We start from the raw sequence: 62,568 nt of genomic DNA, 5'->3' as shown, positions 1-62,568 counted from the left end.
CGTCACTAAACTGTGCGTTACAATTCCGGTGGAGGTGCCGGGTATGATTTCAAGCCCTTCTCAAGCCAGAGAAAGGAGCCCGGACTCACGGCGACTCGGACCCATTGACTTGACTCCTGTCCAGCAACGCAGCAGTCGTCGCCTCCCTGGTAAGCCCCCCCCCCCCCCCCGAGTTTTTCCCTCTGCCAGATTCGATCGGAGCGTCAGCAGCTGCCAACGGAAAGGCTACCAAGATGACAACTCAAATCACGCCAACTCACATCGTAGTGAACTCTCCAATGAAGCCACAGCCTTTCCACAGCGACACATTTGAAGACGCAGAGAACTGACTGGAACGCTTTGAGCGCGTCGCGGAGTTCAATGGATGGAACAGAGAGCGGAAGCAAAAACTTTACTTCGCGTTAGAGTACAGCGCACGAACGTGGTTTGAAAACCACGAAGCGACACTTGTGTCGTGGAATGCTTTCCGGCTGGGAGCTGCTTGAACTTACCCGAGTACCGACCGCCGGGAGAGGGCCGAAGCTGCTCTGCAAGCAAGAAAAAGCGGAACAATGATAGCGTGGCCATGTGTGTAGAAAACATGTCCTGCCTATTGCGCCGAGCTGATGCGAACATGAGTGAGGACAACAAACTACGCCGTCTAATGCGGGGCGTAAAAAAGGAACTGTTCGCAAAGTTATTGGTTCTTAGCCCGCCGCTCACCGTCGCGGAGTTTCGTTCTGAGGCGACAACAATGGAAAGCACGTTGTAGCAGCGATCAAGGATGTGCGACCGAGGAATGAACATCACCTCTGTAGACGCAATTCCAGCCGTCTTCGGAAACAGCCTGGAGGCCATACAGGAGCTCGTGCGATCTTTAGTGCTATAAGAGCTTGAGAGGGTACGGCTTGACCAGAACGCTCCAACGCTCTGTTCGCTGGTAGACGTGGTTCGCGAAGAGGTCAGACAGGCGGTCCGGGGACCACAGCTCAGTGCGCAGCCCCAAGCGCCACTAGTGCGCCAGCCGAGCGTCTCATATGTCGGTGTGCGGCGGCAAACTCATGGGCGTGCTGATGTCGCAGCCACTTCTTCTATGAACAGTGCGATGCCTCGAAATACGCTGCCGCCACTCCAGAGAAGATTTAGGAAGGCTGATGTATGGCGCACTCCTCACCGAATACCTCTCTGCAGGTCACCTGTACAGAATGCGCTACTATCGCCAGGCAGGACTTAGTGGTTTTCCAGTGAACGCACATTGCCCACGAAATGATGAGTGTTCATTTGAATTCGAAGAGTACCTGTCTACTCGTAAAAGCTCCCCATACGCCTACCAGCAACACCAACCTCGATCAACAGCGCCGTTGAGGCATCGGTCACCGAGCCCCCGCACGTCTTCAAGCTCCCCAAGACGCTGTTCACCGAGTCCGCGTCGGGAAATCTAGAGTCAGCGACCTCGGGAGGTAAGGCCGCTGCCGATGCGAAAAGAGAAGAACGTCCATAGATGACTCCGAACTACAGTGAGAGTCTCAGAAACCAGTACTGTAAGAGCGACGTTGCTTCCGATTTACGTCTGTTTGTGGATGGTTGCGAAGTGAACGCGTTAGTGGATACAGGTGCAGATTACTCGGTAATAAGCAGTGAGCTTGCAAGGAAAATGAAGAAAGTGCTGACTCCTTGGAAAGGGCCACAAGTTCGCACCGTAGGAGGACACCTCATTGACTCGACGGGGAACTGCACGGCTAGAATTGGAAAACGAGGCTTCACGTACGTCGCTAGTTTATCGTGCTTTGCGAGTGCTCAAGAGACTTGATTATTGGCATGGGCGTCTTACAGGATAATGGGGCTGTAATCAACTTGCAGGAATGATGTGTTTCCTTTTCAACAAAGCATTCTGTCGCAGCATTCAACGCTGAAGAAAAATTCGACGCCCTTTGCATTGCCGATGACGACGTGATGCTTCCTCCGAGATGCAGCGCAGCCGTTGCAGTGAGGAGCGAGGCCTTCAGTGACTACGAAGGAATTTCAGACAGGAACACCAGTCTCCCACTTGAAAAAGGGATCTGCATGGCAAGAGGCTTTGTGCAGCTGCGTGGCGGATGTGCCAAAGTTTTCATCACTAATTTTGGAAATGAGGTGCAACATGTCGCAGAGGGAAGCAGTCTTGCCAGCCTTAAGAACTTCGTCCAAGTTACAGCCCTCAGCATTCCAGAGATTTCACCATCGAATTTCCAAGATGTGAATTCTGTCGTTGCAGCCATCGACATCGAACCAGGTCTATCGCCCAGACAAAAAGAGCAAATAGAGAACCTCATGCCAGAATTCGACGAATGTTTTTCAATGTCATACAAAGTCCGACGGACATCTATTGCCAAACATCGGATAATTGTCGACGAATCAGTGAGGCTTATTTGCCGGCATCCCCACCGAGTGTCCCCAAAAGAGAGAGAAGCCATCGGAAGTCAAGTTAAGGAAATGCTTGAAGACGACGTAATTCAGCCATCGGCAAGTCCGTGGTTGTCGCCTGTGATACTTGTAAAGAAAAAGGACCAGACCTTGCGCTTCTGCATCGATTACCGAAAGCTGAACGCCGTCGCAAAGTGGGACGTGTACCCACCACCAAGAATCCATTACACACTAGATAGACTACGAGATGCCAAATTCTTTTCCTCTCTGGGCCTCAAAAGTGGGTACTGGAAGATAGAAGTCGACGAACGAGATCGTGAAAAGACGGCGTTTGTGACGCCAGACAGACAAAAACAAATACGAGTTAGGCACCTCATACAAACCCCATACGATTTCAAAGTGCTTCCGTTCGCCTTTTGTTCCGTACCTGCCACATTTCAGCGGACGATGGACATTGTGCTCACCGGTCTGACATGGCAAACCTGTCTCGTTTATCTTGACGATGTGTTTTTTTTTCTGCCACCTTCGAGCAGCATGTAGAACGACTGAGGGCTGTGATGACAGCTATTAAATCAGCAGGTCTTACGATAAAAGCACAGAAATGTCATTTCGGCTTTCACGAGCTTTTTTTCCTCGGCCATGTCGTCAGTTCAGAAGGCATTACACACCGGACCCTGAGAAGACTGCGGCACTGGAAAAATTTCCAAAACCATCCGACAAGAAGGCAGTCAGGCGATTTTTAGGACTCTGCGCCTACTACAGACGCTTCGTCAAAATTGTTCAATGATCGCCGAGCCACTAACGCGGCTAACAAAAAAGACACGCCTTTCGTCTGGTTGAATGAGCAGGAGATTGCTTTCAATGAGCTCCGAAAGCGTCTTCCGAACCAGTCAGTTCTTGCTCATTTTGACGAGGGAGCCGAAACTGATATTCATTTTGTTTGAACATGCTATCAGCCCTTTACAAGGCCAAGATAGGAATGAGTACAGCAACGTATTACATGCTATTCAACAAGAGAAAGGCAAGCAATTCAGAGAGGCTATTCAGAGAGGCAAGCAATTTAGGCCTCGGTGGCATCCTCATTCAGCGGCGAAATGGAGAGGAACGAGTCATTGCGTATGCTAGTCGAACATTTTCGAAGGCCGAGGTGAACTTCTCAGCGACAGAAAAAGAATTCCTCGCAGTGATATGGGCCATCAACAAGTTTAGACCATACTTAGATGGCCGACCATTTCGAGCTATCAGCGACCATCATTCGTTGGGCTGGCTGGCGAATCTCAAATACCCGTCTGGACGGCTGTCAAGATGGAGTCTGTAGCTGCAGGAGTATGATATAACGGTCGTATACGAGACCGGTCACAAGCACAGTGATGCTGATTGCTTTTCACGTATACAGATTGAATTCACAGAATATAAACTTGGGAAAAATAGACAGGATTGCCCGTTCCTAGGAGCTGCCACAACATCACAAATGGCGCAGCATCAGCAGTCTGACGCGAAGTTACGCCCGCTCATTGATTACCTAGAAGGACATCCTGTCGACATTCCATGAGCTTTTGTCCGCAGCTTGTCGTCGTTCGTCCTGAGAAATATTGTCCTGTGCAAAAGAAATTTTGAACATAGTGCAGAGATATTTGTGCTCGTCGTACCTTCAAAGTCACGACTCGAGATATTGGAAGCCTGCCACGACGACCCGTCAGTAGGACATTTAAGAGTGAGCAGAACATTCGCACGCATTTGCATGAAGTACTTAGTGGGCAAAGTTATTGAATTCTGTGCAACACTACGTAAGAACCTGCCGGGCATGTCAAAGACGTAAAACACCACCATTCAAGCAAGCAGGTCTCCTAAAATTCATACAGATACCGGAAACTCCATTCGCACAAGTGGGGATGGACTTGGCCCCTTTCCCACATCGTCATCAAGAAATCGTCGGATCGTAGTTGCAACTACCTAACTCGATATGAACGGCTACTGAAGTAGCAGATTTTTGTTGTCACTAACATAGTGCTATGGCATCGCGCTCCTAAAGTTCTCATCACGGACCAAGAAGCCATATTTACTGCCCATTTGACACACTCCATTATGAAACTGACGCACACCAGTCACCGAAAAACCACCCCATATAATCCGCAGAGAAATTGTAAACAGACCGCTGACTGGTATGGTGTCAATATACGTGGATATGGAGCACCGAACATGGGAAAGGATACCACCTTACGCAACGTTCGCGTACAATACCGCTGTGCAACAGACGACTAGATGACATCTTTCCAACTAGTTTTTTATGCGAAGCATATTACGAGGGCTCAACCCAGCTCCTCAGGCGCGGCGGTGACCATGAAATCACGTGACACCGTGACGTCACGACAGAGGAGAAGTGGCTTTGGCTCAACTCTTGCAAGACGGGCTGGGTGGGAATCGAACCAGGGTCTCCGGAGTGTGGGACGGAGACGCTACCACTGAGCCACGAGTACAACGCTTCAAAGCGGTACAAAAGCGCCTCTAGTGAATGCGGTGTTGCCTTAGAAACGCGCTGTTTCTAAGGCGTGCGTCTCTTGCTCAGGCGCACATTTCGTTGCCGCGCCGAACGCTGCTTTGCTCGACGCTCACCGCGTCCAATGCGGGGCGCGTAGTCGCTGCCCTGTAGCCCATTGTCTTACACCCCTTGGCGGGTCGACGGGAACGCTGTCGCGTTCCACTCTTGAAGGCGAAGAAGTAATGCATGAGTTGTTTCTTCGTCTAGCCGAACCAAATATAGCCAAGCAACAGCAGTTCACCAGGCTAAACAGTGGTTCAACAACTAAAATAAAGGCTAGTATGCTTCGCATCCTGGGCTTAACCTTACCTAAGCCACAGCCATTTTCGTTAGACCGTTCCCACAACCTTAGATGCACTGCAGATACAATGCTATCTGCAGATGAGCATGACGTCAGGGACTTCATGAAAATGACCATGACGTCAGGGACTTCACACAAAGAGCTGAAGAAGAACGGCAGCTGGCGCGACAGCGCATTCATCAGCAACCGCAAACCGAGGTGGACCGATACAACTAGGGACGAAAAGACGTCCAGCATGCACCAGGACACCAAGTGTGGGTGTGGACTGCCGTATTGATGCGCGGCCTATCCTAAAAGCTTCTTCGTCGTTATTTTGGCCCGTATACGAAAATTCGTTGAATTCATCCCTTGGACTACGAAGTTGTTCCAGAATGTCGAGTAACCTCATCACGACGGCGGCATGGAGCAGAAATAGTACATGTCATCCGAATGAAACCATACTACGACAGACAATAACTGCTTCCGCCTACAAGCGTTGCGAATGACAGCCTAGAAACCACCGCCTTCTGTATGAGCATCGGGACGGCGCACTCTTGGAAGGGTAAAATGACGCAAGATCAGTCAGTCAGTCAACAAACTTTATTAAGGTCCTAAGGAACTACTAAGTCGTAGTTGCGGGCCGCTCCCACGTTGGAGCCGGAAGACCATGGTCCTCCGCCCGTTCGCGGGCCCTTTGGACAGCCCTTAGTTGGTCCTGGGGATCGCCGCTTTTAAGGGCCTCTTCCCAGTCCTCTTGTTGATTAAAAGATGCGTTTTGTAACCCAGGGCATTGCCAGAGCATGTGTGCTAACGAGCAATACTCTTCATTGCACTCGGGGCAGTGTGGGTCGATGTCCAGAGCAAAGCGGCTAAACTTTCCTCTCGAAGGGAAAGATCCCGTTTGTAACATTCTCAATGTGGAAGATTGAGGTCTAGTTAGCTGTGGGTGTGGCAGCGGGAATTGCCTGCGCCCAAACTGATAGTGTTTAACTATTTCATTAAGAGAGAGTAGAGGATCAGAGTTATGCTCACAATCCCGACTGCTTAGCGTATCAGGACCATTGCGGAATGTTAGACCTCGCGCCTGGTCATGAACTAGCTCATTCGGGTTGGGTTTGCTGGAATGTACATTGGATCCCATGTGCGCCGGGAACCATGCTGATTTCAAATTACGTGCGCAAGCCACCTCCTGTGCTCGTCCAGTTGAAACTGCTACCTGCGAAAGATAGCGGCAGTAAAGCGGGCAACGCGGGCTCACAAGGCACGTGCGATCGGAGCAACGTGTCATCAGCGCGGGACACGGGGGAAGAAGAAGTGCCGAACTCTTGCGAAAAGACTGTGGACGTTGTAGTGAGACTTGCTTAGCTGTTTGTCTGGCACAAGTTTGCCCAACGTAAAGTAATTAAAGTACCGTCACTAAACTGTACGTTACGATACAAATGTGCTTCGCTGAGAGTTGAATGTACCACGCCGTAGCTGCGCGCCGACGTGAGGCAGCCCAAGCGCGCTATAACAGAGAGCAGCTGTTCACCGAGATCGCGCCGCGTTTCGACGCATACGAGCCTTGCCGCAGTGTCTGCGCATGCGTGGGCGCGCGGACGCGAGCTCGCGCTCGTGCGCAAGCGTACGTGTGGTCTGGGCTTTACATTTAGGTTAACGTTACAGGTTCCCAGGTGGTGCAAATTATTCCGGAAATCCTCATTACTGCGTGCCTCATTAACTGATGGTTGTTTTGGCACGTTAAAACCCATAATTTAATTTTTTTAAGAAGTGTTCACAGCCCCTTCAATCAATCCATGAAGCTTCAGCACACACAAAGCGCAAAGCACTTGCGCCTCATAGAATATGTTTCTTCCTTTAACATACTGCCGACATACACAGAAGTGTCGTGCGCACAGTGAAATATTGAAACAACAAATATTGCGTTAACAAAACGAGAGTAGATGGTAACACTCACTACAGCGCACCAGCTACACGAGTAATTTATTACATCTAAGAATGTCCCATGCAATGCCGACGTGATAAACATGGCAAGATGGGACTTGCCCGTCAGTGGCATTGTATGTGAAATGATGAACAGAAAAAAAAGAAGCTATAGAGAATTCGAAGCAAATCGGCGAGATTCAATAAATCGCATAATGGCTGTTCTTGTGTGCTTCCACGCAGTACGCAGGCGTCGAGCAGGAACATGTATAAGGGAGCACTTTTAGCGCAATAACAAGAAGTCATTTGAGCGGCCTCATAAGGAAACGGGAAAAATATTAGACGACACGATGGGGATCACGCGGCTGACGTGTCGCAGTCTAGCTACGATGCGCCTTCAACCGTCGTCCTCGAAGAAAGTGCACTTGACCTTCGGGTTCATGCGCGAGCCGACTGGGCAGTGGAACGCGTTCGCGAACGCTGCGAAGTTGGCCAGTGGTACATTGCAGGCCTTTTCAGCGTCACCTGTTCCTTCCTCGGTGGCGCATAGCACGTGACAGTAGGTGAGGAAGAAGACCTGGTCGCCAGACATCTGCCCGAGCAAGGCCAACTGCAGCCCGTCCGACGTCTTCTTCTTCTCCCTGGCGTGCTTGTACGCGCGGAAGGCCGTCTCCACAGCCGGCAGGTGCGGGAAAAGGCTGAACACCGGACGGTTGCTCGAGGGTGTCGTGCCGTCGAGGACGGCTTCTCGCGTCCAATTATTCATGCACGACATTTTCTTCAAGTACCCGCTTGAAACGTTGGGACCCCACCAGAGCCTGTAAGTGCCCGTCGAGTCGACGGTGCTGCCGACGGGGTCGAACGAGCGGGTCAACTCGCGGGCAACGTAAGACCCGAGGCCGCCGTAGTTCATGGCGTCCGTGCCACCTACGGTGTACAGCGGGCGTTCGAGTGCATCCAACGACACGCGCAAGATGTTCCTGTAGTACTCGTAGGACAACAGCGCCGCGCCGCCTTCGCCCATCCGCCGCCGGTAAACGTCCTCGTACGCGTCGGTCGCCAGGAAGTCGCGCAGCACGGCGCTGGCCTCGAGGAAGCGCACGACGAAGCTCGACTCAGGGTCCTTGGGAGCGAATGCTTCGTACAGCGAGCGCCGACCTTCCTTGTGGAAGAAGACGTCGTTGGGGAAGATGTCGCGCGTCATCGAGTCCAGCTTGCGTACGGCCTCCGCCTTGGCGTCGTCGCGTGCCCAGCGCAGACTAGCGATGTTCTCCTTGGCCGCTGTTGCGATCGCGGTGAACATGTCGTCTATCCGGCCGCGAGTCTGAAATGCACAAATGCAGCGTGTGGGAAAAAAATACAAAACTACACTACTGCACTCGCAGTGTTGCTTAAAGAAACGCTCATCGTAAGAAAATCAGGCACAGCCATCCAGAGCCGGTATGATGTAACGCACCGTACCAAATCTTTGATTTTCACTATTTGTCGATTCTAAGTCACAAGCTGTATGATCATGAGCTTGGGTCCACGTGCGGCTTGTACATGCACTGGTGAGCGACAGTGCGCAATCTAGAAGTTTACAGGTTTAGTCGATGTACGCCCTGATCGCCAATGTGCGTTGTATGTTGCAGTGCGCAGACAGAACGTAACTGAATTTGCATGAGCATGAGATTGGATGTCTTGACGTTTACAGATGCCGTGCGACAGACGACAAGTGGGATTGACGATACGCGAGCGTGTTTACAGTGTGGAACCGCTCAAGGTACGAACTGCTAAAGTGCACCATGATCTCGCCAGGCTGCCCTACCTGCATCGATTGGTACGTCCGACCCTTTTCACTGCCATAATGCTTGTGACACGCAAGATTTGCTGCCTGCGTTAGCCCAACGACAGAGTGGTAGGGAGCGGTGGATTCTAATGGCGACTTCAGGTGGCCGTTTCGGAGTGCTCCAACGGTAGTAATTTTGTGGAGTTGCTTCTTTGAGATCGTTGATATCCGACTTGGAGCATCCAGAAATTCTCCCATCGACGGAGCAATTGCAGCTTCCGTACGTGCGAGCGCTATGCAGCTTCCGGCAGGGCGCTTTTGCCGGTGTTGGCTCGGGCGTTAAGAGGGTTTTGTAATTCTGCTGTTGTGCTGTCTGTGCTTCACGTCGATGTTGGCGACGTGGCAACATATGCATTGGTAAGCTACACCTTCAGTCCTACTTGTGGGTCGAGAGGCAAGCAGTGACAGCGTCCTATTACAGTGCCGAAAACGTGCTGTGCTTACGTAGGACTGTCTTGGAAGTGGCGGCCACTGTAGCGGTCGCTTTGGTACCCTACCATTATTTTTCGGGCTCGGTGTGATGCTGTAATGTTTCGTGATGTGTCCGCGTTCAGTCACGCATCACCGGAACTCTCCCTCTGCCCGCGTTAACGGAGAGTGGCTCGCCTGCGTTTGCCTAATAAAAATGTTTATTCTCTCTCTCCCCCTTCGGGAATTGCTTGCTTTCTCTGACTCGGATCTTGAACGCCTTGCAATCACATTCGGAGAACCAGATCAACGACCCGAATTTACGAATTTAGGAATGGAATAACGTGGACAGAACGGAGTCCGGTAAGTCATACTGGTCTAGTGTAAGCGCCAGAGCCACATCTAAAACGCCGTTTTCATCCAATACTGGCACATAACAAGCATACGATGGCATCCAAAGCCAGACGGAGGTGGTACTATGCAACGATCCATTTGATTTCTGAGCATTTTCGTGCTTCGCCATTGGCTCTCATGTTGCGGTGCCACACTTGGGCATTGGGCAGGACGGATCTTATAAGGAAGGACGAATGAAATGAATCGTTCTCAAAGAATCAGCCCTGCCGTGTGCGCTTGTTTTGCGTTCAGCCTTACAGCTACCTAACAAAATTTAAGAACAAAAGTTACTTTGCCCGGCATTTCTCAATCTCTTCGTCAGTAAATGCCACGAGTAACCGAAGCGTATACTTTCAGGGAACGCTCACACTGACGCAAGGAAGCGGCTGCGCTTTCCGTGGTGCTCACGAGGAAATCTTGCCGCTGCAAAGCAAACTCAGGATCTGTAAACGGCGACAAGGATCGGCAGAAAACGCAAAGCCTTCACCTCGGGGACGACTCCAGCGCCACCTATTTAAATACATGTAAATTGCAGAAATGCTCTGATAGGATGGTGGCTGAACTGATCTGAATGAAATTTGCTGCATTGGGGGAGAAAGGTAAATTCCAGTGACTGATGGAAGCAAAAGCTTTATGTAGGGCCTGCATTTTCTACACAAAAATTCGGCAAGCCTACATAAAATAATATAGAAGAGTGTTGTTTACAAATCTGTAAAACTCCACCAACAATAGACATCACAGTTCTGTAAATTGAGTGCTTTAATTAGAGCCCCAAAAGCGCATAAGGTTGATGTATGAATTTTCAGCTTACGTGATTTTGTTACAACGTTCACAACGGCTTTCCGAAAGTCCAACTCCCAAATTATGATATATTTCGGAGGGGTGTATAGGGCTAATACATGAATTTTGTCCACCTTAGAAGTATAGTCAAACACCTTTATATCGAAGTGTTGGAGATCTCCAAAACCCTTTGTTATGCAGGTCACTTCGTTGTAAAGCTGACGCGTCATGCCGTTGACAATTGGCAGGGTAACCACGTTCAGCCACAGAAAACATTTATCTGAAACGAATTTAGGAGCGATATTGTGAAGAAAGTCACTAATATTTTTTTTTTGTTTACACACTTCTTCTGACAGCATGTGCGACTGCGGCCAGCCTTAATGCCCCGAGGTTCATAGCACGCTCCGCGGGAAAAGGCAGGAGCTGCGCCAAGTAATGATGAGAGCGTCCGATGCCGCTATCGTCTCCCTTGCCGTCAATATTACGGTTCGTTTGCTGTTGCCTTCATTTACATTCGCGTTTTTTTCTGCGCTTGATGGCTTTAAAGACGCCTTCGGTCAGCAGTTACGATTACCTCGTCACGTTGCCATCCACTGCGGCGTTGCGAGATCACCGAGCCGCGCTCTGCCCACCTCGGTGTGGCTTCTATAGCAACAAATCAGCCGTTGGAGACGCCTAAATTCCTTCGTTTTACAGGGAAATTCATTGTATTTGTCTTCATTGCAGAGACATTCACGATACCCATGAAAAATGAGCATTCGGCCGGACAAAGTCAATCCTTCGTTAATCATTGCATTTTACTGTAGAGGCGTTGGTTGCAGAAGAGTTCAACGGCATGTATTACTCTGCCCAGTTTACAGAATTCTCACATCTTTTTTTTTTCGTAGAGTTGCTCAGCCGTAAGTTGCAGTTTGGTTTCAGAAATCTTTAAATGTAAAACCTTTCTTTATAGAAATATTCATGACTTTTAAAAATTGTGCTTCTTGCAATCACTACAGTTTGTTTTTTAAAAGAATCGAAGCTCATCATAATTAGTGCAGTGGTTGTCGAGAGAAACTTTTTCTGCCGTTACATTGTAGTGCCTAAATTGAAACGCCAAGGATACAGCTTCGTCCGAAGAGGGAGCTTTGGCTGCTAAGCGCCAGTATGAACACATTAGCAACTCTTAAGGCCGTGCGTATTTTGCGGGGTACGCACTAACCGTGTACGTGTGTCGATACACGATACGTGGAGCAGCGCGGAGTAGTCCTAGGCGCGAGTCGACCAGCTTTTGGCAGGCTTGGCGCACATGAAAGAGGGTATAGATCATCATGCTGCCACTGCCGAATGCTGTACTCGGCGATGAAACCATGGCCCACAGGTAGGTCTGCACTAGGGTCCACGCAACGGCGTCTAGCAGCTTCTCGGCCCTGTCGGCGTAGTCCCTCAGCAAGGCGTCAAGTTCGGCTAGCATCTCCGTGCTGTGCGCCACCATGGTGTCATCGGGAGATAGCAGCACATGGTCCACCAGGTGCTTCTGCAGGAGCTGGAACCACAAGCCATAGGGCCGCAGTGACGGGGTCATCTAAAAGAGCCGAGACATAACGGTACTATTGATACGTGAAAGCAAGTTCCTGTGTCATTCGAATATTACTGAGGCGACTGAATATTACTGAGGCGCCCTGTGTGTGTGAGTGTTTCTTCTTTGTCCTCCGTCATTTTAGCGCCTTCACTTCAGATCATGCTTAACCAACACGCTCAACTATCCATCCTAACGTCGAATATTACGTCGCGTACCTGACAGCACTGGAATGAGCAGACTGTAACCGCTTTCCAAATAAATGCGTAACCATACAGGAAAGATGGGCCTACAATGTTTTCAGCGCACGACCACTACTGCTGCTTTTAGATCGTACGGTATAGCTCACGTGCCATTCTCGCGGCTTCAAATACGTGCACATTGATGACACGAGTATTGTTCTATTCTGCGATGCTTATGACCACTGCGGAAACATAAGCCAGGCGCGGTGACGTGCGTGTTTTTGGACATTTTAAGAAAGACGCAACTTACAAACCACTAAAGGGGTTCTGTTGGCCAGTGAGAGATCAGTAAACTGGGGACAGCGCAAGGCGATCGCTCATCAGCCGCTTTCACGGCTGCAAGATACTGCGCTCTGACGTCTGTGTTTTTCTGCACAGTGCGTGTTTCAATCACGATAAGTTGACCAAATCAGGACGAGACGCCGACCGCATCGCCTGCTTGATTCGAATGCACTATTATTTCTCTAACCACACGAAGCCTGAGAAAGCAGATGAATTTTAAGAGGCGACGCGCTTGTCGCACGCATTTGGACCACGGCACAATGCCGCAGCATGGTCACGCAGGCCATTAATCCTTCGGCGGAAGCCGGACTCTGAAATTGCGCAGCGAGCGTGGTGTTGAAGGCCCTGGATGAACAGCTATGACCTCCGGACAAACGATGACAGGCCCCATCAAGAAAGAGTGGAAAATTATTTGTTTCCGTTCATTGTTTCAATGCAGTGATTCTACTGTTGACGTGGCAAACTATACTGCAGGTACTGATGTGGCAGACTATACTGTTGATGCTGATGTGGTGAACTATACAGCGGGCGTTCAAGCATGGAAAATGTAATCCTTTGTGCTCGCGGGAGCATACGTAATTTCGCGTTATCTCGTAGCACACGGCTGGTAGATCCATGCACAACTACGCGTGCTGTTTTAAAACCGAATCGAATGGCAATCGAATAAGGTCAGAAGAGATTCAAATATCGAATATTTTCCAATAGCTTGCGAATCTTGCAAAAAATTTGTTAGTGTTACTATCCGCATTTTCAACATCCCGGCATTCGCAACAATAGAAAGTGCGTATCATTGTCTGCACTATAGAAAGCATGTTTGTTAAACGTACTAACTGACCATTATGAACAACTACGTAGTTTGTTCCCAAAGTCGGGGCTCTCAGAATACGCGGTCATGCATCATAAGTTTACGAAATTATGCACCACTTCTGAGCATACCGTCAGGAGGAGACGTGCGTGTTGTCATTAAAAACGACAAAGTGAAAAGAAAGCACTTCTTTCTAGTCGTCGCGACAGGAGAGGACACTGCTCTTGTATAACGCAGGCTGTAATGAAAGGTATTCCGATTTTATCCGATAAGAGGACACAGGTTCTGCACATAAAAGTGGTGCTAAACAATGCCCACTGAAGAATGCCGTGTCTGAACAGCGTTTTACTGCGAGTGATCATCTTTAGTCGGAAAAGTGTGGCTTACTGAGCGACGTGGTGTGCTTTAATACGTTAAATCTACTGTGGATGGGATGGTGAAAATATCGCATTTATGCTTCCATTTATTGTTCGTTCACTTAAGTTGACGAGGTAAAATAATCAAAAAGCATGCGAGAAACGTTCATACCTTTAAATAGACACAGTTCGACTCGGTGATCTAATCACATAACTGTCGTTGCAACTACCAGCGGCTGCCAGTCTGCTTGTGCAACGAAGTTGCACAATTTCTTTTAGTTCTACCATGTCGAGATTTACAAGAAATCTGCAGTAAAATTGCCTAGCCAACCCGGATGCCAATTCAGATAAACGCATAGCGAACGGTGAGTGCCTACGACAGAACTATAACCATTGCAAAAACGAAATGTCATCTACATTTATAACCATGCAGCACAAGAAAAAAGACAGGAATGTGCAACCGAGCTGGCAGGTATTATAAAAAGAAAATGCACTTTTATGAGTGCTATTCAGCAGCAAAAAGAAATAAAGTCGGAACAATTGGCCGCCCGGCAGGATGAAGTCGGGACCTAGGACTTTACAGAAAAGCCGGGACTGTCCCTGTAAGTTCAGGAACGTTGCCAACACTGTCTAGATCAGCAACATATATATGTATATATATATATATATATATATATATATATATATATATATATATATATATTTATTTATTTAAAATACCTTACAGGCCCCATGGGGGCATTGTGTAAGGGGGGTTACAGAGTAAGCAGCCTTCTAAAGTGGTATACAAAAGATACACCTCAATACAGGACTCACCAACATTACTATCAAGATTGAAACATGAAACACAAACAACTGAAGTAATGAAGGTACACTTAAGTGTACACAAAGGTACACTTAAGGAAATAACTTGAGTAAAACTTAACGTAAGGCATTAATACAAGAAAGTCAAATACACAAAAAATGAACATATCAGGGAGTACAATTCTTGAAGTGATATCAAGGGAAAAAGACGCAAAAAAAGCAATAATATATACAGAGCATACAAGTGAACACACGATACAGCATAACATAGCAATTCACAAGAGCGAGATAGCAATGCATAAAAAAAAAGTATCACAAGAAGTTCGAAGCAGATTGCCAAGTGTTAGAAACAAGATAAAGTGATTTGTAAGTGCTGTTATGAAAAATGCTCGTGTAGGAGATGACGAAATTTTTCTTGATCTGACTCGGAACAATGTGATCAGGCAGATTGTTCCACAAGCGAATGGCCGTAGGGAGTGCGGAAAAGTTAAAAGCATGTGTCGTACCGTACATGCGCGCAAAACTTAAGTGGTTATTTAATCGACGAGACGTGCTCGAGGCGGTCTGGATATGTAGTGTGGATTGTGTGGCATTATAAACATATTTGTGAAACAAGGATAACAAAGCGATATTACGGCGAAGAACTAAAGGCTGTATGGAATGATCGAGTTTCATTTGCGTTACGCTGGAGTGATGGCTATAATTACGTGAAATGAAACGGGCAGCTCGGTTCTGGACTGATTCAAGCATGTTCAAGCATATATATATATATACCAGTAGCTAGGCAGCAGCCATCCCAAACCCGGGAAAGTAGGTAAAGAGCGCTCCACTGCACTACATTTTTCTTGACATGTCAAAAGCTTTTGATCGTGTGCCACATACTTTACTCATTGACAGATTAAGGGATGCCGGGCTTCCTGAGAGATTGATTTTGTGCTTGCAGGCTTATCTGAGTATTCGCTCACAGTTTGTAGAGTGTGCTGGTGTTAGGTCTACTGATCTGCCGGTATTGTCTGATGTTCCACAAGGTTCAGTGCTTGGTCCTCTGTTGTTTTTAATTTATATAAACGGCATTGCTTCTAACATCGATCATTCTGTTACAGTAAAATTGTTCGCTGATGAGTGCATGATGTAAAGTATTGTCAATAGCTCCTCTTGCCAAACACTACTGACCAATAACCTCTGTAAACTTGCGGACTGGTGCGAACGAAACGGTATGCAAATCAATTTTGATAAAACAGTTGCCATGACAAATAACCACAAAGAAAAAGCCACTGTCTCATACGTACAACATTGCTAATAAAACTATTCAACCGGTAACGTCTGTCAGATATCTAGGACTACCTATCACAAGCAACTTAAAATGGGACAAACATTTGAAGCATGTTTGTACAACAGCGGTAAATAAATTTTGCTTTTTGCGCAGGAAACTAAAGACTCACCGCCAAGTGTTAAACTCGAGGCATACCACACTATGGTTCTACCAGTCATTGAGTACACTTCCGCAGTATGGGACCCATACTACGTTAAAGATATCGCACAAGTGTAACGAATTCAGCGCCTCGCTGCTCGATTTATTGTGTCTGACTATCGGTCTTCTTCATCTGTTACTGACATGTTGCAGCGACTGAATCTGGAAGCCCTCCGTGTTCGCCGAAAGATTGCGAGACTAAAATGCTTTATTTGATATATCAGAACATAATCGATCTCCCGCGCACAACACAGGTCTTCTAGAATTAATCACTCGAATGTTATCCATCCGTGCTTTGCGAGGACGAAAATGTTTCAGAAGTCTTTTTTTTTTTCGCTCACAATTGAAGAGTGGAGTTGTCTGCCAGCGTCTGTTGTTGATTGTGGAAATGTAGATTCCTTTGTGAAATATTTGTCATTGCACTTGATGTAACCCTCTCCTGCTAGGGCAGCATTGCTGCCTGCAGTATTTTGAAATGAATAATAAACATAAATAAATTTTCTTTAGCGGCCAGTGGTGTACATTGCATTATTTCGCTGCTCTGATAATATGTCTCTGTTTTCTTTTCGCCAGCTTAAACTAACACCCTTAAGAATGTGGGGCTTTCTTCAGAAGCGCTCTCGCTTCAGTGCACTTTGCCTCCGTAACTTTCCCTTTCATTGCAACAGAATGTAGTCCGTTAGTATAGGGTTCTTGCCATATAGCTGCGTGCAGTTGAACGGAAAGTAAACTTCTGTCAGAGGAGTTTCAGTGCTACCCTAATCATTTTGTCGCTTTTATTGCTTTACCCTTCGGACGATACTGCCAGATTTTGTTGTTGCACGAATGCCTACCATGACTGTCATAGTTAAAATCTAAGAAGAGCGTGACAGTCTTAGTAGAAACAGCACAGAACAAAGCACAGCTCTCCTAATGAGAAGTGGTGCCACTCCCGACACAGACCCAGTGGGGACTACCTAGCACCCTGGAAAGGCATTGAACTCACAGGTCGGAAGCCCTTGCCAAAGCGAATGGATCCTGACCGGCACAAAGAATGACGACAGCATTACGCTAGACAGTACTTGGAATGCTGTGATCCACTTGCTGCGACGCGTTTCTACACTGATGCAGCATTGCGCGCCCGCACTACTCACACGAGGCCCGCAATTGTAGTGCATGGCTCGACACTGGTGCGACGCTAAGTACAGAAGGATCATTGGGAGAAGCGTTTCCTGGTGTGACCACTGTTGAACTCCTGGCCAAATTAGAGGCGAGCCACCTTGGTAGAGATAAACTCGCGCTGACTTCCCGGTTGCACATTTTGACCGATAGCCAGTAATCCCTACACTAGGGCCACTGGACCGGCCAAACACCCCTAATCATCCAAACCGAGTGCCTCGCGCTGCGCAGCGAGCATTAATCGCAGTGACTGTCAAGTGGTGACACAAAGTGACACAAAGCACGTACTCGTGCAGTGCCCCATTCCATGCTTTACTGTTCTTGCTGCAAAGCGCCAACGAAACCGAGCAAACGCCATCTCCTATGGGAATGCCCTGCTTTCAACAGTGCTAGCCCCAGTTACGCAGCCACCGTGCCAACTCTGAAAGAATTGATTAATCCGCAGGTTGGGACTCGAGATCACCTCCTGGCCTTCAACGAATGTGAAAGAGATATCGGCAGTTCCAGAACGATTTGGCGGTTTTCTTTCTTCCCCACCCTTTGCCCACTTAGGCTTAGGCGCCTTCTTGTTTTTATTTAAAACGGTTTAGTCATTCATTCGTTGCGATAGCAATTGTACTGACGCTATGCACTATCGCCGTCGGCATTGTGCTCATGACCTGTTATCAACGACGCAAGCACAGCCTACAGCTTGGAGAATTGAATGGGTTGCAGAGATGACGAAGCCCATCTGGCTCCAAAAGCGACGTAGCCAACTGGACGAACCGGAACACGTCCCGCTCAATCCGTTCTGTCAGAGCCAGGGAAGCGATCTGGCTTCCACTGCTGACACGAGCAATGTGCGAACACGTACTAGCGTTCCTTCTGAGCACCTGTGTGCATACCACGCCGTGGTGAAAGCCAAACTAAGTTTATGCAATCCATTCTTAGGAGGCTGACCAACGCCGACAGTTTTTCTCCGATTTCGTCTTGTGCACGACCGAGGTGGCAATGTAATGCAATCACTGCAACACTGCTGGCTTACTCCTTATCCTGCCCGCTCATTCAGATGCCTTAAGCTCAGCACTGAACCTTGCTACATATGGCTTTCAATGCTGTGCCTTTGTGCGATACTGACTACCTTTTTTTTCTTTTTTTCATCCCACACTGACCTGTTGGAACTGCCACAGCGGAAACCACGACTGGGTTCTGAAGAGGCCAGCCCGCAGGACATGCAACAGCCGTTCCTCGGCGTCGAAAAGCTCGCGAAAGCTCCGGTCGTCTCGGATCGGGGGTGAACCGAGCAGCTCGAGATGGTCGCCCAAGTAGTCCTTGTACGAGTTCTGCCGTATGCGTATCAGGCGCAGCTGCTGCCAGACGGTGTCCATTTCTCCGGCGGATAGCGCCAGCACAGTCTGTGCGCGGCGGCCGGCGCTTGCGTGCACGTGCACCTTCGAGGAAACGCGCGCAGAGCGCTGTGTGTGTCAGTGCCTTACGTTGTAGAATGCGAAGGAAACAAAAATAAAGTCACACAAGATAAGGGCGATGCGCTCAAGACGGCTGTAATTGCCTGGCTATAAAGATATTCATGAGCACCTAGCGACAGGCTTTGATTTGTTCGTCATGAATACCACGCATGTCGAGCGACACTTTCGGCTACAACAGAGCATTGCCGGTGTCCTTACTGTCGGACTCAGGCCGGGATGGGAGTGAGGGTGGCGGATATGAGCGATCGGGTTTCAGTGTTGACACACGTACAGTAACACTGCATAAATAGTTGGCAAAGCTGGTCCCGCAACAGCCAGCACTTACGCACAAAAACTTGGTACCATGTTCATTTATTGGCCTACTTGGCAAAATATGATTGCATAAAAAGTTAACAAGGAAAGGCCCGATGTAAAACTACCGTAAAGAACGTTTGTAAGACAAGTGCCGAATACGCAGTACAAATAGTAAATGCTTGTTAAGTACAATAGCAATACTAACGTAACAATATTTGTAGACTCCTGTGCATTATTTAGTATCACATTACAGAAAGTAGTCAGCTATACAAACTAGCGCTAGCAAATACGTTTGGAATGCGCTATATATGCAGTGCGTATCACGCTTCCCCGGTGCCGTGGGTCAACTAAACGATGTACTTCGTTCCCCCCCCCCCCCCCTTGTGGAATTATCCCTAGGTGTTCTTTTGCGCGTTTCAAAGTTGCAGAACAAAAGTCGAGCTTCCCGTAATCTACAGCAGCGCTCTCGAAAGGGGTTTAAAAGAACAGATATTACTCAATGGGTTCCTTGATGGGTTGTTTAATTTACAAATCGACGGCTCTCGTGGCAGCAACACTGAGTAAACATGAATATTTCTATTTGGTTTGCTTCGCTTCAGTGTTATGCCTTATCGCCACCCTAAGCCGGTGGGCACTGTTCTAGAATTCGAGGCAAGGACGTAGCCAGGCGGTTACACCGGTGACGTGCCTCCTCCCCACCCCCACCTCCAATCTTTTTCAGACATATGCAAACCTCCCTCACGAAAAATAATTCATGTCTACGCCACCGATGCAGTGGCATTACGCGGCTGCTTAGTTATGCGTCTGATGCCTCTTGAACAACATTGCACATTGGCATACATCTTCGCCAAATCTAATTCGTTAGCAATGAACTGAAATATTCATGCCGAATATAAATCAAGATGCGGGCGGATGTCTGTAGAAGAGGTTTTGTCATATTCTTGCCGCCAGCGTTAGAGAAAGTTGATATTATTGTGGTATTTCTCAAGCATGGCTTCTAGCCAAGCTTGTCCTACGGAGAGGCCAAGTTAGAGAGGACATACGCCGTTGTGTCTTCACAGACAACGAAAAGTAACCATAAAGTATGTTATAACAACCATGAAATGACATGAAAATTCAGCATGAAGCGTCACCATGGCAACCCAGCACATGATGTTGCATATTCACCTCTGTACTTTGTGCAAGAAAAAAAAACAATTACTACATAAAACGCGAGCAGGCGGTTACTCTGTCCCCTTATTTGGAAGGGCGACTTCTGGTATCTAACAGTGGTATTTAGGAGACATGCGCCTCAGAGATTCATTTTCGTTAACAATAAAGCTGGTTAATTGGCATTCGTGCAAAGTATGGACTTCATTTTATGGTTTTGTTACGATTTAAGTATCTCTATACGTATTTCGTTATCTTTATGCGCCTCGTGCACGCGGAAAAAGCAGGGTCGATATCTCGGTGGATATAGTTGTGTATGTATGTTAAAATGGTATATGTACACTTTTAGCGTAATAACCTTCAACTTAACCTAAATTCGCAAGTAATCTATGCTATATAGGTTGCCTTGTTACTGAACGAACTTGATTTTGTGTTTTTGTGTAACAACAGCATATAGTGAAGTCACGTGGACATGAGTCAAGTCCTCTGCTATGGCGTGGGCAGTTCAAATTGAAAAAGCATCTGCGGAGCTTTCGACGGAAATTTTCTATGAAACAAAGTGATATATTGGCTCACAGAAAATGATCGTCGTCTTCAAGGCGAATACTCTATGGATCTAGCTCGACTTTATATTTTCTTTTAGTGGCCTTTTATATCGTCACCTTCGTTTTTGGAGTGTTGTCTTTTGTACCGGAGAGGAGTGCTAAATAACTTAGGCATTACCATACATTCCTTAATCTTTCATACTTATTGTCGTCAACAGTTACCGCGCAAAAGAGTTTTCACAGACTTTAGATGTTAGGATGAAAAGTTGGGCCATGTTAGTTTATGCTTAGGTTTCAAGTATGTGCTGTGGTAGTTCTTTATTTGTATGCGGTTTATTTATGCCTGTATCATTGCCATGTAATAGCTGTTGCTTGCAGTGTGGCACCAACAAGTTACGATGAGATTGTAACGTTAATATTCTGTGTTTGTGAGCTCGTCGATAATGCGCGCAGCGTGACAGCAGAAAAATGACAGAAAGGCACTATGAAGACAAGCGCGGATTGTGAGCTTCACTGCTGAGCAGGAAACAGGAGAATTTGCAACTGACATATGACAGCAGACATAATTGTGCTCGCAGTAGGGATGTCTTCGTTCCTTACAGTAGTCACAAGCTAACATTTATGTGTATTTTAAGGTATTATACAAGGACCTTCAATATTTCTATTAATTTGCAGCATTTCTAGTGCTCCTGTAGAAATTTGCGCGGCTAGGCAGTGCTTTTCCCAGAGGCGTATTTACAAGTGTTTGATGGCCTGGGTGAAAAAAAAAAGTATTAGCGGAGTAATATAGAGCAAGGCAATAAATATTGTTGCTTGTGAATGTTTTCTTGTGGTGGAGAAGTGCGAAGCGACCATATTTTGAGCAAGAATGCTTTGAATGTGCAAAAAAACAATGTAATCATAGCACTTTGACTACATGGTTTCTGTCAGCTGCTTTTCTCACTGCTGCGACTGACGTCACTCAAAGAATTGGCTATCACCGCCTCAGGCCTCCGTAATATGCCTTCGTCGATAAAGGCAATGCTGTATGCAGAAATTCCTAGTGATTGTGGTATGCGCCATCGTTATTGATGTCGTGTTTCCCACTAATTACCAATCTCACTGCAATGTGATGACTGGACATGAGGCTGTTTGCGGGAAACTTCCTTTCACGAAGGCTCCGAACAACGCAATATATGGCGTGTCGAACTTGTATGCATACATTCACCTCCGCAAAAGCAGCATAGTGCGCATTTCGTCAGTTATAATGTGTTTCGCAGATTTCACGATGAAATTGGCAAATATCTTGCAACGTATTTCATAGCTTTCTTGATATATCATGTCTTCGATAATTGTTGCTGCTAACTGCTTTGTGTATACGTCTATGGATGCATGACCTCTACTATAATATAGTAAGGTGGCGTTGGCAATTTATGCCCTGCGATTAACACTGCCTTTGATTATTGAAAAGTTAAAACTTGGAAAAAGAAACTTCATTCTTGCTGAAAAAGTTCCAAAAGCAATCGTACAGAACTAGCGTATCTATCGTTAGTACAAATATTACTGATATTCGATTAGTTGACATTTTCCTTAATGACTTGTGATCCCGTTGTAATGTCAGAGCTGAAGTCAGCCAGCACTCAAAATATTACCGGTCACTGGAAGCTTTGTTCCTGAAAATAGTCTCAAAAACAAACACTGTAAACGTGCCATGAAATGCATTGCTTTTCTAACTGACATTGTTTCGTTACAGAATTTTTCTTCAGTGCAGAATCATTACCTGAAACGGCAATGCATTTCAGTGCGGATTCTGACGTCACATTTTCGAAATTGGTGCTAGGTACACGTAATAGCAAATTGGCAAATAGAAAGCTTCAACCTGCATTCACATGGCTCCGAGATCATTAAATAGAAAGCAAATCACTAAAATGTTTACTAAATAATTGTGTTCATGGTTATCATGCAATATATGATGTCTCCCGCCACGATATAGCTTTGACGCCAATAAAATATAATTTTCTCTTGAGTCCTGAACATTGAATGGTTCCACGCGCAGGAATCTTGTACATAGCCACATCGGCCACCTTCTTGAACCTTTTAATATTGTATCCGTTTGTATAGGCATAATAGAGCCTCGCACGTCTTCACCCGCGACGTCTTTATGCGACTACCTTATATTTTTGAACATTAACGATTCAGCCGTCCGTTCAGCTTCACCGCAATGCACTAGCGTAATTCATTGGCGAGCACCTAAAAAGAAATTGCAAAATATCGGCCGACTCTCAGCAATTTTCAGTTAGCAACGTAGAGAGAGCACTGTATTCTAGCATAGCACAGCATAGAAATTTCGCTGCTGCACTATAGCTGCGCTATGGCCAGGTTTAAAATACTGCTATAACGCAGCAGGTAAGTTTCCTCTAAGTGCCGTAATGCATATGTTATTAGAAGAGAGTACCCTCTGGATGTTGATAACTGAAAGATGGTGAAATTCGGCCGATTTTTATGCGTGTCACTTCCAGAAAGTGCTGCTCCTTGAGTTATGCTAGTGCACTGCGGTGAAGTTCAACGAATGGTCGAAAGGGCAATGTCCAAAATTTACGGGCATGAGCAGAAAGGAAGACGTGCAAAACTGTACACCTATGCCAAGGCTATTATACAAAGACGCTACGCTAACCCAACGCAAACATACCTAGTAGCGAAGCTTCCATAGAGGCCCACACGTCACCCGCCGTGGTTGCTTAGTGGCTGTGGTGTTGGGCTGCTAAGCGCGAGGAAGCGGGATCGAAAACCGGCCACGGTAGCCGCATTTTGATGGCGGCGAAATGCGAAGACACTCCTGTGCACAGCTTTAGGTGCACATTAAAGAACCCCAAGTAGTCCAAATTATTCCGGAGTCTCCCACTATTGCCGTACCTCAAAATCAGATCGTGGTTTTGGCACGTGAAACCCCGTAATATTTTGTTTCAACCCACGCCTTCAAAACATTGCGGTTCATCGGAAGTTCATGGGGCGTACCCTCATCTCTGTTACGAGGGTACACTGCCAAGGGAACAAAAATAATGTGACGCCATATCCATTCGAAAGTGGAATGACGTCATTTTTATTGTCAAAGGTGCGAAATTTGTTTTCGTGGTCTGCCATTGAAGCTGTATTTTCAAACGCCCCGCAATTCGAATCGATTAGCGTTTCGAGCTTCTAGCGCTCAAAGCGATGCATCAAAACGCCAGTCGCACGGGTGTAGAAATCACACCCATGTACAGAACGTTGTTTCTTCGCAGGGCTCAGAAAGCTGTGGGTGTTGAAGGCTCGTCCCGTAGTCTGACACCAAGCCCATCGGCCAGCGGAGACGCACGGCGACAGCTAAAGTAAACAATTATCTGGTGGTCCTAGCTTTTGACCAAACACGTAGAACAACGGCGAAGCACACCTGTAAACCACTTCGCCACCAGAATCCAGACAAGCGTTGACGAGCAGAAGAGGAGATCGTATAGCAACAGGTGAACTTTACAAGCGCTCCTTTCTGCGCACATCAGTAGCGCCGTGCTTGGGCACCCTTTCATAGCAGGTGGAGGTAATTATTGTTAATGATAAAGTAAAAGGGATTTATCTTTCCTCATGCCATGCATATAACATTCATTAAGACTTTTATTTTTGTTCAATGAAATCGCGCTCTTCTGAAACGCTATCTCTTCAACAGAAGCCTGCTCCTCCCTCTTTTCAGGACGCTTTATTTCGTAATACATCAAATTCCCATACGCCACCGCTATTGGCCCACAGCTGACACCGATCAAGATGGGTGTTTGAATCAGTGCGCTTCTTTGCACTGTTAGTGTGTACATTTAATGACGCAATTTAATGAACAGGCTGAAGTAAGTGCAAATCTGCTTTCGAATTTCTGCTGCAATTACGCACTTTCGAAAGAAGCGGATTATCGTCTGCTCACGTTCGGCCGCGATCGCCCACGCAGGAATGGAACTCTCGACACCCTGCTTACCAGTGTCGTAGCCGTCTGGTCTCGCTAATTTCGACTATTTCTGAGCACTCAACTAGCCTATAACCACACGCACGCTTGGCAGCTCGCGGTCACTCCTGGCCGCTCCTGGTCAGACGCCTTGGCACACTTCGCTTATTTCGCTTCCATCAATCGGCCAAGCTGGTGCAGGACAAAATCGGTCCGCACTATGTAGGCACGGACATACTGAAGATTATGAGCGAGGGCACGCGCTCAAGCCCTGTCGTGCACAAAGCAAACGCTGCGCATACGCACTACAGTGGCCATGTAGCTGCGATCTGCTACGTAAACACCGCGGCCAACGCGGGGTGATCCGATGAGTTCCCTGGCTGAGCGTACTGCGGTTCGCCGAGGACAACCGTGTTTGGCGCGTGGTAGGCGCCAAAATCGGAAGTAGTGGTGCCTGCGTGAACTCCCAGAATCAAATTTTAACTGCGCGCCACGGTGACGTTCAGTAGGCGGAGCGTACAGTGGGCACGACCCACTCCTCCGTAGCCTTCGAATTGCAAGTCATTGAAGGAAGAGCGGAAGCGCTGCTTATAGTGTTTGAGTGCCGATAACTCCGCTTCCGCTGATGAATGCAGTGAAGTACTTTCTTGCGGCAAGATATTTCCATAAAAGTCTGTTTTAACTTCGAGCACATTTCTCGACTTCGATAAAAAGAGTGTCAGGGCCCCTTTACGAAAAGAGAAGCCGCTTTGATGTTCCTTTCGTGCGAAGGGCATCCGACACAACAGCGGCTGGAAACAGTGTAAAGAAATGAGGGGGGGGGGGGGGAGAGTGACAGATGGAGGAAGAAGAGGACGATGTCAGCACGAAGCATGGAAAGCGTCGTCAAAGTTAAATTACAAGGGATTCCCTTAGGACTCAAAAGCATTGTTCTAATCAGCAAGCACGTAGATGAGTTTCCAGGTGCTTTCAGGGATAACTGAAATGAGGTATTTTTTTTCGATCCTGGTGTGAGCGATAGCCTGATTTTAATGTTGCCGCTTTTAAGCCATTGAAAGAGTGACCAGGACAGTTGACATGTTTGATGGAGGAAGATTCAGAAAAGTTCTTACGTCTGATCTTTGGTAAAAGCAACTGTATCCTGAAAGCTGTATCTGTCTGACCAATACACCGTTCATTGCAGATAGTACATTCAAGAACTTAGACCACATGGGCACTGTGGCACGTAAAGTTTAATTCGGGAAGAGAAGTTGGGCGCGGGTGGATAGCTTTCTTTGTAGTTCTCATGTGAGGATAGAGATGGGAACGGGATTTTTTCCAAGGCGTGCAGCCAGTGCCAATGTTAGGGTTGACTTGGTCAAAGTATCCTGTCAATTTTTATTCTTCCTATTCAGGACATGGGGCGATTTCCTGAATATGTGCTTAAGGCGATCATTTTGAGCAAGCATGAAATTGTATGGTGCTTTCTATAAGAATAGCTGAAACCTTTCGCACCGACGCAGAGTTGTTAAGGATTATGTTAGTGTATCAGTCACAATCAGGCGATTTTGCTTCGAGTACGTATATATCCACCCGCTTAAGCTTGCCAGCTTGATTTACAGCATCATAAATTATCTCATTTTGGTACGTTTGCATAACAAGAACGTCTTTCATTTCCGCACAACGAGCGTTGAAATATTCTTTGCTAAGCTTAAAGCAGTGTGCTTGGCTTTGCGGAATGCCCGTTTTCCTAACATGACTACTATAGAAGTGTAAATACTGGTAGTGAGTTTTGTAGGCCATGTGCCCCCCCCCCCCCCCCCCCCCACGAAGGGATTGTAACATCCAGAAAGCTAAAACTGTTCGGCGAGCAGGGGCGAGAAAAGGAAATGGTGGGACGAGCGCAACGGAAGTCAGTGAGAAATTTTAAGGGATCCGTTTCCCCGGGGGACAAAATCATGATGATGTCATCAGCAAAACGCTTCTAGCAGAGTGACTCAGCCGCAAGAAACGAGAATTTCTTGACTCGCGTTAGCTGAGACGTGTCCCCAAACATACCTTGAACAGTACATTGATGTTCCAGCTGATGGCCAGCTCAAGGAGCACGTCGAGCGGGTGCGGCGGTTTTTCCCAGGTGGCACTGGCGGGCCACGGCAGTCGCAGAGACTCCTTCCAGGAGAGGAACTGCTTCACGCTGTGGCTCACATTGCTCGATTCGGGACTCAGGCAGGCCGAGAGAAAGGTGCTGGTTGTGGCGTCGGGCTCCTTGGCAGACATATCGTAGGTACTGATGAGAGAAGGAAGCGAGATGGTCTTTAGACCGGATTGTCGATGCACGGAAGCCTCGGCAGCTGTTGGAAATCGCGCTCGCGCAGCGCACCGAAGAAGCGAGGATAAGGTTCGCGACCGGCCGACTGACGGTGACCGGCTTGGAGCGTTGCGTTCGTCCTATTTGGACAGCCTAGTGCTCCGCGCCAATAAACCCTGCAGATGTGTTTTTAGTGCGAAAGCATCGTATGTCCCATAACGCGAAAATCCGGCGTCCTCGACGTCGCCACCGTGTGAACGTACCAAAGATGGTCGATGGCGCAAGTAGTAAAAACGCGTCAAAGATGCTCAGATTCACGTGAAATTTCTCAGGGAGGTACCTGGAAACAAAGTAAATCGATGGCTTTGAAAATAAAATTCGTAAATTTCGGTATGGGTGGGAATAGAGCCAACTCCTCCTACACAAGACTGGTGCACTTCGATCCGTGACACCATTCTACCTCGCCCGAATGCTATATAATCTAATGGGGACGTAATCTAATGGGGACCGAATGGAATTCATTCGGTCATTCCACACAGCACCACTGCGCTATTCGACTTACGACAAAGTGAGAAATTTTGTTTGGCAGTTTGCGCTGTATTTCAAGCAATTTATGCTTACGGCACGGCAAGGCACCCAGTGTCGTGACGCAGTTAGCGAAAACAGCTCGGCCGCAGTGGCGAAGTTTGGCGGACTTTGGCGGATGCTTTCTATGGGCCCCAACATTATTGGAACTTATTCCGGTAGTTTTCGGGCCCACTCGCCGCACCTGACATTGTGCGCAGTTAACGAAAATGAACTCGGCCGTTGTGAAACAGGCTAGCGTTCCGCCACGACCGTGATCTGACACGAACAACGTTCATGGTGTCCCATCGCTTGCATATGTCGTGAATCAAAGTTAATGCGTAGAACTCTTTGGCTATAGTAGGTGACAACCTGGAGTTTTGATGCAAGTGTGGCACGTACACTTATGATCTCGCGATCGGGGCCGATTCGGATTGAGCTCGATCGGGATCGAGTGGTGATACATGGTCATTTATTTGCGATCGCGACCTTGCGTGATCGGGATTCGGATGATCGCGATAAGAAAATTGCAATCAGGCCATTGATCGCGTTCGCAGCATATCGCAAGTAAAACCACTCTATCTCCGGAAAAGTACCGCCATCTCTTCAACTATGCCGCTTCTCTCTCTCTCCCCTGTATCTCCGATTGGACAATTGATATCACGTGATAGCGCGCGCGCTTTGTTCTCTATATTTTGGTTTTTCCGCTTCAGCGCCATGTTGAAAGTCCGGGCCCTATAATGTGAAGTTATTCCAAACATTCCTATTCCAATTCTGCAATCAGCCCTCCGCGATTGGTCAATACTTTTTTTAAACCACCCCTACTTCGCCTGTCTGTCACGCGACGTAACAAGAACTGTGATAGCTCTCAATCTGATATGACGCGTGCACCCTGATTATGAATGATAGGACCGAACAAAATAAATATAGTTATTTGTGATTCGACGCCTTTTCGCGATTAGCCCTCGGCTTTTGGTCTAAATTTTTCGGGCTGCACCCACTTCACCTAGCTGCCTGTCCCGCGACATCACAAAACCGCGAAAACTCACCACGTCAAAGTGACGTGTACGCCTTAAAGATGCATTAACATGCCGAACAAAACTGCATTTTTTTTTCTGAATAGCCGCAGACTGCCCCGTTCCGAAATGAATAAAAGATGGCTGCCGGGGTTCGCTCCGGCAACGGCTACGTGCACCTGCCGGAGAGCATGGGTTTATTTGCGTACAATAAAATTTTTGCATGGCCCTGCAACGTTTTCGAGCACTTTCGGCACGTTTACGACCTCACTCTGCCAACTCTTCTTTGCCGAGGATCCGTCTTAACGGCATTCTTAACCTTCTGTTGCATGCCGCTGCGATTTTCGACCAGCTACATCAAGCTAATTAAGGGAAAGCGAACCAATCGCAGACGCCGGCACCACTCTCTTCATCCGGTTATTGATTTTCTGTGCACTGGCTCGGCCTTATCGAATCCCTCTCCACTGCATCGTGCTTCCTCGCCTCTTGTCAGCCAATTAGATGAGAAAAGCCACTCAGTGTAGGCAATGTTATTTGTTTTTAAAGCAAACAAAAGTGACCTCCTATAAACGAGGAGAGCGTTTTATTGGTCTGTTGAGACAACCCTACGGGTGACCGCCCTATGCTTACGTCGGTGGTTATGCAAATTTGGCATCAGGAGATTGGAATAAAACCTAATTGGAATAGCTTTACGTTATAGGGCTCTCTCCCTCTCTGCTCGCCGCATGCCCATATGTCGAGGGTGCGAAGTTCTGGTCTGACTCCGTCTCGCTCGTGGTCTGGCTATCCCTTGTTGCTGCGCGTTCGGACGTCATAACAGTGACGGTCAAGGGGAAAAGCTTTTTGCCATACCGGGCGGAAAAGAGAACAAAGGTGGTAGGAAAGTCTGGCTCCACACAATAGGTCGAGCCAGTTTCAAGCCTACGGTACCATCGCGCCTTTGTGAGGTATTCGCGGGTTGTTATTCACCGCTGTGTCTTGGTTTGCTGTGCCGCGTAAGCTGTCCGCTTCCGACTCGATCTCGCGCAAAAATTCGCGTAGTTTGTCAGTCGCCAAGGCCAAGGCAGTCGCTCGCCGCAGCCAGTTAGTTTTGCGGGTAGGAAGTGGTAACGGCATCAGGTGATGTAGCCTCGCGACAGGTCACCCGATGACGACGCCATTGCCTGTCACTGCCGCTTGCGCACAAAGAGACGGGACTGGACGCAGTTAAAGCAGACGTGGTAACGCTCTTGTTTGGGCTAGGTGGTGTATTCTCGAACGCATAACGGGGCAGCGCGAGAAGCAAAAGCGGAAGAAGGTACGTACACGGGGCGGCTGAGTGACGATTTCCGTTCCGCTCGATCATGGCGGTGCAGCGTTCTTTCACCTTGCGTTATCGAAAAATTACAGGCACGGGCCAAAACGCTGTGCTGTGGCGCCTAACTATATTTATGAGGTGCGAAGATGTGTAATAAGTGAAGGGCGTAAACTGCAACACTCGCTGCAGTTCCACAGATCCTACCACATTTTCATTGTACTGTTTAGATGCATGACTGAAAACGGAGCGAGCGTCGGCAGCTTCTACGCTGAAACCGCGCTGTGAAAAACGGACTTAGCTCAGCTAATTACGTCGGAAGTCGCGTGTGTACCCACAACGCCTTCTTCGTGTTGTCGCAATTTGCGAACCACTTCTGGGGGGTGGCGGCGAAGGGTAAAATTTTCGGCGATCTCGGAACCTTAACGACGCTATTAGCGACAGAGGTTCAGCGGCTTTCGGAGCATCGCACCGAGTGTTGCCGGGGATTATTCCAGGTGCAGTAGATTAGTGGACTAAACTTACACAGAAGCGCAACAATACTTCATTCGCTGTCCCTGTTTCCGCATAGAGATTTGAGAAACTGCTCTGTGACGCTTCTGATGTTTCTGGGGTTTTGGTGCTGTGATATGATTTCAATCTGAATTGTCTTTTTTTGTATCCGGGATCATCTTGAAGAAAATTAATTTGAGCAAACTAATCTTAAACAAGTTGGGAACAAAATGGTTGAAGAAGAATGCGACACCATCCATATTCAGCCATAGGAAGCAACCCCGACCGCCAAAGCCACCAGATCAACCTAAGCTGACACGCTTGAAACTCTCTTAACGTTGTGCAAATGAATGTTCTTTTTTCCCTGACCATGCGCCTAATATACTTGAGCTTCATGGCTAGGGCGTAGTTGGAAAAGATTATGTTGAGCAAATAACAAATTAATGGACGAGGGAATTCTCATTACGAGAACATGTATTGCGTATTTACCAGGCTACTTGCACTGTACCAGAGCCTGTAGCAGCTTTCTTACGTAACTGCATCATTAATGTGTGTAGGTACCAGATCGCATACCCTAAACGAGCACACCTAAGCATCTGTGTCCCAGTGTAGGCAATGTCATTTACTCATTCTCCAGCGTACATTTGATCATGCTGTTCTTTTCCGCTCTCTGCCAGTTCTGCCTCCACACAGGCCGAAATGTTTTTGTTGCGCCCTTGAGCGGCACCCAACTCCTAGAAGATACTGGTAATACCTTCTGTATACGCATACTTGCAGAAACAGCCCACAACTGTATTTTGTATCACAACATTTTCTCAGATTTTCTCTCTGACGCCCGCTCTTACTCGCGCCTGCGCACAAATGGCTGGCGATCCCTCAAATGAACGTCTGGTAGGTAGAGGCATAGAGCGTCTTACTATGGGTAGAGGGGCTTTAATCGCGGGCTGATGTCTGCGCTTTCTTGCGCAGTATTCTCAAAGCGCTAAAACAAGTCAGGGCAGCTCAATCAGAGACGTTTACAAGCGTATTTATCAGGAATAGCAAGCTGTAAGATTGCAAGGTTGTGTAAGTTTAACCATAATTTGCAAATATGACATTGTAGCAAGCGCAGTATGCAGTTCTGAGAGTTGCCTATGATCAACAGACGACAATAGCTCGACCCGGACCATTGGGGCGTGTATCAGCGACCATGGTCGGCCTCTGTCCAGAAAATTTACCCGGATCAGCCCCGATCGCGATCAGAAGTATACGTGTGACACTGGTAATACAAGGTTATATATACGCTTTCCAACATAAAGACAATTTTCATAGATGCGCCAACCAATTATGTTTGCTGACTTGCCTGACGTCAAGCGGTCTCCCGCGTTTGAAGCCAATGTTTCCTTGGCACAGTATGATCTTTTTGTCCCTGGTTGCAGGGAGAAACCTGAACGTCTAGGGCAAATTTTATCAGTAATCTTGAGGTCACTGCCATACCAAACAGTTCAGCTTAAAGCAATTAGCTTTTATTTTCCTACTGCCGTAGCAGCCACATTAACCAAGAAATAAGAATAAGTTGCGATCAGCTTATTGGCATTGTTTTATTGTTAAACGACGGCTCTCTTTCAGAGGCGTAGGGTTGGTTGGGGGAGCTTGTTTGTAAGAGTGCTTGTCGTAAAAGTAGCGGGTACTCCAACATTTGGTTGCGATTGTTGCGTACTTTCCGCTCAATGCAACAGTAATATGAACAAACTAGTTGCGCTTTTTGCGTTTACGCTTACGATCCGTGCGAACGATCTGTACGTAGCGCACGTTGTCTGAACGCGGCTTCAGTCTTAGGTTGCCAGCGGCTGTAGCTGCGTGGGGTCATTTTCTACTCAGTTACGTTCGTCTTTCTGTTTCGTGGCCCAGAATATACACAGCGCCATCTAGGCTAAAGTACACAAACTTGGGCGCGCTTACCGCCACCTATTCGTGGGCGCACGAAGCTTCGACGCGATATTTAGTCAGCCAGCGTGGGAGTAATGGTTAGTGCGGACATTTGCCTAAACTTCGTCCTTCTGGCTTCAAACGCTTCGTAAGGCCATCATTTTAAACGAAGTTCTCTTTTGTAGCTAACGAAATAAACACGGTGAGAATTGTCCGATGGCAGGATTCGAACACACGACGTCTAGTACAAAAGTTCGATATTGAAAACATTGCGTCACGGACGCATGCATGTACAAGCGGCATAAAACGCCCTTATGAATTTCTCGCGGGCAAGCGAGCGCATTGAGACGCTTGGCGCGTTTCGATCTGGCCTCACTACAGCGCATTTAGAACGCAGGCGAGAGCTTGCGCGGGCAAGGTGCGCGCTTGAAACGCGAGCAGCCAGAGAATTGCGTTTGCAACATGAGAAGCTTTTGAAGATGATGCGTTGGAACTTAAGCGAGCGTGTCGGCTGCTGGCAAATTATGAGGGAGAAGGAAAAGCACAACAATATTTCTTTCATTTAACAAACACAAGATTCAAGGTAAAAACGAGTTCGCTTGGGAGATAGTCATAGTGTGCGTGGTATCCTTTAGAGTTGTACAATTATCTCTTAAAGGGGAACTAACGGCAAATGCTGAGTGGTCGTGGACGAATGCGTCTGAAGGGTCCGCATACCTTTAGCGCAATTTAAATCGTGCGCCCCCGAGGGGGGAGTGGTGACGTTGCATACGTCATCATCGCCCTTTACTGCCGTCGGTGGGTAAAGCGGCGCCCGACAGACGGCGCTACGTTTAATGAGCGAAACGCTGCCCCGTGGAGAAAGCAAGCGTTGGATTCGCCGCTGCAGCTGCTCTTGGTTACGTGGTGAGGACTGTTCATCGCATGGACGTGACACACTCTCTGCTACTCGCAATTTCTGCGAGTTTCGCGAGCCTGCAAAATCCGCGCAGCACTGCGCGATAACGGAACTACTGAAACGCGAATGCGCGGGCAGTGGAGAAAGCGAAATATTTCGACCACCCGTGTCGTTGTGGGGGTAACATCAATCATTCTTTCTTCTTCTTCTTTTCTAAAAATCAAATAGAACTTGACAACCAGCACTTTTTCTTCTTATAAGACAATACAATTAGCTTTTTTATTACGCATGGTTGAGTACTAGGGACAGAATTATGAGGAGTGCCTTCGTCATTGGACTAGTACTTGAATTTTTCGGAGGAATTTCTAATCATATCCTGCATTTACGTCTGTTTCTCAGCTAAAGAAGCTCTGTTCGCGATAATAGTAACGGCTTAGTCGTTCTAGGGCACTAGTCTATCCACTACCGCTTCACTAATTATTTCCCTCTGGTGTCGCTTTCAAGTACGGCACTCCTGGTTTCGATGGTAGAGTATAAGCTTCATACTTAACGTGTACAAGAATGCTACGCACTCTATAAAGATTTCCCAATGGGGTGTTTCTATCGTAATTTTCCTCTCTTTTCTTTTAAAATAGAATCTACCGTAGGGACGATGGGTGCAATCTTAAGCAAAATTACACCCTTTATGTCGTATCTTACCACACAACAATAATCGTCATCTGTCTTGTCCGAATTTCCTTTCTTTAACGCTGCGAGCGCGGCACATCCAAATCACGAACGACATGCGCGTTATCAGCATGACAGATCATTCTCGACAGGGAAGTAACGAGCGCATCGTTTTCACGAAAGGTAACGCAAGCAAGACCGATGACGATTATTGCTGTGTGGCAAATATAACACCCCAAAGGGTGTACATTTGTTTAATATTGTAGTACATGGACTAATCTCAGTTCCTATGGCCTCAGGCGTTCTTGCGGCGCTTATGTATTACTCTCTATATTAAAAACACGTTTTCGCGCTCAAGCTACCATATTTTTTTACGAGGCGCGCCTCAATGGGAGGCCCCGGCATAATTTTGGCCATTTGCGGTTCTTTAACGTGCGCCAACGTCTAAGCAGACGAGCGTTTTTGCATTTCTCCCGCATCGAAACGTGCCCACCGCTGCTCTGAATTCAACCCGCGGCATCGTGTTTTGCAGCTGATCGCCATAGCCACTCAACCAGCTCGGCGAGCACAGCGAGTCTCCGCGCACGCGCACAGCTATTGCGAATTGTTGCTTTTGTAATGGAATATTGCGTTGAAAATGATCAATTTGCAAAGCCACAAATCAATTTGAAGCCGAAAGGACAGCCTTCAGGCGCAAAGTTTCGTACAATAATTACTAGAAAGAACTCTGGTGCTACGATCGTTCAGCCACTATGGGAATGATGGGAAGTGCATGGATTTGTCCGATCTTCGTATTTGTGGATTCTTATGTAATTGTAGCTTTGCTTGTTACGCTTTACCTGTCTTCATTGTCCTAATCAAAGCGATCTATTCATCCGATCGACAACCGGGACCATGAACCGAGCAGCAGGAAGCATGCCTATCATCTACAGTCAGTCATTGCATCACTAACTCCGCCTTTAATATGCCACTACTCGTCTTGTCCACCTCATTGTGAACAAGGAACCTGTACGGGTTCCGAAACGTCTTTCTTTTCGTTTGACTTTGTCAGTGACTGCAAACCTTTTTTCGCTTCAATGCCTGACAAGAAGAATTTTCGTCGAAACCTTGACTACAAGACGATCTGTACTTTTCTAAGTTCAGAACACTCTGCGAACAGGTAAAATCACTACTAATTGCAGCAGAAGAAACTGTCGAATCGGCCAAACTGAAACGCGTCGAGCGTCTCAACGCGCTGTCTTGCTTGCAAGAAATTCATAAGGGAATCATATGCCGCTTGTCGATGCGTGCGCCCGTGGCGTAATGGTTTCAGTATCGAAGTTCTGTGCTAGAGGTCCTGTGCTCGAATCCTGCCGTCCGACAATTTAGTAATGTTTCCTTAATTACTTCATACACAGTGCTTCGTTGAAAATGACGAATTTACAAAGTCGCGGAGCCGCTTGAAGCCAGTAGCACGAAGTCTAGGCAAATCCATGTACTTCCCACAGTTCCCGTGCTGGATGAATCGCCCCGATTGCAGCTACCGTAGACACGGGCACAGGAGTTTCCTCTGGTAGTTATTGGATGAAACTCTGCGCCTTTAGGCATATTCACGCCCCGTTCCTCGTTCCGACGCTGGCTGAACAGCCACGCTTGCAGCTCCTGTGTACACACTATAGCGCAACGTTTTCCTCTAGCAACCTTTGTGTGAAACGCTATGGTGCGAGTTTGCCTGCGTTTTCACGGCGACGGTGGCGCGTCGGTGCATGTGCTGGTCGAACGGCAGGACCATCAGACGCCTCCACTTCCCGCACGCGTAGGCGTAGAAGTCCTCGCAGGGCTTGACCGTCGGGTCTGCGACGTAAACGAGGGAGTGCTCGTGCATGCGGCACTCGGAAGTCGTGCAAAGCGACACTGACGTCACATCGAACGCCGTGTCCTTTGCACCGAGCCAGAGGACCAGTGCGAGAAGCAGCACGGCGGCCACGGACGACAGCGCGAGTCGGCTGCGCTGGTCAGCGTTGCACTTCAGCCGTTTCTTCTTGCTCTCCTGCGTGGGGGTTTAAAGGTTGGCACGTGGAGGTTGGCTTCCAGCATGGCTTCTAAGATTGCGCGCGCCAGTAGCTATATTGGCGCGCGAATCTCGGAGCCTATACCTGTAGTTTAGAAAGTGTGGCAATAATGATCAGAGAGGACTGGGGCGTTACTGTCTTCCGACACGTGCAAGTACGGCGGCTCAAAGAGCATGGGAATTATAGTTAATACATGGATTTGCCTAAACCTTGTACTCCTGGCCTCAAGAGGCTTTGGTACCTTGCAAAGCGATCTATTTTAACAAAATACTGCGTTATAAATGCAACAATTTGCGTTGATTGTCCACGTGCGCATAGACTCCCTGCCTCGATTGCTTAGAAATTTACAAAAATAAAGTATACAATGCCGCATCACGAGAATGCCTTAATACAAAAACAAGAAAATTATACAAATCCCCATGCTATCCATCGCTCTCATGATATAGCTGAACGATGGCAGCTCCTAGGTTCCCACCAGTGGTGCTCGTAAGAAACGCTACTGCTTCCAGTTGTAGCACGATCGAGTAATTCTATTCTGGGCGCTGTGAGGGCGTCACTCTGCTCTTAACCAATCAGTATTTCACTGAGAAGGTGGATAATTTGATAGTATGGCGTAATTTTACAGTATCCAGAGTAGCAATCAGTGCTCCGAGAGGAAACTAGTACGTGTTTCCCGGAAAGGACGGTTCACAGGTGTACTTAGATGTTCCATCGCATCAAGATATATGTCAGTACTTGGTGCAGTAAGTTGGGATTGTCGGAAGGGAATATTTAAAGCGCTTTGAAGAAAGAGGAGAAAAAAGGTAGAAGAACAACAGCGCTAGACGTTGAGCGTTCCTCAGTCCTTACACGTTTGCGCGCGCTGCTCGTAATGGATCATCTCAACTTGCGCACTTGACCATGCATCCGTCTACAGATCCTTCTCTCCTCTACGCCTCCTCCTCCCTTACGAACACCGGAAATATTCAGATTTACTCCAATTTGGCTTGTTCTTTACAAGCTGCGTAAGTAACGGGACTATACATTTCGCAATACGACGCAATTCGACCCGAGTTCGAATTCAGCTCTCCATAAATTGCCTCCGAGATCGTTAACGCAAGCACTGCTCCATCTCGGAGGCCGTAAGTCGTTATGTGGGATTTTTATTGCGATTAGCGCTCCTTGGAAACATAGCCACCTTTTGCGGCATGTTAGTTGTATGTCAACATCGAACAGTTTTCTGGTCAACTTGCCTCACTGGGTACTCCACGGTATAATGAATATGGCGTTGGGCTGCCGTGATGAGGGAGCCGTGTTCGAAAGCAACCGTTGCGCCAACTTTTATCATTGGCTATGCGCCGCTGTTCAACGAACCCATTTCATGTTAACTAGGGTTACGAGAGACGCCTCAGCAGTAGATTCCCAGATTAGTTTCGACCACCCGGATTCCTTCAACGTGCACTTCAGTCGAAGCGCCGAGTGTTTTTGCCGCCCACAGCAAAATACGTCCGCGGCGAACGGCAATCGAACCTCGGAACGCAGAACGCCGTAGGAATCAATCCACCACGACGAGTATCCCAGTACAAAAACCCTGCAGGAGAAATCTCACAATAAATGTCGATGACATTAACGCTATTATCAATGAAGCAATGTGGCAACACACCTTGTCGCCAACGCCAAGACCTATATGCAACCGGGCCCCTCTTTCGCGCTTCTTGCCGCACGCGCTGGGCCATCTAGCGACGCCGCCGTAAATGCCGCGAGGGCGTGGGTTCAATTGCGCGAAGCATCGGACAAAATTCAAGCAGAATTTTTGTCACTATAGAGCAGCAGGTGTCAAGTAATGACAAATAGGTTTAATGAAGAGCAACATCGAACGAGTGGCATATACTCAGGGCTCAAAGTTGGCGTCAAAGAAGTTTGTTGAATAGCGGTATATATACAAAATGAAACCTGGCCAGCACTACGTCCACAGTGGAGCTTGTTGGCGTCAAAGAGGGTCGTTGAAGAACGTCACGTAGTTGTACCGTGCCACATACCCAGTGGCCCAATATGGTCAGATGCTTGGTTTCGAACCCTGTTCGCTCAGAACCGAAGCCCGATGCGCTACCCAATCGACCACAGACTACCCAGTGAGCCAGGTTGGCGGGAAAACGGTTAGAGACATAGATAGATAGGCAGATAGATGTACAGATAGATAGACAGTCAGTCTCGGGAAAGTACGTGAGCTACGCAAGGAATCGTGAGCGCATTAACATTGGTCGCTGGCAGAATTATGATTGTGGATTTCTGCAGCAGTGACGTTGTCCTTTAAACACATGCTGCTTTCAAATGTCTGTGAACTTTCTCTGCCCGGTGAGCTTCGTCAAACAGTAACGCAATGTCAGTAATGTCTGGGCGATATTTTGATTTCACAGTGAGCTTCTGTGACCTATGATCAAGGCGCGGCTCATTCGAAGTAGTAAATGTTGTCGTGTTCTCTGTATTGGCAATTTGAAATAATATTTGTTGTTCGTTCTAACTACTGCAATGTTTAGCTAGCACAATAGGAAGCACGAGTGCACTGTCATAGTGAGACTTCGGACACACGATGAGCTTTGGCGATACGGCAGGATTTCGGCCCCGGCCTTCCAGCAAGAAAGACACGATGTTTCCCACATCTTGTCACTTTACCATACATTAGAAGGAACAAGTTGCACTCGAGACATATTGCACCAGCCGCACAAACTTCGTAGTAAACTTCATGTGTGTGCTACAAGTATGTTGAACTACTGTATGCAATGCATGGTATCTTATTCGCGCCTTCATCTCGTGCACAATCCGTCATCGGCGCACGCGGCAGCCACTTTTAACGCTTTAAGTGGAAAGAAGCATGCGGGTTTCACGCATATGTGTGAAATTGTGATAAATGAAGTTTTCTATAAAGTTAACTGAAATGCATTCACTTCTTCGCTTCGATGCATTCCTGCTCAACACTAGGCTGCGTTTGCTGGCGATGTCATCCCTTCTCTGTAGGATTTTTTTCTGTTTTCTCTTTGCCACTTCACTCATTCCCTCTTTTTCAGCTTGCCTATTTGGGCAGCTACTCAGACGCACTTACCCATTCTAGAAGATTGGCCAAGAGAATATTCACATACAGTTTCCCATGTTGTCTGTTCGGGCACTTACCTAGCGGCACATATACAGATGCACATACTTAGTGGAACGTATTCCGTGACTGATGGCTCAGCAGCCACTGAACGCCGTCAAAGCGGTGGAAAGAGACAAAAAAGCTCCCCTTGGAAACTCATTAAAAAGGTATGAATGTGTGACGTCACGAGGGAACACGCTGATCGCCGCACCATGCGCCCTGCATCTTCCCTCGGACTGACATTTGCATTTCACGCCAAGTATGAAGTCTCCACCATAGATGGCACACCTCACTATAGCGCTGGCGACGTCCCGAGACGGGCGCACGGAGCCTGTACAGACGTGAACCCCAGCTCGAGAGGTATTCTGTAAGAGCCCACCTAGTGGACTGTCCATTTCGGCCGTTCCTGATTGGCTACGGCCACTCGTACACTCCTCGCTCGTACAGCTGCATCCACTCAGCAGCGGCCGAAATGGAAAGTCCACTAGGTGGACCCTTACAGAATACCCGCCCTGGACCCTTACCTGCTCCTCTCCATCGGTTTGCCCCTGCTGCAGTCTCTGCTTGAGCCAGTTGGGCAGTATTCCCCCTCTGGCCGCCGGCGGCGCCTTTCGCCACCGGTGCAGTGCGGAGGATTCGAAATGCTCGCTCTCCCCCTCCTGCTGCTGATCTTTCAAGGCGCTGCCGGTGTCGTTTGGTCCACCATTCTCGACCACTTCCCTGGCAGACAGCGCGTACGGCTGCTGTGTGGCTGCGCGAGGCCCCGAGTTTCTCTCGTCGATTTCGAACGGCTCGGTGCCGGGCAGCACGGCATCGTTTCCGTCGGCGGACGGCGCATGCACCTGCGCGGTCTCGACAACTACACTGTCGACGTCAGGCAGCCCATCCACTTGCTTGGCGGCCCACTCGTGTGCCCGTTCGGCGTCCGCTGGCGCCGATTTACCGACCCCGCGTCCCGCAGTTCGGGCTGCGAGCTCGCTTGAGGAGGCGACGGGTTCGATTATCGGAAGCTGGAATTCTGCGGGTCCGGTGCCCGGCGGAGGTTGAGCGAGATGCTGGTCGACAGGTGGCGACGCTAGCGTAGACTCGGGACTGGTCACTTCGGCCCCCGAAGGATCGGCACGTGGGAGATTGACGGCCAGCAGCCTCTTGGCTGGGAAAAAGAGGAAAGCACACTGCTGGCTTATTGACTGTAAAACACCTTGGTGGCAAGCACGGGGCGCTGATTAAATGGCGTGGTGAAACATGAAAGGCACCCCGTGCAGTGCGAAACTCTTTAGCGGAAGAAAAAGAGAGGCAGGGGCGGAAATGCAGGGAACATATGATTCAGCTAGGGAATGTGTGTGGCTTGAGGGGAGAGTAAAAGGAGTGCAGGAAGTATGGCCTGAGTTGGTAAGAAGAAAAGAGATGTAGAGAAACCATCCGCGATGCTTGTCCATGTAATTGGATGACGGAACGCTTCTAAGAGCTTCCCGCTTTATAAGAAAATGATGTACTTGAAAGTGTATGTTGTTGCAGAGAGGTCAACGGTGTGATGTTTGTGGCTTCATTGCGTAATTTTGTAGAGAATAGGTCATTGACGAGCACATTTGGAGCGGCATTATTGGTAGCTATACATATAAGCAGATCCGGCGATATCTTTGTTGGCCCTAGCGGCTCCGGCGCCGACGTGAAAGCAGCCTGCCCTCCTCCTGTCCCGAAGCTGCCACATCAGGAGAGGCCGGCTGCAGAAGAGGAGGGCTTTGCCTTCAAGAGCGCTTCACAACACCGCGTAAACCTTCATACGTCCAAAAGATGTCTGCGCCTCCATCTCAAACCGCTGTCACAGTTGGCGTTCAGCAGCGAACTGCGTTGTAACTCGGGTGCGCGAGGCTACATGCCGTTTGCATGTACGCCTAGCGTTGGCAGTGAAATCTAAACTGGTTAGGGTTGCTCACTTGCTACGTGGTGCATTGCGTTATGTTATGCATGATAACGACTCCTTCTTCTGAGTATTCTTGGTTGTCACTCGCCCCGTAAGAGGTTTGCTCATTCTTGTGTGCGTAGATGGAGGGGGGGGGGGGGGACAACCACTGTGGTACTTTCCACCAAATTCAGCTGACAGTAACGTTTTTGCGGCAGTGCCTCTGGTTGAGAGGTCCGCTGGATTTTCGTTACTCCTCATGTAGTTCCATTGTTGTTCTCGAGACGTACTTATATCACTGATTCTGTTGTCAATGAAAACGTCTCGCTTCTTGCACTTTTTGATCCAAGTAAATATTGTTACGGGAAGGAAGAAGCGTTCGTCTATATACAAGTGGCTTTTAATGGCTGAGCCAACAAGCGTAGAGCATCGATACTCTTAAACACTTCTTCGTCGTCTCTAAGAGCACTATCAGCGTCGTCTTCTTTCCACATTACCGACTGTGACATAACCCCCGTCGGAAAAAGCACCTGATTGGTGCGGCTCATCTGTCCGAGAAAGGTAAGGTTTGAGACGGCTGACGTGGATGATGTCAGAGAGAGGTGAAGGCACCGTGGCATCCAGCGGAGACACTTCATACGTGACAGGGGTCACCTGGCGAAGGATACGGTAAGGGCCATAGTATCGCGAGAGGAATTTCTCCGAAAGACCAACATGCCGAGTTGGATACCAGACTAGCACAAGGGCACCTGGTTCATAATGCACGTCGTGATGGCGCTGATCGTAACGGCACTTCTGGCATGTCTGTGAAGCAGAAAGACGAATTCTGGCAACCTGGCGTGCTTGGGTCGCTGTGGTTATGACATGCCGTGTGTACTCTGTCGGCGAATCGAGCGTGGTCGAGAGGAGTGTCTCGAAAGGCAAAGTTGGCTCACGGCCGAAGAGGAGATAGAAGGGGGCATAGCCAGCTGTGTTGTGGCGCGAGGAATTGTAGGCGAACGTGACAAATGGCAGAGCAATGTCCCAGTCACGATGATTGGAGGAAACATACATTGCGAGCATGTCAGTTATTGTGCGGTTCAGGCGTTCAGTAAGACCGTTAGTTTGAGGATGGTAAGCGGTAGTGTTTGTGTTTAGTAGCACATGATCGAAGTAGCTCGTTTATGACTTTGGAAAGAAAGTATCTGCCGCGATCGGTGAGAGGTTGACGAGGTGCACCGTGGTGCAAGATAACGTCGTGAAGCAAGAAATCAGCGACGTCTGTAGTGCAGCTGGTCGGTTGGGCTCTAGTAATGGCATAGCGAGTTGTATAGTCCGTAGCGACGGCAATCCACCTATTTCCGTCATTCGACATAGGGAATGGTCCGAGAAGATCAACGCCAACGCGAAAAAAAGGGTCGGCCGGTATACCCAAAGGCTGCAGCAGTCCGGCAGGAGGCACAGCTGCTCTTTTCCGGCGTTGACACGACTCACACGCGGCAACATAGCGGCGAACGGAGCGGTTGAGACGGGGCCAGAAGAACCGTCGCCGAATTCGGTCATAGGTCCGCGTAACGCCAAGGTGTCCAGCGGTGGGAACGTCGTGCAGCTGCTGCAGTACAGTCTGTCGCAGATGAGACGGAATGACGGTGAGGAGCTCAGGCCCGTCGGGGTGCATGTTGCGGCGATACAGGATGCCATTTTGTAGTACCAACATGTGAAGGGATGGGTCAGACGGAGCAGAGAGCAGGCGTTCGATAATGGGGCGTAACGACTCATCGCGTCGTTGTTCAGCGCCAAGGTCTTGCAACGCTGGGAGCGAAAGAACGCAGATCGGTGCGACATCCACTGAGCCGTCCGGTACATCGACGGGATTTCGAGACAGGCAGTCAGCGTCCTGATGTAGACGACCCGACTTGTAGACCACAGTGTATGTGTATTCCTGCAGCCGTAGGGCCCAGCGACCGAGGCGTCCGGTCGGATCCTTAAGGGAGGAAAGCCAACAAATGGCGTGGTGGTCGGTTGTAACTGTAAATGGCCGACCATATATATAGGGTATGAACTTGCCCACCGCCCAAATGAGGGCGAGACACTCGCGCTCGGTAATCGAGTAATTGCGCTCTGCGGGAGAGAGGAGGCGGCTGGCGTAGGCGATGACGCGGTCGTGCCCACATTGGCGTTGAGCTAAAACTGCGCCGATGCCGTAGCCACTAGCGTCAGTGCGGATTTCTGTCTGAGCGGAGGCGTCAAAATGGGCGAGAACAGGAGGTGTGGTGAGCAGCGTGATGAGCTGCGAGAAAGCAGACGCTTGTTCAGAGCCCCAAGAGAAAGGAACGTCTTTCTTGAGGAGGTCAGTCAGGGGACGGGCAACATGGGCGAAATTTTCCACAAACCTGCGGAAGTACGAGCATAGGCGAATAAAGCTGCGAACATCTTTGGCACAAGTTGGTACGGGGAAATTCTGCGCAGCGTGAACTTTAGCGGGGTCGGGGCGAATGCCTGATGAATCGACGAGGTGTTTGGCGGTGACCGAAGTGGCACTTGGACGAGTTGAGCTGCAAGCCAGCGGTGAGAAAAACAGAAAGAACAGATGAAAGTTTTTCAAGATGAGTCGCAAAAGTTGAAGAGAAAACGATGACGTCATCCAAGTAGCACAAACAGATGGACCATTTCAAACCACGCAAGAGCATGGCCATCATCCGTTCAAAGGTCGCCGGGGCATTGCACAAGCCAAAAGGCATTACCCGGAACCGATATAGGCCGTCTGGTGTGACGAATGCGGTCTTTTCACGGTCCATTTCGTCCACGGCAATTTGCCAATATCCAGAGCGAAGGTCTATAGATGAAAAATAAGTAGCACCATGGAGACAATCCAGAGCATCGTCAATGCGGGGAAGTGGATATAAATCTTTCTTGGTGATCGTGTTTAGATGACGATAGTCAACGCAGAATCGCCAGCTGTTATCCTTCTTTTTGACGAGAACAACAGGGGACGCCCACGGGCTGGAAGAGTTTTCAATAATCCCTTTGGCAAGCATCTTGTCAACCTCGCTCTGGATAACTTGTCGCTCAGAGGGCGACACCAGGTATGGGCGTCTGCGAACAGGTGCTGCATCGCCGGTATTTGTCCGATGTGTCACGACCGTAGTTTGACGCAAAGGGCGATCGTTCAGATCGAAAATGTCGGAGTAGGACTCGAGGAGGCCACGGAGCTTTGCGGCTTCTTGGGTTGAGAGGTCCGGTGCAATCATCTTTGTAAAGTCGTCGGTCGGTACTGATGCAGAAGGCGCAGAATGAGCAGTGGTCGAAGACGGAGCAACAGATAGAGCAGAAATGTGGCACTCGTGCGTTGGTGACAACGTGGCAAGAGACATGCCTCGAGGAACTACTTGTGGGCACTGCCCGAAATTTAGGATGGGAAGACATGTCTGATTGTCCGCAACAGAAACGATGGTGCGTGGGAAGGAGACATTGTAAGAAAGCAGGACTGACGTCGAGGGAGTAAGGATGTAGTCTCCGTCAGGTACAGGTGGGCTGGCTAAAATAGGGATGAAGGTTGCTGCAAGAGATGGCAGGCGTATAAAATCCGCGGAACAAAGTTGAGCTGGAGCTTCAGCCAGAAGGTCAATGGGAACAGATAGGGGTAGGTCAAGTTGGACAACACCGGCGGAACAGTCAATCAGAGCAGAATGGGCAGACAAAAAGTCGAGTCCGAGGATCACATTATGAGGGCAATGTTCAAGCACATTAAACAAAACGGACGTGTGGCGACCGGCGACACTGACACGAGCAGTACACATTCCAAGCACAGCCGGAGTTCCACCATCGGCGACCTGGAGCAGTCGAGTCGGAGCAGGGGTAAGTACTTTTTTCAAGCGCGTTCGAAGCTCCGCACTCATGATCGAAATTTGGGCTCCAGTGTCGATGAGTGCTGTAACGGGCAAACCATCCACGTCCACGTCCAGAAGGTTCCGATTAGTAGGCAGGGTCAGCAGAGGAATTTCAGGCCGGTGTTCTAGAGCAGCGTCACCTCCAGGAGCTGCCCCAGTTAGTTTCCCGTTGGAGAGCGGCGACGGTAAGCTGGGGATGGAGAGCGACGCAGCTGGGGCGAACGGGAGCGGCGACTATGTGGTGATGGCGATCGGCTGGTCGCGGTAGCTCGAGCGTTGTCAGGTGCGTCTTCAACCTCGGAGGAGAGTGATGGCGGGCGAGGATTCAGTGGGGAGCGGTGGTAGGCGGGAAAGCTTGGTCGTGAGTGGGCTGGCCAGGAACTTTGACAGTGGCGAGAGATGTGGCCCACACGTCCACAGTAAAAGCAGATGGGTCTATCGTCATGGGTGCGCCATTCGGCCGGGTTGCGATAGCTCGGATATGGTACGTATTGGCTACGTGGAGCAGGGGCAGAGGCAGCAGACGAAGCAACGTCAGGACGGCTGGCGGAGCAGATGGATGGAAGACCTCCATTGGCAAGTTCTTGGCGAATGACTGACTGAATGAGGGACACAAGCGGCCGGGAATCGTCAAAGCACTGCGTCACTGGCGTGGAAGGAGACGCTGCTTCGATTTCTCGCCGAACGATACGTACGACGTTCTCGCTGGAGGTGGACTCCCGCGGTGGACAAATGTCTTCGCACGTCGATGAAGCTGCGGTATTAGGTAGACGAGTAAACTGTCGAACTATGCGGCGACTCTTCGCGTCCTCAAAGCGGCGACATTCGTGAATTATCTCATTGACCGTTGTGATGTTCTTATAAACAGGCAGGTTAAACGCGTCGTCCGCGATGCCCTTTAAGACGTGGCTGACCTTGTCTGCCTCTGCCATATTGTTATCAACTTTGCGGCAAAGAGCAAGGATGTCCTGGATATACGCCACGTAAGATTCAGTGGACGTCTGTACACGGGTCCCAAGGTCCTTCTTCGCAGCACGTTGGCGGCCGACGGGTTTGCCGAACAAATCTCTAAGCTTCTGTTTACACTGGTCCCAACTCGTAATCTCTTCATGTGTTTCGAACCAGACCCGTGCTGTTTTCTTGAGGTAGAATATTATATTAGCCAGCATAAGCGTGTGATCCCACCTGTTGTGTGCGCTGACCCGTTCATAATTCTGTAACCATTCGTCAACGTCAACGTTGTCAATCCCGCAAAACATGCCTGGGTCGCGAGGCTGGGCCAGGATGACCGTCGGTGGCGACGCCGGGGCGGCGGTTTAACTCCCTCCTTCAGATGAGATGGCGGCCAGGTTACGTCCGCTGCGGAGCTCCGTCTTGCTCATGTGATTACCCCGCACCTCCACCAATGATGTTACGGGAAGGAAGAAGCGTTCGTCTATTTTCTATTTACAAGTGGCTTTTAATGGCTGAGCCAACAAGCGTAGAGCATCGATACTCTTAAACACATCTTCGTCGTCTCTAAGACCACTATCAGCGTCGTCTTCTTTCCACATTACCGACTGTGACAATATTATTGAATCAGTCAGACCTTTACTTGAGGAATTGGGTTTTATCATCTGCAATTCTTGGTTGAGCAATTTACATATTTTCACTGAAAGCGAATTTACCCCAGAAGTTCAAACCTTGCCAGGCTAGTAGCTTCAATTCGAGCTACTTTGATCTTCCCTAGAAGCACTTTTACTGCTCTTCTTCCATCTTCAATGCATACTACAAAGTATGCGACCGGGCCGTACGTAGCGGGATGGACATTTCATAATATATGGATGTTCATCCTTGTAGTCTTCCTTAAATTTTCGACGTACGGTCTCGGCACTTCGAGCTTTTCGACTGTTGGTAGTTCCTCAATTTAATTCATTCATTTAGCGTTTCTCCTTAATTTGGTCGGCTGATGAAATATCCGCTTTCCATAGTCGTTGTATTGACATAGTGCGTTGTATTGTATTTCTGAGACGATCGTGACTGGCGCTAGAAATCTGATCGGGTCAATATTATGGCACTTGCTTGCAGCACCGAGCGTTCCGTGAACCTGTCTGCGATATCTGTCAACCATTTCTTCCCTGGGTATGCAGAAGTGTACCGTTTTATGCCGAGTAGAGTAGCATCATCCGAATTTTCTGGTGTGGAGTCTTGTCGTTCAAATGTCTTCCTTAATCACGTGCTGTTGTGGGTCCATCTCTTAAGTTCATTTCGGCCCTTGGGAAAATATCTCCCTTCGGCGTGTATAACTATGCTTCTTTCAAGTCTTTGGCACGTAGCATCACGTCATCAATGCAAATAGAATTTATTAATTTCTTGACTGTGCCAGTTCTCCTAGTCTTTATTAAGATGTTGAGTAATTGTTGCGATTTGGAGGAAGCTACTTCAATACATTGCAAAGGTCCCTCGCGTCATTCGACACGTTGCGATCTTTCTTTTGTCAGAGTTCTTCTGTCTGGTATAGCCCCACAATAGGTACCTGAGGGCATGTCAATCACCACCATGGATGTCGATCTGTAGGAATACCCTTCCAACGTCAACGGTCATTGCAACATGATGACTCAGGAAGTTGAGTAATAAGGCAAGTATGTTGGGCTTCAAGTTTGCTCCTGCTTGTAAGTTGATTTTCAGTGACATGCAGCGATTGGCCGTTGACGAAGCGTGAAACACGATGAAACGCATTTTGGTTATTGCCCTGCTCTCTCGTATCACTACTTGGTGTGGCTTGTAATACTTTATCTGCCCGCACTTTCCATCGTTGTGCACTCTTTCCGTCACACCAGACGTTATATCGTCTTCTATAGCCTTATCATATCTTCCCAATATTCTTTTTTGTATTTTTGGACATTAGTAGACATTTACATAAATGTCTAGGTCAGAATATCCTTGTCGTCTTGCAAGCTTACCAACTCCCTCCAAGGAAGTTTTACTCGGTAACTCCCGCCTTCTTCCGTAATTGTCTCTTAAAATGTGGCTATTATCATGTCGTCATCTCTCGTACCTCTGAAGTCCTCACGTGGTGTCAGACACACGTTTTCCAGTTCGCAAACGTTTTTCTGCATCGTTGATTTCGTCACATCTTTCTGCAGCATCTAGTACAAAAACACAATTTACGGGAGTGCTTGCCATTTCAGTGTACACGGTCCGCGAACAGTCCATGCCAGAAGGCTTTCAAATGGTACATTCTTCTCGATGATCCTTTTACAGCGAAGCTGTATATGGCTAGCCGATTCGTCCGTCCGTCTGTCGCCTGTACGCCGAAAACCCCTCCGGCGCAATCCCATGTCCATGCGCGAAAAAAAAAAGAAAGAGAGGCACACGATTGGCTGCGCCAGTAGTGACGTTGTTGCTCTCCGTCGCATCCGAGTGCGCGCGCAGCAGTTTCTTTCCGGCTCCGAAATCGTTAGGGCACGCATCACACGTACTTCTGAGGAGCAGGCACCTTTCGATAGGCAGCGCTGCAAGCGCGACCGGGAGCGGCCTCGTCTACGCCGTGCTGATGCTGCAGCCCGGGCACAAGAACAGGCTCGTGCAGCCGAGGCCAAGCAGCAACTGCGTACCGAAAGTCCGGCAGCCTGCCAAGCCTAAGTTTAATGAACCGTCGGCATGAACCGAGTGATAGACGCCGGTACCACACGTTTCAGCTTCGCTGATTAACCATCTATACGGAGTGCTTGGGTGGTGATTTTTTGTTTTTCCTGACACTGTTTCGTGGTAGAAATCTGCTTCGATAAGAAGTCTGGTACCATCAGTGTTTGTCTTAAGCTGTTCATAATGCTCAACCCGTTCACTTTGCGCACGACTTTGTTTTACTCATCAGGTCAGGTGACATTCGCTCTCGATGTTACATCTGCTTCGCCTGCTCCTCTTTTTGGAACATCTCCTGCTTTCTCCGCTGCTTTGACTTCGATGACGTCCACCCATACTTCGTTTTTCATACTACCGTATGTGCATATGATCCTTCTTTCTTTTCTCATACGAATACATTGCAGACTTCTTGACAGTCCAGTGGCAATAAAAGATTTCTCGCTACCGGTGTAAAGCAGGGACCGTTGGCAGTAGCCTTTTGGAGATCCTTCCGTCACTGGAGCTATGGGATTATTTTTTTCTCGCGTAAGTGTTGCACACACACATACGCACACACACACACATGCACACACATGCAGGCAGGCACACATGCTCAAACACACACGCACGCATGCACAGCATAGCTGCCATTTACGCAGTTTTATCATTTCAGCGATGTAACAATGGCGGTGTTATCGCATCTTTCATCAGTGAAAGCAAAACTTCGTCTTACTACACTTGTCATGCGCAGGCGATTTATCCTGATTGCTGTTCTTTCATTCACTTTACTACAGCAACACATCGTTCGTTCAATCTCTTATTCTGCCAGCACCGCTTATTTCAACCAGTCCAGATCGAGCACGCAAAATTGCTTCCAATTTCTCCAGGAGAAAGAAACACCAGAATTCGCCTTTGGCATTGTGAAGAGCCGAATGAGACTTGCATGAGTCTAACATCGTTGTGGTAACAAATCCATCAATATTGCACTACTAGGTTACTTACAAAGCGAAAAATTTGCCTCTGCATACGTTACTACTTTATTTACAGTCTATCTACGCGAGGACTCTGCAGTGCTTTTTTTATGCATTTACCATCGCACTGTTTTAACGCCGAGTAAACGAAATAATCTTTGCTCGTCAATATTGTATTTGGATGAATATTTTGTTTTTTTTTCGTTTTTCTCTGCACTAAACTATGTTACTCCGGACACCATGGCTTCGACCACATGCTGTGTTTTCTTTTTACTGAAACACTGTTCTTTGTTTTTATTGATATATTTGGGTTTTATAGCTTTTAAATTGCCATTTATGTATTCTATTCAATCGTGCACACCCACACCCCTTAGTATAACGCCCACAGGGCCTTTAATGCATTGAGACAAATAAAATAATAAATAAATAAATAAATAAATAAATAAATAAATAAATAAATAAATAAATAAATATTATGGTTGCCTACTTTTGCTATTGCTTAATCCCGTATTCACAAAGACACAAAGGTCTTCCTCTGCACCACTGGGTGCGGTATTGCGCCACCTGTTCAAGTAAAATTCATACTGCGTTTGAATTGCATTTCACACGTGGCGTAGTGACTTAGCAGCTATGGCATTGCGCAGCTAAGCACGGCGTCTCAGTGCGGGTCTGTTCCTGCAGGCCCGTGCAGTGCTCTACCCCAGGACTGTACTGTGCCCATTGATCTTTGTCTTGGCATCTAGTTGACTGTTGCTATATTGTTAATATTTGAAAAATCCGTACGAAGTCAGACACACAGTAATGCATGCAATGACACAGGAAAACTTACTTGCGAAACTTGTCGACAAAACTGTTAGCGTTATTCTTATTTGATTTGTTTCTTTCACCATCTCACTGCAGCATTTCTTTTACCTAAAACATGGCAATTATATCATCCATGTCTGACTGTGTACTCGCACTTCTTATTTTCACACCTTCATCATATCATCTTTCTTTAGCTTAAGTAGTCTACCGAATTACTGCAACCCGGCGACACATCTCACTGGCTGTGGTGCTGTGCTACTGAGCAGGAGATCGCGTGTTCGATCGCGGCTGCGGTCGCCGCATTTTAATAGAGAGCATTAGTTTAGGGGACGCAAGCAGCTTACCTACGCAAGAACTAGGGGCCACGGTACCGCGCATGCGCAGACAGCTAAGTCCGGGTCTGCGCATGCGCAGTAGCGTCGCCCCTAGTTCGTGGGTACGCAAGTCGCTTGCGTCACCTAAGCTAAAACTCTCTAATGATGGCGGAATGCAGAAACGTCCCTGTACCGTGCATTGGGTTTGCGTTAAAAACACCAGGTGTTGAACATCAGTCAGGAGTTTCGCATAACAGCCGCTTGCCTCAAATGAGATCGTGCTTCTGGTTTATAACTCAACTTTTTTTTTATTTAACTTTAATTTAACTCAACTAATACATCCCGCCTGCGCCACTCGATTCGTGATAAAGCACCACGATTTGATGTCATCGTCGTCGTCATAAATTGATGAAGTGATGATGATCGTAATCATCACTATCGATGAACGCAGAGTGAACGTGCTCTCACCTTTCGGACAGCGGGACGGCGTTGCGGGCTCCGGTGACGGGAAGGTCGACAAGGCGGCTTCTGGGGGCGAAGACATGGCCTGGGCGTCCCCGGTGGGAGGAGGATGCGGTCGCTTTCTGGAAGTGTTCGCGCGAACCTTGCTCTGATATCGGTGCCCGCCACTGCTGGTAGTCGTGGCCTTGACCAAGTCACCAGTCTTCGGGCTCTGCTCTTGCTGCTGTGGGCACGGGCGCTCCTTTCGAGCAGTCTTGTGGCGACCGCGCCCGCCGCCCTTGCCTCCTCCACCGGCAACCGCCGAGGCGTCGCGATGTCGCCGCCTCTTGTGGACGGACGTCGCTGTAGCGGCGTCGGCACCTTCCCTGTTGGACTATGGGGACGTGGCCCCTTCTCGGATAGACAACTGAAAGGGAAGCCCCCCAGAAAGAGAACCACCCACACCGTCACCGTGGTCTGCAATGTTTAGAAACGCCAATTCACGTATCAATGAACCGTTCGTCCTTATTCGTAAGCTTGCTGGCCCGAAAGGAGTGATCGTGTGTGGTGGCTACTCTGGTTAGTAACTCGTTCGTTCGTCACCGATTCCGTGAATCTTGGCCTGCAGGTGCTTTCATACTTGCGAAGTGCACTCAGTAAATTGTAACACCGTTATCAAGCTTTCATAAAGAAAAAAGACAAGGGGCCAAATTTGTAAAAAATGGTGTTGCATCCATTCGTGCGTTTATAATCGCTGATTCTACGCGGAAAGTGAATAAATAGCAAGCAGTCAGGCGCGAAAGTTTGCACATTCAGAGGCTCCTTGAAGCCGAATCGTGCGTAATCAAAAGAATTTGCATTCATGGTGAACGAGAAGAAGGGTGACTGAGAGGCCTGGCTTCTGTTAGTCACAACCATGTGAAGGCAGCATGCTAAAAGAAAGGTGCCTGAATTCATGATGAGAGAGCGCTCTATTGTGTTAGCTAACTGTAGCAGCGTACACACAAGGACACACACGTAGACCGACCGACCGACCGACCGACCGACCGACCGACCGACCGACCGACCGACCGACCGACCGACCGACCGACCGACCGACCGACCGACCGACCGACCGACCGACCGACCGACCGACCGACCGACCGACAGACAGACAGACAGACAGACAGACAGACAGACAGACAGACAGACAGACAGACAGACAGACAGACAGACAGACAGATAGATAGATAGATAGATAGATAGATAGATAGATAGATAGATAGATAGATAGATAGATAGATAGATAGATAGATAGATAGATAGATAGATAGATAGATAGATAGATAGATAGATAGATAGATAGATAGATAGATAGATAGATAGATAGATAGATAGATAGATAGATAGATAAACTTGGGCTACTGTGTATATATATGCCTTTAGGTACCTGCCTCTGCATATGTGCCATTGAGCACGCGCTGACCAGGCAACTTGGGCAATTCATTTTGTGAAACTGGGCATGTGGCACGTTGTATGGACCCGAATAGAAAACTGCGGGCATTAGGCATGTTCAATTGGGCATGTGACAACAATGTGCGAACATTCCTTGGCAATCCTCGAGAGGGGTTATGTGCCACTGGGCAGGCGGCCCGGAAACAAAAGCGAAGCAAGAGGGAAGATATAGTGAAGAAGTCGGCAACAGAATATGGAAGATCACCTACGGAGAACTGAGAAAGTCGGTATCAGATGCAGCCAAGTGCGGAGGGAGAAATGAAGTGAACAGGATTAGAGCAGGGCGTGGATTGAACTTGAAGCGATGAGCTGCAATGAAGTGAAAGTACAAAATGAAGTAGTCGGCTACGCAGAAGTGTAAAAATGAATAATGCGGTGGTGCCGCTACTGTGCTTCATTACTAATCGAATTAACGTCGGCATTCGTTGTGAGATGATTTCTGCCGGAATTTATTTTTGACCAAGATTATGTAATTCTTCAAACAAAATGTCAACCAAGATTCTATAGTCCGTCAAACAAAAAGCCAGCTTCTTTCCTGGAAGTGGCAATTGAATAATACGGCCTACTTTGTTGTTTGAAAAATAATTGCGATGTATTTTGAGACTTCGTTCGGCTCTACTGAATACTGCGGTGGTGACGCATCGTTACACAATTTGAAGTTGAGTCTGTTCGGCGTGATTTCTCGCTTGTATTTTTTTTTTCAATGGTGTCTAGCATACAGGTTGACACCACAAGTGAAATTTCCACTGTTTACAACGTTTCTACTCATGCAAAAGCAGCCTCCACCACATGTTTAAAGTCTTCACAAGCAATGAAGGAGTTAAACAGTGGTATAGCAACCACAGGAGACCCGCCCGGGTACAAGCAATGCTATACTCACGGACAACTTTTCGTAGCAAAGCTGCGGACGCAAAGTGCGTAGAATCAAGAGGGCTTCTGAACATAGTCCAACATTTTATTAGTTTACGACGGGGAATAGAAAGGATCTCATTTACTTATTATATAGCACATGAAATAGACCACTCAGTGTTGGGCAAACGCGGAATCACCGCAGGTGGACACTGCGCTGATTAAGCATAGCTGTTCCACGGTGGTAGAACAATCTGTCCCAAGAAAGCGAAAGCGCTGTTAGACAGTCCAGGGCTACTTGGCGCAGTAAAACATGTGCAGAAGCTCCTCTGTAGCTTTCCCTTCATGGCCGCAGAAAGTGCGAAGGTACAGGAGACACGTCGGTGAAAACGAGGCTTAAAACTGACAGCTTCCGCATCGCGAACACTAGGTCAATATAAATATTTTTGTGCTTACAAATGCCGTCCCTTGTCCTGTCCAGCACTCACTGATGTCCCTGCGGAACGTTTTTCGATACCTGCAGTCGAGACGCGGGCCGGCTTTCTTCAAGACCTTGCGTCCCCGTGGTCCTGATATTCTTCTTCTTCTTCTTCTTCCTTCAAAGTTATGGCATGTTCCCGTCCTCTTCGAACTACTGCTGCTTCTTATTTCGTCTGTTAATGCAGGCGAAAATTAAAAACGCTCGGGGTAACTTTTTTTCTGGAGCGTAGGAAATGCGCAAAACCAGGAGCGCTGTGCTAAGATCAGGAACACTGCGGAGATAAAGAAAGGACAGGTGAGTTGCGGCTGCAGAAAAAGAGAAGAGTGATGAGAAGAAAAGGAAGGTAAGGAAAATGGATTATCAGCCGAAATTGAAATGTGTATGAAAAAAGATGCCAGCGGATACCACTGTATGATGAATGTAAACGGCAATGCGAAAAGCATTGAAAACAAGTAGCGAAACGCCGCATTGGCACAACCAAAACGCGTCAAGAATAAGGCGTGTATGTGCCTTGTTCCTCTCCCGCGCCTCATTCGGGACACGCTGCGCCCTCTGGCGGTGCCACCATGAAGTTCGTGCTTGGCTAATGCGCGAATATATAGTCGGGCAAGATTTTCTTAATATATTTATGACGCTGGTTCAATTTCGCCCGACTGCGAAAAAAAATGCCAGATTGTTTTTTTTTTTTGTCAGCGAACTGCAGCCCATACATACCTTATGGGAGATACCCGGTGACCAAAGTTGGCGTGGCAGAGGATTACTGATGAGCGACGCATACCCAGTGGCACGCATCCTTAGTTGGCGTGAATGATGTTTAATGAAGAGTCCGCCACGCATCCGTGATCACATACACTGTGGCCTAAGTTGGTCCAATGGATGTTTTCGAACCCGGTTCGCTCAGCACAGGAGCCTGATCCTCTGCGCATTTGGGCAGAAGGCCTATTTACGCTATAAAAATAAGAAACAAATTACCGGCGCATCTATCTTTTGTAAAGGATTGACAATGGTAATGTGAATAGGAATATTTCTTATGTTAGGTATGGTTATATCTTTAATATGCTAAGACGATTATTATTGTGATTGGCAACATTCGTGAATTTCACAGTTTGCGGTTCTCTGTCTATGTCGATCCCTGTATAACCTCTTTCGTGCCAAGGTCCCTTGGTCAAGGTGGGTCACTTGGTCGCGCATGGTCTAAATTCAACCGGCGCGGTTCCTTAGTGGCTATGGTGTTCGGCTGCTAAGCACGAGGTCACAGGATCGAATCCCGGCTACGGCGGCCGCACTCCGATGGGGGCCAAATGCGAAAACATCCGTGTACTTCGATTTAGGTGCACGTTAAAAAACCCCTGGTAGTCCAAATTTCCGGAGTGCCCACTAAGGCCTGCCTCATAATCAGATCGTGGTTTTGGCACGTAAAACGCCATAATTTAAGTAATTAAAGGGTGGAACATCGAGCTGTGCTGCTGACGCAAACAGGTTCAGAATAAATAATCGGTATAGCTTGAGCAAATGAGTGTGGGCCACTAGGCTGCTGTTGCCGCCTTGTGGAGGAGGACAAGGCCAGCCAGATCGTATGTTCCATGCCTGCAGTGCAACCAGTGGGCCAGATGAATCGCCAGTGCTTAGCACGAATGTGAGCCGTTCGAGCAACCAGCTGTTCCTGCTCTGCGTCACCTGCCTTCTCGGTTACGAACCAACGCTATCATCTGAACTGTTCAATACACCCCACCCCATTACATTATATATATATAGCTCTTCAATGACAAGAAAACACTCCACATTTATCCAGTACTAGATAGAATCATACCAGCGTCATATATATTCAGAGAATCGTGCCTGAACAAATATTACCCCACGCGAGATCATATCCCGGCCACGAAGGCCCCATTTTGATGGGGGCGAAGTGCAAGAAATCCCGTGCGCCGTCCATTCTGTGCACGTCAGATCCTGGCTGTCCGGCGTGCCCGCGACCGGGCAGGTGGGCTAGACCTGCCGGTCACGACGTGGGACTAGCCTGGTGCGCGACGAGTTCGCGTCCTTGCCGGACCTGCAATCAAGTTTCTTCCCTCACTCACTCACCAAAAGAATCCCAGACGGTCAAAATTTCCTGAATCTACCACTATGACGCGCCTCATAAACAGATCATGGTTTCGGTACGTAAGAACCAAAGATGCAATTTATTTTTATTCCCACAGGCGCAACGCATGATCTTCGCGTCACCCTCTGTAGGTCTCATAGCGTGTCCAGATAGAAGTGCGAGAGAGAGAGAAGCACAGCTTCATGTACCTTTCACACAGGTCGCGTTTCTGTGGTGGTGATACGATGTGCGGCTGCATTCCTTCGTTGCTAATCCCCTTAACATTCACTTTTACAGTGGGACGGGTTCTGCGGAGAGAGAGAGAGAGAGAAAGCAAGAGTAGGGAAGGCAGGGAGGTCAACCAGAACAGCATCCGGTTTGCTACCCTACACTGGGGGTGGGGGAAAGGGGAATAGAAAGAGGAAGAAAGGGAGAGAGTCAGCACTGAGTACATGTGGGAGGGACACCTTACACAATGACACTATAAGCGGTCTCTTAAGCCCGTGCACTTTAAGTACCGCACTAGTGCACGAATCGCTTTTCGAGCCAGTGACGAATTTCCTATCATGAATATTGGTGCGATTATATTGATGGAAGTAAAGAGACATAGTTGTGATATGTACTAATCCGATGTGTTTATTAAAGAGCTTGACGAAACGTGTGGAGTAGCCGCGCTTCTCCATCGCACATCGCTTTTTAATGTAATTTTGCACTCTTTGGGAACATGACCCAGTTTGCGGTATGCCTGTCCGTTTGCGCCTAAACTCTTTCCTACCTACTTCGGTCACGTGTAGTCCGTGTTCTAATGGGTAGAGTATCGGGCTGCTGTGCTGAAGGAGCCGTGCTCGAAACTAACCGCTGGAACAAAGTGGGTCGTTGAGTATATGGGACTCAGTACGTGCCAATCTGTAATGGACCTATTTGATGCCAACTTGTCTCTCTGGATACGTGCTGCTAGGAATGCGGCACTCTTTTATTTGGTAAAATAAAAACAAAGTATACAATGTACCTAGCTTTTCTTAAGAAACGGAATCCCGAACTGCTTAAATAATTTAAGACGTATCGTAATAAATTGAACAAGGACCATAAGCATGTCAGAGATATATATTTCAATTATCTTTTTTTAGGACCATCGAAACACGCGGCCGTGACATGGAAAAAACTCAACTCAATATTTCAAAACGTGCAGGCGTGAAAAGGAGTTAGTGAAACGGTTGGGAATGGCACAACAACTTCAGGAACTGATCTAGCTAATGTTTTCAACGACTATCTAGTAAACTTGGAAGTTTCCTGCACCATCAGGATACTGTACGCAATACCTGACTGGCAGTTGTCTTGAGACAATTTATTTGCGTCCAGTTTCGGAAACGGACGTTTTCTCTATTATGAAATTAAAGGAGTACTGACACCAAAAAAATCCATGTGGTTTTTTCTGCTTTAATAAGTAGTTAATGACCCAGTAATCACGGCACGAGACTTCATTTACTTCAGAGCGCGACAGGTAATTATCTGCAGTGTTTTTTGTAGCGACCAGTCCAAGTTTCGGTTTCAGAGAGCAACGAAACGGTCCACCGGGTGTGTAAACAAAGTGGTCACGTGTTCGCAAAAAACCATGACGTATGCTCTGCCGCGCAGCCAGCGTGCGGCGCGCCGGCACGCGAGCTTCGTGTTGCTAGTCGTCTGCTACGCCTGCACGTGGTTTGCCATGTCCTCGCCATCATCGTCGTCCTCGTTTTCGTCGTCCAGCGGCGACGATTTCCTGCATGTGGGAGTCGCCGCCGTATTAGACGTGGCCAATCGCTTTCAATTTGACCCACTGGAGAACAGCGACTCGGATATTGCGGCCGGCGACGGCGAGCACGTCGGGAGACACACGGTCCGATTCGATGTCCGATCCGGCGTCCGACGCGCCGGAACGGCAGCCGGAATCGAGGTGTTTTGCCGTGCCGAAGCGCCGGATCGCACGTCCGGCGTGCGACAAACCGGGCAGATTTTCATCGTCCGACGCGTCCGACAACCGCACCGTCGTCTGACCGCAGCCAATGATAGCGCGGCTGGCATGTGACGTTTCCTCCACGGAGGCGGTGCTGGCTGGACGGTTTCTCGCAGTGTTTTTTTTTCCCTTGCCTGCTGCAGTTTGTTTCCGACACGAAATAGTTACCAGTTCAGTAAAATTATCTCGAACGTGTGCCTGTTATTCAAAGCAACGCCTAGTACACTAGGACTAAGCTACTGGCGAGATCAGGAGCCACGACGCGAGGGCATTTCGCGGGCAGACAGCACACACCGACCGTCTGAGCGAGGCTGCTCGCTTCGCTTGCACGTTTCCCCTTCGCAACGACTGCGTCGAGTAAACCAATTGTATTTAATTACGGGCGACCTAAGTGTACAGTGTTAATTGTTTTGGCAAACATAAGCGCTCTTCGACGAGCTCGGGTTGGATCGTAAGCGCCGTCGGCCGCGGCGTCTGCCTACCTAGGCCTACCGACCCTATCGCTGGCTGTTAGCGGAGTCGTCAGTGGACGACGCGCCGTCGTGAAGTGTTCTGTCACTCGCAGGGGCATAACGTTATTGGCAGTGTTCGCGTAAAGCGACGCAGTGTTGTGCAGAGTTGTTTATATTGCGTTTCTCGACGTGGCTCTGAAGTCAAGCTGGAGGGCTGGATCTGGGCGGAGCTTACGCGCCGCTGAATCTTTCGGATGCATGCACCGTGTGTCCCGAATCATCCGAGCACGTGTAAAGCCGCATGGCAGCCAACGAAAATTCGTGACGTAGCCACATGACGTAGCGTTTTCTTGGCTATTTACAGACCCGGGTGATGTAAATGTCGCGAGGTGCTCTGTTTTACGGTTGGCTGCGCGCACGTACTTTAAAATTGATTTTAAATATGTTCTAAGCGATATTTGCCGCTGATATTTTACGCACGATGTGTGTGTGACCCACTAAATCGATCTCACAAGTTATCTCAACTTCAAATTTTTGTGTCAGTACTCCTTTAAGAAGTACTAGCTCCAGTGATAGCTCTGACATTCAAGTCCGCCCGATTAAATTCATTGCTGACATTATTGCTGTCCCACTTGCCCATATTTTCAATCTTTGTCTGTCAAGTGGAGTATTTCCAGCACAGGTACAGTGCGCAAAGGTTTGTGTTCTACACGAAAAAGGTGACAAAAATAATTTAGCAAATTACAGACCAGTTTCCCTATTACCAATTTTTCCTTAAGTACTTGAAAATGTCATCCATTCACGTCTGCTTTTATTTACAGATAAATATAACATCCTGACAGACTCAATACAGTTTTAGAAAACATTGTTCCACCGAACTTCTCCTGCTTCATCAAAAAGAGTTCATTCTAAAAAAAACTTGAAGAATTACGATACGTACTGGGAGTTTTTATAGACTTTACAAAGGCATTTGATTCTCTTAACCGAGGTATTTTGCTGACAAAATTAGAATTCTACCGAATTCGTGGTGTTGCGTTGAAGTTATTGGAATCATACCTTAGTACTTGCATACAGTCTGTTTCAGTAAACAACAGCACCTCTACATTTAAATCTACTTTGTTTGGTGTTCTTCAGGGCAGTATTTTGGGACCGCATTTATTTAATTTTTGCATAAATTCTATTGTGAACATTGATGATGAAACGAAATTCCTGATCTACGCAGATGACAGCAGCCTGTTTTTCGAGGGTGACGATTACGAAAAACTTGTTAATCGCGCAAACAGCACATTAAGTAAACTTCATGGTTTGTGTTCCTGCAACGGCTTGGTTATTAATACCCAAAAAATTAAGGCAGTCGTTTTCCGAGCGAAGGGCAGAGACATTGTTCCAAATAATCTTCTTCAACTACAGTGTCAGCCGATAGACATTGTGACAAAACTTAAAACTCTAGGCGTAATTTTTTCAGAGCACATACTCTGGGACTCGCACACTAATCATGTTATCACGTCCCTAGCTCGCACTGTAGGATTAATCTACAGGCATCGAGACCTATTTCCTGTAAGCACAACACTGCTAATTTATCATTCCCTGTTTTTATCACGCATAAATTACTGCTTTTTAGTGTGGGGTAAGACAACCTCAACAAACGTCAGGAAACTGGCGGTAATGCAAAATAAAGTAATACGGATTATGGCAAATTCTCCACCAGACTACTCAGCAGACAGCTTGCTTAGAAAGTTTAGACTAATTAAAACAGAGAACTTCTTTACCTATCACCTTTGTAAAAAGTTAAGAGATGAAAAGAAACAAAGCATTATTCTCATAACTAATCTGGTAAAGTTGCAAAGGAATACCCATTATTATACAACTAGACATCCTGAGCACTGGGAAGTCCATCGTAACCGCACTAATTACGGTGAACAAATGTAATGACGCACAGTACCATGTGTATTAAATTATTTTTTTCGCAAAGAAATTGATATTATGAGCATTTCGAAAAGAGAATTCGGAGATTTATTCCTTTAGTAGTTTAGAAATAGCGTTGAGAAAAAGTAATTCCTTCTTTTTTCTTTCTCAAATGCTACAAATGTACTACGATTTATGGAAAGTTCTTCTCAGGTTTGATCTGTATACTCTGTGTACCTGTTCATTCTTCTGTTTGATTTTATAACTGCTATTCTTTCAAATCATTGAAGTATTTTCAATCATGCATACTTACACTACTTTTGTAATTGTATATATTTTATAGAAATTGTCTTTCACCATTTTTAGTGATGTATAAGATATCCATAAAAACGTGTGTGCATGTGCGTACGTGTATGCTGATCTGCATATGTATATTGTATGAGCTGCTGTTGCCTATGTGAACAAGGGGGGTGGGAGCTTGTCAAGCTGCTGTTTAGCAGCTTTTTCTTCCATCTCCCCATGTTTCGAACGAACATGAAATAAATCGTATTCGTATTCGTGTTCGATGAGTCTCTTTCACCCCAACTGGACTCGTTGGGTATGCGGAACTTAGTGTGTGCCATTACTCGAGGAACCACTTTTACACCACCTTGGGTCACTGGGATTGTGTCGCTGTTTGTGTGCCACCCTTCAGTGAAACTATGTCTTCCCAAGTTGGGTCACTAGGTATGAGTCACCGGACATCTGCAACTCCTTAAAGGGACCTCCTTGAGGCCACCATGGGTGGCAGGGTATGTGCCAGTGGTTGCGTGCCGCATATCAACGAACATTTGTGAAGCCAAGTTGGTTCACTGGGTGTGCGCCACTCTTCATTGACAAACAACATCACTTAGGATGTCTCAGGTGCTGGGCAGAACCGAACGCGTGTCTTATACTATATATTCACAAAATCTTCCACGGACATAATGTTCACAGGCGCGCTATGGGCAGGCTTCGCGGCGGCACCGCTAGAGGGCGCAGTTTGTCCAGAGGAACGCACGAGAGGGAAGACCCGGCTGCATGGCGCGTTTCGGCGGTGGCAATACGGGTGTATGGCTACATTACTTTAATGCTATTCCAATTAACGTCGAGAATATTCGCGAAATGGGCTTCGCCGGAATCGTTGCCGTGAAACGAGAGAGAGACAGAGAGAGATATAAACGCTATGGGAAAGGCAAGGAGGTTAACCGGAGATAAGATTTTGGTTTGCTACCTTGCACTGGGGGAAGGGTAAAGGGAAATGAAAGACAGAAAGAACCGGCGGAGCAAAAAAGCAAAGAAACGAAAAAAAAAATCACTCAAAATGTCTCAGGTGCAGGGCAGAACCGAACTATAGTCTTAAGCAGTCTTATACTAAGCCGTGTCTTCGGAGGGGCTCGCCTGCTTCAACCGCATGTAAATAAAACACGTTATACTAATAACGCTTAAATGTCTTCAACTTTAGTACCCACACGCCTAACTTTCTTATTGTTGTGTAGGGGAAGCAAGTCGTTACACGAATATGCATCAGACACGTGCACAGCTGCCGCCGCTGTCGCTCAACTCATGACGATATCCGAGTAAAATTTAGCATCTCGCTCGAGGATCACAGAGGCATTAGCTTGGTAGTACGCTTGTCGATTCGAGTGGGAATGCTACGTTTCAGGGAGCTCACTAAGTCACAGTAAGTACAATCCATGTACATAAGTCTGCGCTCAACAGGAGCTTTAAGGCCTTCCAGTGTGTGCAACTTGTGGCAGAAATTTGACGGTTGCTTGGCTGCGGCGCCCCCCGCGTTCGAGACGTAGGGTTCAGAAATGACGTGAATAGACTTGGGCAGCAAGACAAAGGGTTGCCAATTCGCACCCGCCACCGCTGACCATGGCGGGCCCGCTAACAATATGGAGTGAGCGCGATTGCAAGATTAAATCACAGGAACACCACTAGCTGCAGCATAAGTTAAGCGTGTGAGATTTATAATGCGTGAATAAATGTCACGCCCCTTACTTTGGTATCGTTGCGTCGAGAAAACAACCGATTACTCGATCATGAATGTGCCGCATGCGCAGATAAAGCTGTTGACGCCCCACGCATGACGCAATCGGAGTTCTCTTTAGGCGGGCAGATGGCGTTCAGAGAAAGAAATGTATTGGTTGAGAGAGAAAAGGAGAGCTTGCTGACAGCACCGTAACTGTGGCGTGTGGCTGACACCTGAACATTGGTCAGCAGCATGGGGAAGAATGACAAGGGATGGATAGATGACAGCGACAGGAAGGGAGGTAGTGCTCGGAGCTTCCGTTCTGGAAAATTCGTGCTCTGCCGAAAGGACATGAGAAGTGAAGTGTCAGACTGGGGTGGGGGGCAGCAGGTTAGACGGTTTGGCTTCTCTGCTGTTGCCCTGATGGCGCTTTCCACTCAAAATCCAAGAAGAATACCCACATTGGAATCATCATAATGTATCCAGCTAAGGAGGGCTGCTCTCGACATCGTGGATTTTGGGAGA

General features: G+C 47.9%; 1 protein-coding gene across 2 annotated transcripts; it reads right to left on the bottom strand.

The window, feature by feature from the left end:
• Positions 1–7,172: 7,172 nt before the first annotated feature.
• On the bottom strand, positions 7,173–50,955 carry LOC135901809 (neprilysin-2-like). 2 transcript variants are annotated; one of them, XM_065431650.1, is made up of 7 exons: positions 50,821–50,955; positions 39,413–40,041; positions 35,444–35,757; positions 26,641–26,869; positions 18,361–18,639; positions 11,735–12,097; positions 7,173–8,448 (listed from the first exon to the last, which is right to left on the bottom strand). In XM_065431650.1, the coding sequence occupies exons 1-7, from the start codon at positions 50,894–50,896 to the stop codon at positions 7,522–7,524; spliced, it is 2,817 nt and encodes a 938-aa protein (XP_065287722.1). In that variant the 5' UTR covers positions 50,897–50,955; the 3' UTR covers positions 7,173–7,521. The 2 variants fall into 2 exon arrangements, with proteins under 2 accessions (XP_065287722.1, XP_065287723.1); XM_065431651.1 differs by having other exon boundaries at positions 11,735–12,058.
• Between the last annotated feature and the right edge of the window lie 11,613 nt (positions 50,956–62,568).

Source organism: Dermacentor albipictus, chromosome 2, assembly GCF_038994185.2.
Source record: "Dermacentor albipictus isolate Rhodes 1998 colony chromosome 2, USDA_Dalb.pri_finalv2, whole genome shotgun sequence".
Lineage (NCBI taxonomy): Eukaryota > Metazoa > Arthropoda > Arachnida > Ixodida > Ixodidae > Dermacentor > Dermacentor albipictus.
Note: the sequence above shows the minus strand (reverse complement) of the source record. Positions and strands in the feature narration are given on the sequence as shown.

Bases quoted from the DNA above. Each gene is read 5' to 3' on its own strand.
- LOC135901809 (XM_065431650.1), bottom strand. From the start codon at position 50,896: ATGTCTTCGCCCCCAGAAGCCGCCTTGTCGACCTTCCCGTCACCGGAG. The intron at 35,758-39,412 runs GTAAGGGTCCAG...ACCCCCACGCAG, and splicing joins AAACCGATGGAGAGGAGCAG to GAGAGCAAGAAGAAACGGCT. The intron at 26,870-35,443 runs GCAGGCAAACTC...TTCTCTCATCAG, and splicing joins GCCACCGTCGCCGTGAAAAC to TACCTACGATATGTCTGCCA.